The sequence below is a fragment of the Triticum aestivum genome, chromosome 2D (genome assembly GCF_018294505.1).
Source record: "Triticum aestivum cultivar Chinese Spring chromosome 2D, IWGSC CS RefSeq v2.1, whole genome shotgun sequence".
In the NCBI taxonomy this organism is placed as follows: Eukaryota; Viridiplantae; Streptophyta; class Magnoliopsida; order Poales; family Poaceae; genus Triticum; species Triticum aestivum.
In genome coordinates, this window is record NC_057799.1 from 531,121,491 (window position 1) to 531,183,883 (window position 62,393).

The 62,393-nt window shown below is 44.2% G+C and overlaps 3 protein-coding genes and 1 pseudogene across 3 annotated transcripts in view; 1 reads left to right on the forward strand and 3 right to left on the reverse strand.

Moving 5' to 3' along the window:
• Positions 1–5,326, forward strand: part of LOC123054262 (putative nuclear RNA export factor SDE5) — a 7,431-nt gene extending 2,105 nt beyond the window's left edge. Inside the window, exons 2-12 of the mRNA XM_044477992.1 lie at positions 381–1,018; positions 1,120–1,145; positions 1,301–1,375; positions 1,990–2,051; positions 2,163–2,362; positions 3,352–3,440; positions 3,549–3,605; positions 3,729–3,796; positions 3,920–4,023; positions 4,101–4,171; positions 4,943–5,326. Coding sequence (XP_044333927.1) covers positions 394–1,018; positions 1,120–1,145; positions 1,301–1,375; positions 1,990–2,051; positions 2,163–2,362; positions 3,352–3,440; positions 3,549–3,605; positions 3,729–3,796; positions 3,920–4,023; positions 4,101–4,171; positions 4,943–5,041 — 1,476 coding nt within the window. The 5' untranslated portion in view covers positions 381–393 and the 3' untranslated portion in view covers positions 5,042–5,326. The remainder of the gene's footprint in view (positions 1–380; positions 1,019–1,119; positions 1,146–1,300; positions 1,376–1,989; positions 2,052–2,162; positions 2,363–3,351; positions 3,441–3,548; positions 3,606–3,728; positions 3,797–3,919; positions 4,024–4,100; positions 4,172–4,942) is intronic.
• A 244-nt stretch (positions 5,327–5,570) lies between these two features.
• LOC123054263 (BTB/POZ and MATH domain-containing protein 2-like) lies at positions 5,571–8,150 on the reverse strand. Its single transcript, XM_044477994.1, has 2 exons — positions 7,518–8,150; positions 5,571–6,620 (listed from the first exon to the last, which is right to left on the reverse strand). Exons 1-2 carry the CDS (start codon positions 8,148–8,150, stop codon positions 5,571–5,573), a joined length of 1,683 nt encoding a protein of 560 aa, XP_044333929.1.
• Positions 8,151–31,445: 23,295 nt separating this feature from the next.
• LOC123049803 (BTB/POZ and MATH domain-containing protein 2) lies at positions 31,446–32,672 on the reverse strand. Its single transcript, XM_044472676.1, has one exon. The coding sequence runs from the start codon at positions 32,613–32,615 to the stop codon at positions 31,503–31,505; it is 1,113 nt and encodes a 370-aa protein (XP_044328611.1). The 5' UTR covers positions 32,616–32,672; the 3' UTR covers positions 31,446–31,502.
• A 4,501-nt stretch (positions 32,673–37,173) lies between these two features.
• LOC123049804 (BTB/POZ and MATH domain-containing protein 2-like) lies at positions 37,174–38,322 on the reverse strand (annotated as a pseudogene).
• Positions 38,323–62,393: the final 24,071 nt, after the last annotated feature.

A 62,393-nucleotide genomic window follows, 5' to 3' on the forward strand; every position in this document is an offset into this window, starting at 1 on the left:
GCACCAAACATGTTACAGTTAGTGGTTCATTCTATTTGATATAATTAACTTTGCTATTACCTGCCATAAGGACGATCATTACTTCATTGGTTACAGAGATAACCAAGTACGAAAATAACACAGCGTCTCAGACTCAACTGACCATTGTTATGTTCTGTTGCATGGTTTGTAAGTAGTATCTAAGATGAATCACGCAGTGCATTTGAATTGGCACTGTGTAATGTACTTTTGAAGTTTTACCATTTTTTTGAACTTCTACAGTTTTGTGTATCGATAGATATGTGCACTGGAGTTCGTGTTTCTCCTGTTCATTTGAAATACACTCTTCATATTCTTCTGTTGAGCAGGCTCAAATATATTTTACTTGGTTCTTCTTTCAGGAGGGTCCTCGCCATGGATCTTTCCAGTTCACTGGCTTCAACCAGTGATGAAGAGACAAGGGCACTTAATGCATTGCTTGATGCTTTCAGTTGTGCCTTTTCACTTGAAGATATAGCCAATGCATACTGCAGAGCAAATGGCGATGTCAACAAAGCTGGGGATTTCTTGACTGACCTTCAACTTTCGATGCCCCAGAGTGATGAAGTTGACTCGAGCGTTGAGACCAATCTTCCCCAGTTTGGTACGGCAGTTGAGGAAAATTCTCTGGACAACTCAAACCAAACAAGGAATCTTTCCTGTGTCGGGAAAGCAGCTGAAGAAAGCTCTGTGGAGAATTCAAGCCAAACAAGAACACGTGAGAAGTCACAGAAGTCTAGTGCTTCATTTGGCACTGTATCCAGCATGTTAGGAAAAGGATCTGCCCGAGCTACTACAGCTCCTGCCAATACAGCACCAGGAAAAGGAAAACCTATAAAGGTTGAACTGCCAGAGTACATGCGAGATGATTTGAAAACAGATGAATCTGATTCTGCACCAAAGAGAGAGACTTTGAATAACAGAGATGTTGAGGAATTCCTATTTTCTATGCTTGGAGAAGGATTTAAGCTCAACATGGAAGTGATCCGTGATGTTCTAGGTAAACTTTTCGTGCAATGCAAAGTCATTTTATCCAAAAAGTGTTAAAGTGTTATTTGAAGCCACATTTTTAATGTGCTAACTGCTGAATTGTTTTTGCAGGCAGCTGTGGGTACGACATGAAGAAGGTAATGTTAGATCGTTGCTGTCAAGATTATGCAATTTCTGTTTGGTCCTGATTGTCATTAATGCGGCAGAAGGGTTTAGATTTCTGGCTTTATGGTAGGCAGCTTCATATACCGTATGTTTTTTGGCATGGTATTGACTGTGCTATTTTATGCAGAGCATGGAGGAATTAATGTCATTTTCTACAAAAGATCTGGGCAAAAGGCCAGAGAATGAGCATATTGCAGTACAAGTAAGCTTGTTCGCCCCCTTCCCCTTCTTACTGATTTGGCATCTCCCATATGGTTTTGTTTGAACTTCATAGTTTTTGTATTGAGCTTTCTTTCTATAGTGCTTGTTAATTCTCTGTGCTGTTAAGCTGAAATCTTCTGACGGACTGCTTGTTTGTTATGAATTGCTGCGCCATTACCTACTGAAATTTTGAAAACTGGCTTTAGTTGTTCCCTTTTACAGTATCATTTGATCATTTTCTTGTGTTGATGCATTTTTGTTGAGTTGTAAGATTGAAGTTCGTAGTTGAGTTGAGTACCCTGGATACTATCACTTTGTGGTCCATTCCAATGCTAGTGCATGCGAAGGTTCCTTCTGTAGGCTGGATATTTTGACAAATAATTATGTTGCACTCCCTCCGTTCGTAAATATAAGCCTTTAGGAGATTTCAATACGGACTACACACGGATGTATATAGACGTACTTTAGAGTGTAGATTCACTCATTTTGCTACGTATGTAGTTTGTATTGGAATCTCTAAAAAGGCTTATATTTAGGAACAAGGATGCACTTTCATTTGTTAAACATGTTATAAGGATTTGATTGATATTTAGCCCAAATATATTTCTTTTGCAGGACACGGCGGTAGAATCCTCTTTTTCCACGGGGAGCTGCCTAGGATCACAATCCACATCTAGGTTTGTCCTTTCCTCTCTTTGTTACTGGTTTATTCCTTTTTGTTCCATCATGAATGTGACTTTTTGCTTCATCCGTCATTTCTCTTTGCGTGGATGGTGACTTAACCCAAGACCACAGATTACCCCTGGAGAGTTACTAGAATCAATATTCACTGCACCTGAAAGATCTGAGGAGGAACCAAAAGTAAGGCGGTATGAATTGGGCGCAAATCGAAGGAGAGTTCCAGATCAGAAACCAGTCGTAAAACCTCTTGAGGACATTTCACCACCCTCTATGGATCTTCCGGTGAAAATTATCCTAGGCAGCAAAGGTATATTGTTTATGCTTGGCCTTCCTTTTTTTTGTAATTTTTTGTTAAATTATGTACTTTTTGAGGAAAAGACTTGGCAGAAAGTTGCATCAACATTGTTAGTTAATCATGTAAGAATATTTACTGTTGACGCAAAGCTCTAGATCTCCCAAGCTGACAGATAAACCAACTATCATGCATTAAAAGTTCAGCTCACTATGGTAAAGAGCTCTGTTCAGCAATGTAAAAGTAATAAAATATTATTTTCTCTCTATCCTATGCATAAATTAAAGCCATCAGTAATGCTGAGCTCTTGGCCATAATGCCAGCCCAAATCATGATCTTCACCAACTTGGATTTGGTTCTCTCGCGAAAATCCCGAGTTGCAGAGATGAGAACCATGAAAAGCAAGATCCCGAATAAGAAAATGCTACTTTCATTCACATGTATTAGGATTTTGGTCACACGTACTCCTTCGGCAGTGCATGATGGAAAAGCTACAATTACTCCTTGCTACCTGTTCTTGAAATAGTTGATATATTCTTGGACTTCGGAATGACATGTGCATATGATTTTTTTTGCTTATTCTATACTTCAGTAACATATTACAATGATTCCAAGGAACCAGTTACTGTTATGTTACAAAACCTTTGCAGCTTGATACTGATGTTACCAGATGTATTCGATTTGACATAATTAAAGTACATAACCAGTTAACATACTTATTCTATACTGATGTCATATGGCTTTTTCGGGCTGAAATATGGTCAGACATACATAATCAGCAAATGGTTTTGTTTGTGCTGTATGCTTCATGAACACATTTTGAAAGTACTCCTTCAGTAAACAAATATAAGAGTGTTTAGATCACTAAAGTAGTGATCTAAACGCTCTTATATTTCTTTACAGAGGGAGTAATTGTTAAAAACTGTGAACATGAAGCCTCTCTAAGTCAGCTGGTCTCTGATTCTTGTTTCATGCTATGAACCATTATGATGTACACCATGTAGAACCAGTTGTGCGTGATGAGGATGATTACCAGAACTATCGTAAGGCTGCAAAGCAGCACTGGGATATGATGAAGCAGTACTATGGGAAGGTCAGGGGTGTCTCCATGATGATGATTTACTTATTTTTTATTTATTTTGTGCATATAGTTGTTGTTGGTTTTTCATCTATACTGAAGATATTATTCTGAAAATTACAGGCTGTTGATGCTTTTAGGGAGGGTAACAAGAAAGAAGCCGAGTATCTTATGACAGAAGTAAGTGTTACCTGTCTTTTTGGGCAAGGGATAATTATTGCTGAGCTACTGGAGGGATTAACAAAATTTGATGAAAGTGTTTCAAGCTTTTAGTACTAAATCACTTTTCTGTGGGCTTTCTAGGGAAAGAACTATTATAGGATGGCTCGATTATCTGATGAAAAATCGGCTGCTGAGATCACCAAGTCCAAGTAAGTGCACTTCTTTTCTCATATGGGCTGAAAGTTATTGGATTATATTTGTGTAATATGAATTTGTGATGATGAAATATGCGAGTCCGAATTGACAGAATCAACCTTTTGGTCTTGCTGCAGACAAGAGTCCAAAAATGAGTTATGTCTTGATCTGCGCTCACAGGATGCAGCAAACGTAGCAAATCTTCTGAGACTTCATCTTAGGCAGTTGGCTAACATCCCATGTAATGAAATCGGTACATGACCCTTCGAGTTTCTGACTTCTTTTGATAGGAATAATTTGATTTACCCAATTTTGCAGCTTTTGATAATTTGAGAGTTATTATTGGTGTTGACGATGGCACTTTCAAGATGGGACAAAGAAGAAGGAAGGTGTGATGTTCAAAATAACCGGCTAACTGAGTTTTAATTCTGAATTTGCACTAGCTGCATGTATGATCCAGAAATAAATCCCTGCAATGAACTACTTCTGTTTTATCCAAAGTACTGATAGTAAAAAATACTAACATCTAGGTGTTTTACTCTAATGTACAATGCTTCAGATGATTGCTTAATTTCATTTTGGGGCCATATTGTTTTTCCAAATTTCTCCAGTTGTGTTTCGTTGCAAGCTCATTAATCAAGCCAATGACCAGATTTTGCAAAATTATGTCATATTAAGTTATAAAGATAATCCGAGTTTAACACGGGGGAACTTGAAATATTATTTGTATTCAGTTAATGTGCAGATGTTGTACATTAGTTATTATTGAATAGTAGAAAATTCTCAGAACCATGCTGGTGTATGCTTGTGATTTAAGGAACCCTGCTTAATTCTTATCCTTGTTTCTTTTTCCCCCTGGGTTGCGATATTCTGTCTTATCCTTTGTGGTGCCTTCAACGAGATTGAATGGAAGTGTGCCTGAAGTTTGTGTGTGCACTCTCCATGATTCACTTTCCATGCCTGCTTTATTGGAACGTTTGTTTGGCCAATGCTTGTGAATACGTTATTTGTTTTTGTTATGAATGAGATTTGTAAAATCTGAAGATAATTCATTCTGGTGGGTCATGTCAAACAATTTGCAAATAGCAGGTTACATTTGAATAGCTGATTTTGCATGTGTATGTCTTATATAATTTATTAATAAACTTGAATGACTCCAGGTTGAGAAGTTTCTGGAGAAGAAATCAGTCGAGTGGACCGAAGATGAGGCCAATCCTGGGACCATTCTCATTCCGATTAATCAAGTGAAAGACCAGTGAGTATAGCTTGGTGTACAAAGGTCGTCCGACACAAGCTGACAGAAGATGCTCTTAGCTGCTAGTTTTATCATTTGGTGCCGTTTTGAATCCAGGCGCTTTCTGTTCATTTTGGGATATGGAGGATGGGGAGTGCGTTGCATATTCCTTTTTGTTCACACAGGAGATATTTCTGGCGGCCTAAACATTATGATTTGGCTGAGATGATTTAGCTGCAGTCTTAAACCTGGAAACGATCTTCTAACGCTTTCTGCGTTTGATTGTTCTAGTGCAGTAGTGAGATGTTAACAGATTCCTTTGGACAATGTATCCTCTGTTTGCCAGCAACCCCCGTCGGCTGACCAAAAGACGCACCTACCATACACTATTGGTACATGGCCTTATACGCTTGTGTCAAAAGGCTAATTATAAAGCATCTCGACAAAAGGAAATCGTTGGCGCAGTAGTTTGTTTACATCCTGATGATAGAATTTTGTGACGAACAAAAAACACAGTAGAGAAGTACTCCTCGTAACAAGCGCAGGTGTACTATTTATGTGACTAGACCACCAAAATGAGCTGAAGACTTTGATTCGACGAGCCTAGTTGTCTTCTGCAACAGTTCAACTAAAGCCAAAGGACATTTTGCTTTGAGCTCAGCATACCCTTGGCTTGCCATCATGTCAATGGTTTCCATTGTACTGAAAGAGGCAATAAACTGAATGCAGGCATCATTCAACCTGTCACAGTGATGCTGATAAGCCCAAGCGAATGTAGTCACCACGGTCTTGGCATCAATGTTTTCACAGAGGATGCTTTCACATATAATCTTGAGCCTCTCCATGGCATACCGATCCGCCGCGACAAGCAAATGCCTGATAGTCTCCTGGTAGTCATCTTGGCTAAGATCATCCATGGCGGGCAGTGAATCAGTGTATATAAAATGGAGCAGGCCCTCGAAGACAGCGGGCTGCATGTCAGCAATGGTAATATGGCTCGTATTCTTTTCTCTCCTCGCGCCATACAGCTCCGCTTTGAAGACCGGCGACCGCATCGCAAGCACCACCTTGTGGGCAGGAAAAGCTTCCCCTTGGACCTCGAAAACCACGTCGGCGCCCTCTTTCCCGCGCAACAGCTTCCCGAGATGCTCCGTGATGTCGGACGGCGGCACCTTAAACGGCTTGGCGTCCTCGGCAATGGTGATGACGCACTCAATGGTGAGGCGGTCGTCGCGGAGGTAAAGCGACGCCTCCAGCTCGCTCCTCTCCATGAACTCGAGGAAGCCGGAGAAGAACTTACTGCCGGAATCGTAACCGTGTGTCCCGGTCATGGTATGCGGCGGCGAGCATCCGGCCACGTCCACCAGGCTGAGCTGAAAGGACGCCCTCACCCTGGCGTCCTTGTCCTTGCTGCGTAGAAGTAGGAACACCTGCACATAGTCTTTCACACGATCCAGGATCCCTACGGGGCAGAACACAATCTGCCAGTCGTATCCTCCGACGGCGAACACGGCCGACGCTACGGCGTTAAGGTCTCCGACTCGGTCGCGGTGCTGGCTGTACCCTGAGATCTCGAACACGTGAGAGCCCCAGCCCCGCCGCAGCTGCACCGTGTTCGCGGCCACGGGCGAGCCCTGCGCCGTCTTGGTCGAGAGGTGGGAGGCCTGCCCCGCTTTCTTGGCGTGGCGCGTGGTGGACGCTGTGCATCCCATCGCCGCGCTTAGGGGGTTGGGCGGGCTTTAGGAGAGCACGGGGAAGACGTACAAGCGGGCGGAAGAGCGCGCGATCGATGCCCTTTTGTAGGAGAGAAAAAGGTAAACGGGGCCTCTGCCTCGGTTTGGACCAGGACGGGCTCTTCCCTTTGTTGTAGGAGAGAAGAAGGTAAGCGGGACGTCAATCCTCTTGTCGTGATTCCTTTTGCCCAGATTTTGACCTTGTTTGTTGAATCTAAAAGAGGTAAATACATCAGTAGTGTTTGAACTTGCCATGGATGTTCACTAGTTCTAAAACTTGGCATGAACGTGTAAACACGTTGCTAATCCCTTTCGTATACGTAAAGTGCTTCGACGTGGCACCGTATATTGCTGATGTGGCACTGACATGGCATGGGCCCACTTGTAGCAAGGAAAGAAGATTATTTGGATACTATATGTCCCTATGACTAGTGGGCCCCACCTGTCAGGGGAATTAAAATAAAAAATGGTGAAGACTTGATCTGAGCCAAGAACTAAAGCTAACTGGAAGTGTGCAGATCACCACACGGACATGATCCTTTTTGTAAAGTGTAGCTCCCAAGGCTTAATTTTTTTTAAGGGGGTAAAACAACTTTATTCATCAAATTCCACAAAAAGTGGGATACATCTAGAATCATGGGGTTGGCCTAGCCAAATGTGGCGCTCTGGCCCTCTACTAAGAGAAAACATAGCTAACTTATGTGCTTCCATATTGGACGCACATCCTTCAAAAGAAAAACTACAAAGAAAATGAGCCGATCGAGATACAATCTCCTTCACTACTGAGCCATTCTTTCCCAAACTGGTTTTGTTAATGTCTGATATTGCCTGTTTGGAATCAGAAGCAATTGCCACATTGTGTAAGTTGAGATTCTCTGCTAGAGCAAGTGTCTCTCTCCATGCAATAGTTTCCAAGATTAAAGGATCCTTTAGTCCGGCAATAACCAAGGCTAAACTTCCAAGGTAGTTACCATTTTGATCACGGCAAACCGCCGCCGCTGAGCCGCCTCTTCTTGCTCTGACCCTAGCATCCACATGGATCTTCGCGCAGCCTTCTGGCGGGGCCTTCTGGCAGAAGGGCTGCCGGGCGTCCTGGTCACCAGCAGCTCGTTCTGAAATTCTTCTAGCTCGGCTATCTGTCAACACGTTAAGCTCTTGTATGAAGTTTCTTACAAATAAATGAGTTGCTTGCGGGGTTTGGAAGATCTGCTCGTGAATAGCTTTGCGTCGAGCTGTCCAAATGGCCCAAAGTGTGACAGCTAGTAGCACGAATTGTTCATGAGATAAGGACTCGATGAGTGTGAAGAGCCATTGCTTGGCCTTGCGCCCGAGGCTTAATATAGTGTATTGAAAATGGTTGTGGTACTTAAATGGGCTGCCCGGGCACTCAGTGCGGCCCATTTAGCACACATTATTTATCTTTAAAAGGAAAAAAAATATGTCACTAATAATCATAATATTAAAAGCTAGATTCGAATATTCACATGTTATTAATAATTACCTCGTGGTCAACAAATATCCGTGTGCACATATTATTGAAAAGAAACATAAGCAAGGCTCCATTCCACGGTGTCGGTTATGAAAACTTGTGGTACATAAATAATGACCTCATGGTACGCGAATATTCGTCTGCACACAAAATAAATATATAGAAGTTTGCAATAAAATATCTTACTAAAAATGTTCCTGTATTTTTTTAATATTCACCTCCTATTTATAAAATACTATTTTACTAAATATTATGAATATTCATTGGTGTATAATTTCCCTCGTGGCTTATATCCATATAAACATTTTAAATTACAAATATTATTTAATTATACAAACATTTCCTATAAAAATAAAATTATGAATTATAAAAATATGCGTATAATTATTCAAATGTTTGAATAATTAAAATAATATTTATAACTTTAATTTTAAAATATGTTTATTATTTTATATTATGCAAACATGGTTATAATCAATATATATTATTCCAATTATATGATTGTTTAAAAAATAATACGTGAATATTTTTAAAAGTACATGAACATTTTTTAAGTTGGTTATTTTAGTTTTATGCAGAGCATGTGTAACACATGAATTGTTGAACTTTATTTGTATTACTGTCATTATGATTTACAGACTTTATTTATTTTTTGGAGGGAAAATAACAGGTGCTAAATGGGCCGCACTGATTGCAAGCCATAGTCATAGATATATATTATTCTAGTAATCCAGTTTTAGTGGGCCCCATGCCACGTGAGGTATATATGGTGCCACATTGGCGCAATTTACGTATATGAATGAGATTAGCACCGTATTTGCACATCCGTGCCAAGTTTTAGAACCAGTTCGGTGTATTTTTCAAGTTCAGGCACTACACTGAACATTTGTGGCAAGTTCTAGCACCAGTGGTGTATTTATCTCAATCTGAAACGAACAACTATTTCAAATGAGTTTAATAATCCAGAATCTGATTCAGGTCGTTTTCAGTGTATTTTCCTAAAGCACGTCCCACGAACCAGCTTTGCGTGTGAAGCAAATCCACAGCTGAATTTGCAGAAGTTGAAGCTGAAACAAACAAGGCAAGTCTACTTCCTCCATCCAAATATATAGAGGGATGGCCGTGATGACGACACGCAATGACAGTGCGTGGGGAAAGGCAGGAGGTTGGGGCGGGGTAGGTGGGCGGCGCGAGGAGAAACAAATCGCGTGCGGAAAAAAGAAGATAAACAGTGACCCTAAGGAGGAAGACGAAGCTCATCTAACTTATCCTTTTGAGGTAAGAGCACTAGAGACCCACAAACTTGCGTTCGATGTGATGGTTTAGTTCACAAACTTGCAAAAGGTGATCAACTCACCCACAAACTTGAAATGCATGGGATGATTTAGTCCACAGCCAATCAGAGGCGGACAATTAGCACCTTGCCGGCAGCTTCGTGGCAGACCAGCATTCTTGTGAAAACCCCCTCAACGTTTATGGAAATCACGCTCGCAGTCCTTGTCTGGGCCGGCCTTTGTTATTTTGCGAAAATCCATGATGCCGTCGCTTGCTGATAGCTTTTCTTGGATTAGAATTTACTCTGTGTGGTGTTCCATAATACAGGAAGCAGTTTCAATATGGAGGGGATTAACTTGTTGGCTGAGCTCAGGTTGTAGTCGTAACTTTCTTCAGATTTCTAACACACTTTAATCATATCTACATCTATAGCAAATACATATGATCGGAGTCATAAACTATTCCAAAAAGTATAACTAATCACGTACAAAACGTAGAGGATGACCTCGCTGGTCGCCGCTGCTGCAGATCGTCCGCACACGACAGTGAGGAGGGGAACCTTCAGAATGCGCAGCACCTCGCAGGTCGCCGCCGCTGCATGTCGGCCACAGACGACGGTGAGGAGGTAAAACTGTCGATGGGGAGGTGAGTCTACCATGTTTTGAGTTTCACGCATTGCACTTATGTAATGATGCCACCATCCTCGTCGCCAATTACCAATTTGCCATGCTAAGCAAAGAAAGAAGAGACAAGACAAGCATCATGCATCCATGCATGCTACCCGGCCAGGTTGATCCTAATCTGATATGCATAATATCTCTTTCTAGGTAACTACTAGGAAATTACGAGCATGGATGCATGGATCAACCGCCCGGGTGCAGTCGCTTGCTTTATTTACTGACATGGCATGCATACTAGATAAACTTTAGACTTTAGTTAGTTTTGAATTGAACTAGTTAAAAAATTACGTACTTCGGTTCAAATTACCAGAGATTTATTTTGTGCAGGCCACCTTCACTGTGGGGAGTCATGTGTGTGTTTAGCTTACTGCTTGGTAATTGTATGTTACAGAAAGAAATTGAACCAATTGTGATATCAAATAGTTATGTATTAAATAGTCGATGAAATTGCTTAAATGCGATTGTTATACAATATGCTTTTTGTGTGTAAAGTTCGTTTTTGAATCACTGATTGATCGACAAAATTATGATGTCAAATAGTTATTCACCACCTGGTCAATGGAATTGCTTAAACATGATTATCAAACAATAGATATATGTTTTGAAGGTTGTATTTCTATCATCTATTCAATTTATTTATCAGCATTGTTGACCGTTGCAACCCACTCACATATAACTAGAAACCTACAAATAAACTTCAAATATGTATTTATTATATGACTACAAATCAGAAGTTGTTATATGTATGCCGACGGAAGATTTCACCGCATCAAGGAAACAAACTTAAATGTTCCTGCCGCTTATTTTTAGACACATATTACTGAATTTCCTCTACTATAGTTGATCTTCCATGTTCTTGCATAGGATATTTTAGCAGTATATAGAATATGGTACCGGTGATCAAATGTGGGAAAAGATGACATGGGATGAGAATCTTGGGACAAATAACCAAGGCCGGCCCAGACAAGGACTGCGGGCGTGATTTCCATAAACGTTGAGGGGGTTTTCAAAAAAACACCAGCCCAAGCCGTTCTGCCACGAAGCTGCCAGCAAGGCGCCAATTGTCCGCCTCTAATTGGCTGTGGACTAACTCACACTATGCTTTGCAAGTTTGTGAATGAGTTGGTCACCTTTTGCAAGTTTGTGTACTAAACCATCACATCCAACGCAAGTTTGTGGGTCTCTAGTGCTCTTGCCTCTATCCCGTTGACATCCTATTTCTATCAAAGGACTGACAACAACATCGATGAGCAAAATGTATTTTCAGGTACCTGATGGATAGATGCCCCCTATTTATATACTACAACACATCTTCCTCTTCTCCGGGCACTAAAGCTGCATTTCGCTGCTGACCTCCAACTACACAAATGTGCTGGCCGCAGACATGGTGTACTTTCCCGCCATTGCTTCCGGGTGATTCCAGCCTCCATAGTCCAAACTCTGAATCAGCATGCCGTCATCATCTTTGATAGAAATAGGTTGCATGCTCTCGGGCGGGATGAACAAAAGCGCTATCAGGCATCAGCTGTCCAGGCTAGCTAGCCCAACAGAAAACAAATAGCCGGCATGTCGCATGTGGGCCGCGGATCTTTGGGTCTCAGTACCAATGCATCCGAATTGGATTTTTATTTTCTTTCACAAACTTAGTAAAGAAATCCTGAAACTTCCGAAAACGAAAATGATATAGTGTTAGCATGCCGTCATCATCTTTGATAGAAATAGGTTGCATGCTCTCGGGCGGGATGAACAAAAGCGCTATCAGGCATCAGCTGTCCAGGCTAGCTAGCCCAACAGAAAACAAATAGCCGGCATGTCGCATGTGGGCCGCGGATCTTTGGGTCTCAGTACCAATGCATCCGAATTGGATTTTTATTTTCTTTCACAAACTTAGTAAAGAAATCCTGAAACTTCCGAAAACGAAAATGATATAGTGTTAGCATGCCGTCATCATCTTTGATAGAAATAGGTTGCATGCTCTCGGGCGGGATGAACAAAAGCGCTATCAGGCATCAGCTGTCCAGGCTAGCTAGCCCAACAGAAAACAAATAGCCGGCATGTCGCATGTGGGCCGCGGATCTTTGGGTCTCAGTACCAATGCATCCGAATTGGATTTTTATTTTCTTTCACAAACTTAGTAAAGAAATCCTGAAACTTCCGAAAACGAAAATGATATAGTGTTAGCATGCCGTCATCATCTTTGATAGAAATAGGTTGCATGCTCTCGGGCGGGATGAACAAAAGCGCTATCAGGCATCAGCTGTCCAGGCTAGCTAGCCCAACAGAAAACAAATAGCCGGCATGTCGCATGTGGGCCGCGGATCTTTGGGTCTCAGTACCAATGCATCCGAATTGGATTTTTATTTTCTTTCACAAACTTAGTAAAGAAATCCTGAAACTTCCGAAAACGAAAATGATATAGTGTTAGCATGCCGTCATCATCTTTGATAGAAATAGGTTGCATGCTCTCGGGCGGGATGAACAAAAGCGCTATCAGGCATCAGCTGTCCAGGCTAGCTAGCCCAACAGAAAACAAATAGCCGGCATGTCGCATGTGGGCCGCGGATCTTTGGGTCTCAGTACCAATGCATCCGAATTGGATTTTTATTTTCTTTCACAAACTTAGTAAAGAAATCCTGAAACTTCCGAAAACGAAAATGATATAGTGTTAGCATGCCGTCATCATCTTTGATAGAAATAGGTTGCATGCTCTCGGGCGGGATGAACAAAAGCGCTATCAGGCATCAGCTGTCCAGGCTAGCTAGCCCAACAGAAAACAAATAGCCGGCATGTCGCATGTGGGCCGCGGATCTTTGGGTCTCAGTACCAATGCATCCGAATTGGATTTTTATTTTCTTTCACAAACTTAGTAAAGAAATCCTGAAACTTCCGAAAACGAAAATGATATAGTGTTATACTCATGTTAAAAGTTCCGCGAAGGAATGACTTCCTTGGTATTCTAGGCCAAAAAATATATGAAAAAATCGACACAATATAAATATTACTATTCACACTTTTTGTACTCGCATTTATCCTAGAGTCCACTCAAGTCACTCCTTTGCCGAACTTTTATATGAGCATAACAATATACAATTCCTGGCGTTTACTAGAAGCCTCTAAAAAAGTTTTTTTCCCCTAGCTCCCGCGGCTAGGGTTTCTCTCTTCTGAGGCAACTCGTCCTCTCAGATTCCTATACCCGATCGCGGCAAGCATCGCAGGGGTGCTCCCTGGGTTCCTGCGGCTCGCTCGCGATGGCGTCCTCCTCGGATGCAAACTCAGCGACCAACGGCGGCGGGGTGGAAGCGGTTTCGGCGGCGGCGGCGGAGCAACTGCAGATCCTGATCTGGAAAATTTCTTCGACCAACTGGATCTCAACGAGGAAGAATTTGATGACGTGGAGATCAATGAAGAGGACCCGGAGATCAAGGAAAGCGTCCGTTGGTTAGCCCTTGCTAGGGTTCATACCGACAAAACCTTCTCCCCGTCGGCCTTCTACAGGGAGATGAGGGCGACTTGGAACCCTGCGCAAGGTGTTAGATTCCGGCCGGTCGGGCCTAACAGATTCATTGTCCAGGCATCATGCTTGGGGGACCGGGAGCGGATCATGCAACATGGCGGTGCTACTATGCGTGTATGATGGATTCAGCCGGGCTGAAGACGTGGTGTTTGATCACATGCCAATATGGCTTCAGATTCACAAACTCCCGGACCCGTATTGCAAGGAACACATTGTTGAGAAGCTGTTGAAGGGTGCAGGGGAGATCTTGGAGATGCGGCTCAATGGGAACACGAGAGGTGATTATGTGAGGATTAGGGTGAATCACAACATTAAACACCCCCTTACTAAGTTCGTCAGTATTGTGCGAGCAAAAGAACGCCAAGTGTAACTGGTTAGATATGAAAAACTTGCTCGTTTTTGCAAGGTGTGTGGGCTGATTGGCCATGATCATAAGGAGTGTGGTATGGGCATACATGATAAGAAGGATATGAAGTTCGGGGATTGGCTGTACGCGGAGGGGCCGTCTAGGCCAGGACAAGGCGCTGCCGTGAACAGGCGGTCCGGCCCCCGTTCCCCTGGTAAGGCTGGGAGTCCGTCTGCTTCTGCCCCAAGGGAAGTGAGGACCGACCCGGAAACCCTAGACACGGCGACAAGCCCTCTGAAATAGGTTGTTACCAGAATGGAGGTGGACAAGGATGCAAGAAAACGGCTGAATATGGACGCTGTTGAGGCGGGGTTCAATAGTGCCCGGGGAGCTCCTAAAGCTCTGCTAGCTCTTACGGACGGAAGTGGAGGGGATGCTCATGAAAACAACTCGCCAGCGAGCAGTGATTCAAGCAACAAACGACTGAAAATTTTGAAAGAAAATGACAATAATGAGATATCGGCGGCCTCCCTGGAGGAGGACCGCTGGACGCAATGAATATCTTGTCTTGGAACTGCCGGGGGGGGGGGGGACCGCCGGACAGTTCGTGAGGTTTTGGCCCTCTCAAAAGCCAATAACCCCAAGCTAGTCTTTCTATGTGAGACTAGGCAGGAGTCAGCTAAAGTGGAGAAGTTATAGTGGCAGCTCGGTTTAAAAGGATACCATGGTGTTAACAGTGATGGACGGAATGGTGGTCTGGCTCTGTTTTGGGATGAGTCTCTTTCGGTTACGGTGCTCGAATCCTGTAACAGGTTCATCGATGTTCGTGTGCAGGATGGTGGCTCTGGTGTTCTTTGAAGAGGCACATTTGTATATGGGGAGCCGAGGGTAGAAAATCGACAAAGTATGTGGGAACATCTATGCCGGCTGCGTTCAGTTTCGCGAGAGCATGGGTTGTCTGTGGGGACTTCAATGAAGCACTCTGGCAGCCCGAGCACCTCTCAAGAACCACGCACGTAGAGGCACAAATGACTGCATTAAGAGATTGTTTACAGACTTGCGAGTTGGGGGACCTCGGGTTCTCTGGGTTACCTTTTACATACAATAACGGCCATGCTGGGTATCGCAACATTCAAGTTCGCCTTGATCGTGCTGTCGTGGACGAAGCCCTACGTGATATCTTTTCGGCTCGGGTGTGCCATCTTGTCACCTCCTGCTCGGATCATTCCCCCCTGCTGATTAACTTGGAAGGGGTGCAGGAACCGAGGAGCCGAGCGTCAATCCCTAGATATGAGTGTTGGGAATCGTAGCATAATTTAAAATTTTCCTACGCTCACCAAGATGCATCTATGGAGTCTACTAGCAATGAGGGGAAAGGAGTGGATCTACATACCCTTGTAGATCGCGAGCGGAAGCGTTCCAATGAACGTGGATGACGGAGTCGTACTCGCCGTGATCCAAATCACCGATGACCGAGTGCCGAACGGGCGGCACCTCCGCGTTCAACACACGTACGGTGCAGCAACGTCTCCTCCTTCTTGATCCAGCAAGGGGGAAGGAGAGGTTGATGGAGATCCAACAGCACGACGGCATGGTGGTGGATGTAGCGGGTCTCCGGCAGGGCTTCGCCGAGCTTCTGCGAGAGAGAGAGAGGTGTTGCAGGGGAGGAGGGAGGCGCCCAAGGCTTGGATCTTGCTGCCCTCCCTTCCCCCCACTATATATAGGGCCAAGGGAGAGGGGGGGGCGCAGCCTTGCCCCTTCCTTCAAGGAAGGGTGCGGCCAGGGGGGAGTCCTTCCCCCCAAGGCACCTCGGAGGTGCCTTCCCCCTTTAGGACTCTCCCTTCTTTCTTATCTCTTGCGCATGGGCCTCTTGGGGCTGGTGCCCTTGGCCCATATAGGCCAAGGCGCACCCCTTACAGCCCATGTGGCCCCCCGGGGCTGGTGGACCCCCTTGGTGGACCCCCGGACCCCTTTCGGCACTCCCGGTACAATACCGATAAAGCGCGAAACTTTTCCGGCGACCAAAATAAGACTTCCCATATATAAATCTTTACCTCCGGACCATTCCGGAACCTCTCGTGACGTCCGGGATCTCATCCGGGACTCCGAACAACTTTCGGGTTTCCGCATACATATATCTCTACAACCCTAGCGTCACCGGACCTTAAGTGTGTAGACCCTACGGGTTCGGGAGACATGCAGACATGACCGAGACGCCTCTCCGGTCAATAACCAACAGCGGGATCTGGATACCCATGTTGGCTCCCACATGTTCCACGATGATATCATCGGGTGAACCACGGTGTCGAGGATTCAATCAATCCGTATGCAATTCCCTTTGTCAATCGGTATGTTACTTGCCCGAGATTCGATCGTCGGTATCCCAATACCTAGTTCAATCTCGTTACCGGCAAGTCTCTTTACTCGTACCGCAATGCATGATCCCGTGACTAACGCCTTAGTCACATTGAGCTCATTATGATGATGCATTACCGAGTGGGCCCAGAGATACCTCTCCGTTTACACGGAGTGACAAATCCCAGTCTCGATCCGTGCCAACCCAACAGACACTTTCGGAGATACCCGTAATGCACCTTTATAGTCACCCAGTTACGTTGTGACGTTTGGCACACCCAAAGCACTCATACGGTATCCGGGAGTTGCACGATCTCATGGTCTAAGGAAAAGATACTTGACATTGGAAAAGCTCTAGCAAACGAAACTACACGATCTTTTATGCTATGCTTAAGTTGGGTCTTGTCCATCACATCATTCTCCTAATGATGTGATCCCGTTATCAATGACATCCAATGTCCATAGTCAGGAAACCATGACTATCTGTTGATCAACGAGCTAGTCAACTAGAGGCTTACTAGGGACAGGTTGTGGTCTATGTATTCACACATGTATTATGATTTCCGGACAATACAATTATAGCACGAATAATAGACTATTATCATGAACACAGAAATATAATAATAACCATTTATTATTGCCTCTAGGGCATATTTCCAACAGTCTCCCACTTGCACTAGAGTCAATAATCTAGTTACATTGTGATGAATCGAACACCCATTGCGTCCTGGTGTTGATCATGTTTTGCCCTAGGGAGAGGTTTAGTCAACGGATCTGCTACATTCAGGTCCGTGTGCACTTTACAAATATCTATGTCTCCATTTTGAACACTTTCACGAATGGAGTTGAAGCGACGCTTGATATGTCTGGTCTTCCTGTGAAACCTGGGCTCCTTCGCAAGGGCAATAGCTCCAGTGTTGTCACAAAAGAGAGTCATTGGGCCCGACGCATTGGGAATCACCCCTAGGTCGGTAATGAACTCCTTCATCCAGACTGCTTCCTGTGCTGCCTCCGAGGCTGCCATGTACTCCGCTTCACATGTAGATCCCGCCACGACGCTTTGCTTGCAACTGCACCAGCTTACTGCTCCTCTATTCAATATATACACGTATCCGGTCTGTGACTTCGAGTCATCCAGATCTGTGTCGAAGCTAGCGTCGACGTAACCCTTTACGACGAGCTCTTCGTCACCTCCATAAACGAGAAACATATCCTTAGTCCTTTTCAGGTACTTCAGGATATTCTTGACCGCTGTCCAGTGTTCCTTGCCGGGATTACTTTGGTACCTTCCTACCAAACTTACGGCAAGGTTTACATCAGGTCTGGTACACAGCATGGCATACATAATAGACCCTATGGCCGAGGCATAGGGGATGACACTCATCTCTTCTATATCTTCTGCCGTGGTCGGGCATTGAGCCGTGCTCAATTGCACACCTTGCAATACAGGCAAGAACCCCTTCTTGGACTGATCCATACTGAACTTCTTCAATATCTTGTCAAGGTATGTACTCTGTGAAAGACCAATGAGGCGTCTTGATCTATCTCTATAGATCTTGATGCCTAATATATAAGCAGCTTCTCCAAGGTCCTTCATTGAAAAACACTTATTCAAATAGGCCTTTATACTTTCCAAGAATTCTATATCATTTCCCATCAATAGTATGTCATCCACATATAATATGAGAAATGCTACAGAGCTCCCACTCACTTTCTTGTAAACACAGGCTTCTCCATAAGTCTGTGTAAACCCAAACGCTTTGATCATCTCATCAAAGCGAATGTTCCAACTCCGAGATGCTTGCACCAGCCCATAGATTGAGCGTTGGAGCTTGCATACTTTGTTAGCATTCTTAGGATCGACAAAACCTTCCGGCTGCATCATATACAACTCTTCCTTAAGGAAGCCGTTAAGGAATGCCGTTTTGACGTCCATCTGCCATATCTCATAATCATAGTATGCGGCAATTGCTAACATGATTCGGACGGACTTCAGCTTCGCTACGGGTGAGAAAGTCTCATCGTAGTCAACCCCTTGAACTTGTCGATAACCCTTAGCGACAAGTCGAGCTTTGTAGATGGTCACATTACCATCTGCGTCCGTCTTCTTCTTAAAGATCCATTTGTTTTCTATGGCTCGCCGCTCATCGGGCAAGTCAGTCAAAGTCCATACTTTGTTTTCATACATGGATTCTATCTCGGATTTCATGGCTTCTAGCCATTTGTCGGAATCCGGGCCCGCCATCGCTTCTTCATAGTTCGAAGGTTCACCGTTGTCTAACAACATGATTTCAAGGACAGGGTTGCCGTACCACTCTGGTGCGGAACGTGTCCTTGTGGACCTACGAAGTTCAGTGGCAACTTGATCCGAAGCTTCATGATCATCATCATTAACTTCCTCCCCCGTCGGTGTAGGCACCACAGGAACATTTTCCCGCGCTGCGCTATTTTCCGACTCGGAAGGGGTGACTATCACCTCATCAAGTTCCACTTTCCTCCCACTCAATTCTTTCGAGAGAAACTCCTTCTCTAGAAAGGACCCGTTCTTGGCAACGAAGATCTTGCCTTCGGATCTGAGGTAGAAGGTGTACCCAATAGTTTCCTTAGGGTATCCTATGAAGACGCATTTTTCCGATTTGGGTTCGAGCTTTTCAGGTTGAAGTTTCTTGACATAAGCATCGCATCCCCAAACTTTTAGAAACGACAGCTTAGGTTTCTTCCCAAACCATAATTCATACGGTGTCGTCTCAACGGATTTAGACGGTGCCCTATTTAAAGTGAATGCGGCAGTCTCTAAAGCATAACCCCAAAATGAGAGCGGTAAATCGGTAAGAGACATCATAGATCGCACCATATCCAATAGAGTGCGATTACGACGTTCGGACACACCATTTCTCTGAGGTGTTCCAGGCGGCGTGAGTTGTGAAACTATTCCACATTTCCTTAAGTGTGTACCAAATTCGTGACTTAAATATTCTCCACCACGATCTGATCGTAAGAATTTTATTTTCCTGTCATGTTGATTCTCAACCTCACTCTGAAATTCCTTGAACTTTTCAAAGGTTTCAGACTTGTGTTTCATTAGGTAGACATACCCATATCTACTTAAATCATCAGTGAGAGTGAGAACATAACGATATCCTCCGCGAGCCTCAACACTCATTGGACCGCACACATCGGTATGTATGATTTCCAATAAGTTGGTTGCTCGCTCCATTGTTCCGGAGAACGGAGTCTTGGTCATCTTACCCATGAGGCATGGTTCGCACGTGTCAAATGATTCGTAATCAAGAGACTCCAAAAGTCCATCTGCATGGAGCTTCTTCATGCGCTTGACACCAATGTGACCAAGGCGGCAGTGCCACAAGTATGTGGGACTATCGTTATCAACTTTACATCTTTTGGTATTCACACTATGAACATGTGTAGCATCACGTTCGAGATTCATCAAAAATAAACCATTGACCAGCGGGGCATGACCATAAAACATATCTCTCAAATAAATAGAACAACCATTATTCTCAGATTTAAATGAGTAGCCATCTCGAATTAAACGAGATCCAGATACAATGTTCATGCTCAAAGCTGGCACTAAATAACAATTATTGAGGTTTATAACTAATCCCGTGGGTAGATGTAGAGGTAGCGTGCCGACGGCGATCACATCGACCTTGGAACCATTCCCGACGCGCATCGTCACCTCGTCTTTTGCCAGTCTCCGTTTATTCCGTAGTTCCTGATTTGAGTTACAAATATGAGCAACCGCACCGGTATCAAATACCCAGGAGCTACTACGAGTACTGGTAAGGTACACATCAATTACTTGTATATCACATATACCTTGGGTGTTGCCGGCCTTCTTCTTGTCCGCTAAATATTTGGGGCAGTTCCGCTTCCAGTGACCACTTCCCTTGCAATAAAAGCACTCAGTCTCGGGCTTGGGTCCATTCTTTGACTTCTTCCCGGTAACTGGCTTACCGGGCGTGGCAACCGCCTTGCCGTCCTTCTTGAAGTTCTTCTTACCCTTGCCCTTCTTGAACTTAGTGGTTTTATTCACCATCAACACTTGATGTTCTTTTCTGATCTCTACCTCAGCTGATTTCAGCATTGAATACACCTCGGGAATGGTCTTTTCCATCCCCTGCATATTGTAGTTCATCACAAAGCTCTTGTAGCTTGGTGGAAGCGACTGGAGGATTCTGTCAATGACCGTGTCATCCGGGAGATTAACTCCCAGCTGAGACAAGCGGTTGTGCAACCCAGACATTCTGAGTATGTGCTCACTAACAGAACTGTTCTCCTCCATTTTACAGCTGAAGAACTTGTCGGAGACATCATATCTCTCGACCCGGGCATGAGCTTGAAAAACCAGTTTCAGCTCCTCGAACATCTCATATGCTCCATGTTTCTCAAAACGCTTTTGGAGACCCGGTTCTAAGCTGTAAAGCATGCCGCACTGAACGAGGGAGTAATCATCAGCACGCTGCTGCCAAGCGTTCATAACGTCTTGGTTCTCAGGGATTGGTGCTTCACCTAGCGGTGCTTCTAAGACATAATCTTTCTTGGCTGCTATGAGGATGATCCTCAGGTTCCGGACCCAGTCCGTATAGTTGCTGCCATCATCTTTCAGCTTGGTTTTCTCTAGGAACGCGTTGAAATTGAGGACAACGTGGGCCATTTGATCTACAATACATAGTGTAAAGATTTTTTAGACTAAGTTCATGATAATTAAGTTCATATAATCAAATTATTTAATGAACTCCCACTCAGATAGACATCCCTCTAGTTATCTAAGTGAAACATGATCCGAACTCAACTAGGCCGTGTCCGATCATCACGTGAGACGGACTAGTCAAGATCGGTGAACATCTCCATGTTGATCGTATCTTCTATACGACTCATGCTCGACCTTTCGGTCCTCCGTGTTCCGAGGCCATGTCTGTACATGCTAGGCTCGTCAAGTCAACCTAAGTGTATTGCGTGTGTTCCGAGGCCATGTCTGTACATGCTAGGCTCGTCAACACCCGTTGTATTCGAACGTAAGAATCTATCACACCCGATCATCACGTGGTGCTTCGAAACGACGAACCTTCGCAACGGTGCACAGTTAGGGTGAACACTTTCTTGAAATTATTATAAGGGATCATCCTATTTGCTACCGTCGTTCTAAGCAAATAAGATGCAAAAACATGATAAACATCACATGCAATCAAATAGTGACATGATATGGCCAATATCATCATGCTCCTTTGATCTCCATCTTCGGGGCACCATGATCATCTTCGTCACCGGCATGACACCATGATCTCCATCATCATGATCTCCATCATTGTGTCTTCATGAAGTTGTCACGCCAACGATTACTTCTACTTCTATGGCTAACCGTTTAGCAACAAAGTAAAGTAAATTACATGGCGTTATTCAATGACACGCAGGTCATGCAAAATAATAAAGACAACTCCTATGGCTCCTGCCGGTTGTCATACTCATCGACATGCAAGTCGTGATTCCTATTACAAGAATATGATCAATCTCATACATCACATATATCATTCATCACATCTTCTGGCCATATCATATCACATATATCACTTGCTGCAAAAACAAGTTAGACGTCCTCTAATTGTTGTTGCAAGTTTTACGTGGTTTGTAGGTTTCTAACAAGAACGTTTTCTTACCTACGTATGACCACAACGTGATTTGCCAATTTCTATTTACCCTTCATAAGGACCCTTTTCATCGAATCCGTTCCGACTAAAGTAGGAGAGACAGACACCCGCTAGCCACCTTATGCAACTAGTGCATGTCAATCGGTGGAACCTGTCTCACGTAAGCGTACGTGTAAGGTCGGTCCGGGCCGCTTCATCCTACAATGCCGCCGAAACAAGAAACGACTAGTAGCGGCAAGAAGAATTGGCAACATCAACGCCCACAACTTCTTTGTGTTCTACTCGTGCATAGTAACTACGCATAGGCCTGGCTCATGATGCCACTGTTGGGAATCGTAGCATAATTTAAAATTTTCCTACGCTCACCAAGATGCATCTATGGAGTCTACTAGCAACGAGGGGAAAGGAGTGGATCTACATACCCTTGTAGATCGCGAGCGGAAGCGTTCCAATGAACGTGGATGACGGAGTCGTACTCGCCGTGATCCAAATCACCGATGACCGAGTGCCGAACGGACGGCACCTCCGCGTTCAACACACGTACGGTGCAGCAACGTCTCCTCCTTCTTGATCCAGCAAGGGGGAAGGAGAGGTTGATGGAGATCCAACAGCACGACGGCGTGGTGGTGGATGTAGCGGGTCTCCGGCAGGGCTTCGCCGAGCTTCTGCGAGAGAGAGAGAGGTGTTGCAGGGGAGGAGGGAGGCGCCCAAGGCTTGGATCTTGCTGCCCTCCCTTCCCCCCACTATATATAGGGCCAAGGGAGAGGGGGGGGCGCAGCCTTGCCCCTTCCTTCAAGGAAGGGTGCGGCCAGGGGGGAGTCCTTCCCCCCCAAGGCACCTCGGAGGTGCCTTCCCCCTTTAGGACTCTCCCTTCTTTCTTATCTCTTGCGCATGGGCCTCTTGGGGCTGGTGCCCTTGGCCCATATAGGCCAAGGCGCACCCTTACAGCCCATGTGGCCCCCCGGGGCTGGTGGACCCCCTTGGTGGACCCCCGGACCCCTTTCGGCACTCCCGGTACAATACCGATAAAGCGCGAAACTTTTCCGGCGACCAAAATAAGACTTCCCATATATAAATCTTTACCTCCGGACCATTCCGGAACCTCTCGTGACGTCCGGGATCTCATCCGGGACTCCGAACAACTTTCGGGTTTCCGCATACATATATCTCTACAACCCTAGCGTCACCGGACCTTAAGTGTGTAGACCCTACGGGTTCGGGAGACATGCAGACATGACCGAGACGCCTCTCCGGTCAATAACCAACAGCGGGATCTGGATACCCATGTTGGCTCCCACATGTTCCACGATGATATCATCGGGTGAACCACGGTGTCGAGGATTCAATCAATCCGTATGCAATTCCCTTTGTCAATCGGTATGTTACTTGCCCGAGATTCGATCGTCGGTATCCCAATACCTAGTTCAATCTCGTTACCGGCAAGTCTCTTTACTCGTACCGCAATGCATGATCCCGTGACTAACGCCTTAGTCACATTGAGCTCATTATGATGATGCATTACCGAGTGGGCCCAGAGATACCTCTCCGTTTACACGGAGTGACAAATCCCAGTCTCGATCCGTGCCAACCCAACAGACACTTTCGGAGATACCCGTAATGCACCTTTATAGTCACCCAGTTACGTTGTGACGTTTGGCACACCCAAAGCACTCATACGGTATCCGGGAGTTGCACGATCTCATGGTCTAAGGAAAAGATACTTGACATTGGAAAAGCTCTAGCAAACGAAACTACACGATCTTTTATGCTATGCTTAAGTTGGGTCTTGTCCATCACATCATTCTCCTAATGATGTGATCCCGTTATCAATGACATCCAATGTCCATAGTCAGGAAACCATGACTATCTGTTGATCAACGAGCTAGTCAACTAGAGGCTTACTAGGGACAGGTTGTGGTCTATGTATTCACACATGTATTATGATTTCCGGACAATACAATTATAGCACGAATAATAGACTATTATCATGAACACAGAAATATAATAATAACCATTTATTATTGCCTCTAGGGCATATTTCCAACAATGAGATCATGTGGGAGCGGGACATCAAATTCCCCACTGTTATCAACGATGCCTGGGCTAAGCACCGGCCAGCAGGTAATCTGGGCTCTGTCACGCTCTCTTTGAAAGAGGTAATGAAGGAGCTACGGCAGTGGAGTTTGGCAAATTTTGGTAATGTTCTAAAGGAGATTGAAACATTGCGTAGTCAGCTAGAGGAGCTGCAACTCACGTGTGCGGATCATACACTGGTTCAGGCTAAGCTAAACCAACTTGATGAGCTTCTCTACAAAGAGGAGATGCTTTGGCTCCAACGGTCTCGGATTGAATGGCTGAAAGAAGGGGAGCGCAATACCAAATACCTTCACCGCCGTGCAATTTGGCGCGCTCGACGCAACCATATCCAGAGACTGTTGAAGGCCGACGGTTCATGGTGCAACGCGCCGTCCGATATGGAGAGGATGGCAAACTCCTATTTTAAGGAGATATTCACTAGGGATCCTACCCTGGACCCGAATGTGGTGTTGGATAGTATTGCACCAAAGGTTACCGAAGAGATGAATGAAGCACTATGTAAAACATATACGGAGGAGGAAATATCCTATGCATTATTCCAGATCGGGCCGTTGAAGGTGCCGGGTAGTGATGGATTCCCGGCCAGGTTTTATCAACAAAACTGGGCTGTTCTTAAGAAGGAAATCGTGGCTGCAGTTCAGGATTTCTTCATCTCCGAGATTATGCCTGAGGGGGTTAACGACACAACGATTGTGTTGATCCCTAAAGTTCCTCATCCTAAGGAACTAAAGGACTTTCGGCCCATCAGCTTGTGTAACGTGGTTTATAAGATCGTGTCGAAGTGCATGGTGAATAGGCTCCGCCCTCTTCTCACGGAGCTTATATCTGAAAATCAGAGTGCGTTCATCCCTGGTAGGCTCATATCTGACAATTCTATTATTGCATTCGAGTGTATCCATCACATTCAGTCTGTCAGGGATCCGTTAAATGCTCTATGTGCTTATAAACTCAATTTATCAAAGGCCTATGACCGTGTGGATTGGGTTTTCTTGGAGAAGGCACTGTCCAAGTGGGGATTTTCCGAACAATGGATCTCACGAGTCATGGCGTGCGTAACCTCAGTGAAGTACGCCGTCAAATTTAATGGCAAGCTGTTGGAGGCCTTCTCGCCCTCAAGAGGCCTCCGCCAAGGTGACTCGTTATCCCCCTTCCTCTTCCTTTTTGTAGTTGATGCTCTCTCTGCTCTCATCAATAAGGCTATGGGGGAAGATGGACTGCAAGGGGTCAAGATCTGTAGAGGTGCTCCTGTCATCTCACATCTTCTGTTCACGGACGATTCCCTCCTATTTTGCCATGCTTCGGAGCAGCAGGCTCTGTTGGTTAAAGGTGTGTTGAACACGTATTCGACGGCGACTAGACAATTGATCAACCCGTCGAAATGTTCCATCCTTTTCTCGGAGAACTGCGAACCAAGTGTGTCTCAGGAGGTAAAAAATGTGTTGGAGATTACACAAGAAGTCTTCGAGGCCAAGTATTTGGGGCTTCCGGTCCCAGAGGGACGAATTCATAAAGGAAATTTTGAAACTATCCAGGAGAGGCTGTGGAAGAAGCTCATAGATTGGAGTGAGTAGTATGTATCATCAGGTAATAAGGAGATTCTAATAAAAGCCGTAGCCCAAGCCATCCCAGCCTATGTTATGAGTGTCTTCAAACTACCAGCCTCGGTATGTGACGAGTTGACACATATGATACGCCAGTACTGGTGGGGCATGGAGAACGGGAACAAAAAGATGGCCTGGATGAGTTGGGACAAATTGAGACTGCCTAAATCTATGGGCGGCATGGGGTTTAGGGATATGCTATCCTTTAACCAAGCATTGCTTGCAAAACAAGCTTGGCGGCTGTTGGATACGCTAGAGAGTTTGTGTGCTTGGCTGTTAAAGGCCAAATGCTATCCCTCTGGCCACTTGTTGGATACGGTATTTTCTGGCAATGGATCTTCAGTGTGGAAAGGAATTTTGCATGGCCTTGTTCTGCTCAAGAAAGGAGTGATTTGAAGGGTGGGGAACGGGACTGACATCCGCACTTGGAGGGATCCTTGGATCCCCAGACCTTCGTCATTCCGTCCTATCACACCAAAAGGTAACTGCAGACTAAACCGTGTTGTTGATTTTATTGATGACAATGGTGCATGGTGAGCTGATCGTCTAAGAGAGTTTTTTTGGCCTATGGATGTGGACTACATTCTAAAAATCAGAACCTTGCCCCGACAACGTGGTGACTTTCTGTCTTGGTTCCCGGAGAAGAGCGGTGTTTTCTCGGTAAAGAGTGCTTATAAGCTGGCTACATGCGATCACAATGTGAATTTCGCCAGTGGTTCTTCTAGCGCCAACCCAGAAGGGACTCGATCATTGTGGAACCTGGTCTGGTCGGCTAAAGTGCCTCAGAAAATGAAGATTACCGCCTGGAGGGTGGTGACCGGAACACTAGCTACGCAACAATGCAAGAACTTTCGACACTTGGCCACGCGTTCCCAGTGTCCGCTCTGTGGGGTGGAGGTGGAGAGTACCTTTCATGCATTGATAGCTTGCACTCATGCGAGAACCCTGTGGGTGAACATGCGTAGACGCTGGCCGCTCCCAAGCGATGATCTTCTAGTCGACAACGGCATGGAGTGGCTAATGCTCCTGCTTAGCTCGTGCTCGGATGCAGTCTGAGATATGGTAATCATGCTGATTTGGCGCATTTGTCACATTCGTAATGAAGTTTACCATGGCAAGGAGGCACCACCCATGCTGGCCCCGGTGGAGTTTTTGGACAGTTACTACAAATCAATCAACCTCGCTGGCAAGTTTTCAACTGATGATATTATCAAGGGGAAAATGCCAACGATCTCCATTGAAGCATCATGTCTTAAGGATCCAGTTCCTATGCTGCCTTGGCCGGCTCCGGCGCATGGCACGGTGGCCTTGTCTATTGACGGCTCGTACCACCCGGAGGATGGGACAGCGACGGTTGGAATGGTCTTAAGGAACAGCGAAGGGGTGATCTTGTTTGCGGCTTATCGCTATATCTTTCAGTGTAACGATCCGCTGGAGGCTGAACTTCATGCAATGATGCAAGGTATGGGCCTTGCCATCCAACATTCGAACTGCCCTGTGGTGGTACAGTCTGACTCCTCTCAAGCGTTGTCGTGCTTGACCTCGGGTGCATTGCGGCGATCTGCATATGGCCATTTAGTCTTGGAGATTCTACACTTAGCTGGTACTAGGGAGTTTTTACCTCAGAAACTTTGTCGTTCTCAGAATAGAGTTGCCGATTGTTTGGCGAAGTATAGCCGTACAGAGCGTGCCACCGCTGTTTGGCTTCGCGCGGCTCCACCATGTATCGACGACTTGTGGCCTCTCAACTGTAACTCTATGAATTTGCAATAAAACTCCCTTTACCCCCGCAAAAAAATACAATTCCTATTTTCAAAAGGTTTCACTTTTTTTGTGCAATTTATAAATTATTATTTTCAAATCAGGTGCAATGGGACCCGAGACCTATTGGGTATTTCCGCATGTGGTCAGTGGCCTTCTCGTTTTCCGAGTAAGGTAAGGTGAATAAGAAGGCTTTTGATGTTCGGTTAGTTTCGTGTCTTTTTAAAGTACGACAAACCCTTACAAAAATCAGATAGACATATAAATCCTTGAGGGTGCCAAAGTTGTGTTCCTCCTGCCTCTGGGCCACCACCGTTTCAACAGAGAAAACTGGTTTAAACTGGGGAGCATGTATAAGCAACGACTGATAAACTTTCGATGTAGATTAGAAGATGCCGAGAACAAAACACCAGAGAGGGCTGCATAACGCCCTAGGCCAGTCCAAGACGGGAACACAACTCTCACACACTTCCAACGAGGTCGATGATGACCAACCTTCGTCGGTACAAACTGGAGCCGGAGGACTATGTTTTAGTGTCGATATGGTGGTGCTCTATGAGTAGTAGATCTCAAGCTCAGAGGATGACACCTCTAGTTTTGATCTTTATTGATTCTACCTGGCAATGGCAATTTTTATGTGTCGTTCCTTGTTTAAAAACCATCACTTGGATATTGCTTAGACTTGCTGTCTGGAGCTAAAACCATGATCTGACTTTAGTGGTTGGATCAAACAATGGTTGTGCTTGTGCTTCGTTCCCTTTGTAGATGCTTCGCTTGAGGAGAACTTTCTTCTGGGTGTTGCCAACCATATTGGTTGATGTTGATGTTTTCATGGTGCATCTCATTGATCAGTTGGGCATGACTTCTAGGGCTTCAGTTGGGTATGCTGTCATCATCTTCTCTTTTTGTTTTATTTTAATAATTTATTTGTGTGCATTCTTGATGTCTCCCCTAGCTTTTGACATTGAATTGTTGATTAATCCGGTTGTACTAAGTATCAATTTGCAATTAATACATTACCTTCTGCCGAAAAGATATAACAGTTGAGCACTCTCCTAACATTTTCTGTTTGGTTGCACCCTCTCTTCTCAAATACACAATGTCGAAAAATATATGTGATGCATTCTCCTGCTCCAAATTTACATTCCTGGTCGTGCTAAGTTTTCCTTACATTAGAAATATTAAATCTCTATTTGGAACATATAAAACCATCACAATGTGAATCACAAAAGGACATAATGAAACTACACAACAACTATAAGAAAATGTCATCTCAAACAAAAATTGTAAGAAAATGTGCCATTGCATTCACAACTACCATAATATTTGGTTGCATGCTAGGTCAAAAGCTTCACTTCGAATTATATAATCACACTGATGGTCTACCCTTGCTGTGTTACTGGTCTGTTGCTGATTCACTGAAACTATAAGGCATTTCGGCATTACATCAAATAACAAGCACAATTACTATTTATTTTGGAATGAAAATTACAAATATTATAGTTGTGGTCAGCCTTTGCCGAGCACTGTCTGTAAGTCGAGTGCCTTTCCGCCTGTATGCCAAGTATCGGTCATACGCCGGGAGCTTTTTGTGAAACTCACTTGGCTTGTATAGAAGCCAAGTACCTTTTTTTGTCATGTATTTTCCAGTCACTAGTCGGCTTAGGTGGACATAAGCTGAGAACCTGTGTTTTGACACTCGGCTTATAATAAGATACAAGGCAGCGTGTCATTCAAAATGCTGACCGGCAACTTGACAAAAGGAAATCGTTCACACAACAAAACTACTTCTCTTCCCGACGCAGTAGACATATTTTTTTGAGTAAGACACTCGTTACAAAGGTATAGCGCGTTACTTTTATTTAAACCTAATAATAAAGGGGCTATTGCTTCTCGCGGTACGTCATCGAAATTGCCCCCAAAGTTGAAAAATATTAGCCCCCATGCTACGACAAATCCTAAACGACGCCTTATGCGCCTGTTTCTTCAATTTTTTCAAACGGGCGCACAACCCCCCGTTGTGCTGGGCCGGCCCGTTTTCCCTTTATTTTCTGTTCAAACTGAAGCAAAAAAGGTGTGCTCGGGCCTCACGTGTGCGTAAATACATCTTATTTTCTTTCATTCTTTCTCCAGGTCGCGGTTCTTATTCGTTTTTTCTCTTGTTCCCTTTTCCTTTTTTTGTTTTTTAAATGCACGAACTTGGTTCAAATTCGTGGTTTTAATTCATGAACTTTTTTCAAATATCATGAACTTTCACCAAATTCAATGAAATTTTGTTCAAATTCGATGAACTTTTTTCAAAATAGATTTTCCAAATTCGATGATTTTTTCAAAATCGATGAACTTTTTCAAATTCGATGAATTGTTTTCAAAAACTATGAACTTTTTTTTTCAATTTGATGATCTTTTTTTAAATTCAATGAGCTTTTTTCAAATTCAATGAACATTTTATCAAATTCAATGAACTTTTTTCGAAATCGATGAACTTTTTTCATAATTTGTGATTTTTGTGTGTCATATTTTTTTCATATTTATGAGCCCGGAAACAGAAGCTTAGCCAAAAAAAAGCAAGCAACCCTAGTTGATCGAGCGAGCGAACGAACGAAGGGAAGCCGGGGCGAGGGAGCGAAGCCACGATGGGCCGACCGATTAAGGGGGCGCGCTTGGGCGCCAGTTGCTCTCAGTGGCGCTTAGGGCGCCACTTAGGAGCTCCCCCAGGCCACCTATAAGCGATAAAAAACGTTTCACATAGAGGATTCCCTGCCTAGGCCGACCCATACAGTAGGAACCTTTTATACTGCACTCTGTGCGCTGGGAGAAGACACAGCGCGCCTGTTTGGGCTGGCCCATGTCCTGGCGGTCTGTTTTTAAATTTTGTTTTCCTTTTCCGTCTTTGTTTTTATCTACTTTAAATAATTTGGGACTTAAAAAATTCGAAAACAGAAAATGAGAATTTTATATAAAATGTTTAATAATTCATAAATATTTGTGGATTTATAAAATGTTTGTGATTTTTAAAAATGTTTGCATATTCAAAAAATATTCACAATTTTGAAAAGAAATGTTCGGGAAATCAAAACATGTTCATGATTATTTAAAATTTCGTGTATTAAAAATGTTAATGAAATTGAACAAAATTTCAGCAACTCAATTTTTTATGAATAAAAGAATATCCAAAAAATTAAAAACTATTCATGACTTACAAAATGGTTTATTGATTCATAAAATCATTGTTGAGGAAATCGTTAACTGATAGCTGCTCGGTTGGCTGGCGAGTAGGGGATTAATAGGCTAATCGGCAAGTTAATCGGCCATTTAATCAATTACTCGGGTGATTAATCGGTTAATCGGCTACTCGGTGACCCTACGAGTAGGGATTAATCGGCAAGTTAACTGGTTAATCGGATGAATTCTTGAACAGGGCATAAAATGTTCACTGATTCAAAAAATGATCATGCATTTAGAAAATGTTAGTTAAATCAAAAAAATATTCATGAATTTCAAAAAATGTTCCACCAAACAATATCCAAAAAATATGTTCGTTGATTCTAGAAATGTTCACATATTCAAGAAAAATATTTAATTTTTTTTCACAATTAAAAAATGTTTGCAAATAGTATAAAATGTTCATGAATGCAAAAGTATTTATGATTTTAGAGAATGTTCGAAAATCCATAAAAATGTTCACGATTTCAGAGAGGTTCATGAGTTTTAAAATGTTCAGGATTTTTAAAAATATTTCACGATTTCATGAAAATGAGTGATAGTGTATATCGGTGATAGAACAAAATGTGATCATGGCAATTGAAGATTTTTTTTCCCGCGTTACAACACGCGGCCTGTTTTGCTAGTGAGACTAAACTATCAATATGAAATCAAATACTTTGATTTGCTGAGCCTAGCTACTAGTAAATCTAATTGACACCCTCGTATATTTTTGTGAGCTAGACACTCACTGGCAAGTTACTATGCATACACTAAACTACCAATATGAATAGATGACTTCGATTTGGCGAGCCTACTTGTCTTCTCCAACAGTTCAACTAAGGCCAAAGGACATGTTTCTTTGAGCTTAACATACCCTTGGCTTGTCATCATGTCATCCATTCCCCGTGTATCCAAAGTGGCAATAAACCGAATGCATGCATCGTTCAACCTGCTGCAATGATGCCAGTCAGCGAAAGCCAGCATACTCACCACCGTCTTCACATCGATGTTCTTATAGAGGATGCTTTCACATATAAGCTTCAACCTCTCCATGGCATACCGATCCGCCGCGACAAGCAAATGGCTGACAATATCTTTATAGTCATCACGTCCAATATCATCCATGGCAGGCAGTGAATCGGTGTATATAAAGTGAAGCAGGGCCTCGAACACAGCGGGCTGCATGTCGTTGATGGTAATACGACTCATGTCCTTCTCTCTCATCGCGCCATACAGCTCCGCTTTGAACACCGGCGATCGCATCGCGAGCACCAGCTTGTGGGCGGGAAAGGCTTCTCCTTGGACCTCGAAAATCACGTCGGTCCCCTCTTTCCCCTGCAGCAGCTTCCCAAGATGATCCGTGATGTCCGACGGCGGGACCTCCTCGACAAACGATTTCTCATCCTCGACAATTGTGACGACGCACTCAACGGTGAGGCGATCGTCGCGGAGGTAAGGCGACCCCTCCAGCTCGCTCCTTTTCTTGAACACCCAGTCGCCGGAGCAGCTGGTGCCGCCGGAACCAAATTCGCGAGTCTTTGTCATTGTGTGCGGCGGCGAAGATCCGGTGACGTCCACCAGACTGAACCTGAAGGACGCCCTCACCCTGGCGTCCTTGTGGTCGCTGCATAAATCGAGGAACACCCCCACGTAGTCTCTGTAATAATCGAGGTCGCACACACCCCAGGGGTAGACCCGAAATTGCCAGTCGTAGCCTCCGACGGAGAACGCGGCGGACATTGCGCAGCCGCCGTGTAGTAGCGACCGGTGCAGGCTGTACCCTGCGATCTCGAACACGTGAGAGCCTTGGCCTTGCTGCACCCCCACCGTGTTCGCGGCGTGGCGCGTGGCCGGGGTGTTTGTGCTTCCCATCGCCGCGCGCTGCCCGTGTCTCGCTGTCGCTCTCGCTCACGGGGATTGGGGTTGGGGTTGTTTCGGGTAAGACGTACGAAGCGGAAGTGGGCTTTTGTATATGGAGGCATCTGGGCCGCTGGCCGGGTTTGGACCTGGACTACTCGGACTCGGAAGGCCGAGACAGCCTTCCTTTTCGACCCTGGGGCGGATTTTGTCGATCCTCGTGTCGTGATACAATGCGAACATCAAGGGCACACTCACTGTACGGCGTACCTTTCACATGGTGGGTCGGCCAGGAACCTCACCTATTGATAAGTTTTTCTACCTATTGAGTATGCTCGCGTTGTCTCGTTCACCTAAGCAAACCATGACTTAAAATCCATATTCCAGGAAAAAGTAAGGAAGTGTGCTCAAAGTTTTTGTTTTCTTCCGAAAAGGAGGCTTGACCCCGGGCCTCTGCATCATTGTGATGCACACAGACATAACTTTGTCCAAAGTATTAGGTTCTTTTGTTGCAAGTATTGCTTGGACTTGCTCTTCGGTGTGAAAACCCATCATCTCGCCTTAGTGGTTGAATCCATCAAGGACTACTGAAAAGTGCACATAACCTTTGAGCGGTGATTTTTTTTGGTGAGGGCTCCTCGAATGTTATTTGTGGCTGAAGCTTTGCAAGAATATCAAATGTTTGATCATGTTTGATGTCCCAAAGTTTTAGTTTTTTTTTAATTTACTGTTCATGAGGGTGTAGGGGCACCCGGGGTGCAATCAGACCTTTCTCCCCATAGAAGTGTGGCAGTGCATACCTTTTCCTTTTTGGATGGACAATTAAGAGTTACATTGTGGTCAAATATGATACATATAGTTCAACAAGATAGCATTTATATGTTGGTGTAGAATGCTAAATACCCATCATCACGACATAACTATTTTTTTTCTTCTGAAGTATCGAATATATTATTACAAGCTAGACACTCATCATAGAAGGATGCAAAGCTATTTATGGGACTAACTGCGAATGTGAGATGAAGATATTGATTTGTCAATCATGCATGTTGTGGTCTTCTCCCACAATTGTACTAAAACCAAAGGACATGTTGGTCCCGGTTGGTGCCACGAACCGGTACGCATGCCCCCCTTTAGTCCCGGTTGGTGGCACCAACCGGGACCAAAGGCCTTGTGCTGCCCCGCGTCAAAAGTTTAGTCCCACCTTGCTAGTTGAGAGAGCTCGAGAGTGGTTTATAAGCGCTGCTGCGCCCACCCTCTCGAGCTCCTCTCAACTGCAGGCTTTCGGGACTAACCGTTCTCTTTGCCTGTGGGGCCTACTGGGCCTTCTGCGGGCCTGAATCCTGGCCCATGGATGGGTTTCAAGTCGTATTCAGGCCGTGGTGGCCCAATAGGTGGCATAATTTTTCCCTGTTTTTTGTTTTCTCTTTTTCTTTATTTATTTTATTTTGTTTCTACTTACAACAAAAAACTTATTTATTTTATTCCATTTTGTTTCTAATTACTTATGTATTTTACTTTATTTATTTTATTTTACTGCTGCTATTTTTATTTATTTTACTGCTGCTATTTTTATTTATTTTATTAAGGTTTATTTATTTTATTTACTATAGTTTAGTTTATTAAGGTTTATTTATTTATTTTATTTTATTAAGGTTTATTTATTTTTATTTATTTTATTTACTATAAAAAATGAACATAGATGCGCCTATAGAGAAAATTCAACCTAAATTCATAATAAATTTCTATGAAATTCACAGAAATTTACTCTGAATTTAGGTCAAATTCCCTGTATAAGGGCATCTATTTTCACTTTGAGAGGAGCTCAACAAGGCAGAGAGGGACGGGCTTATAAACCGGTGTGAGCGCCCTTCGGTTGGCGATGTGGGACTAAACTCTGACCGCAACTAGGACCAACCCTTTAGTCCCGGTTTGTGGTATGAACCGGGACTAAAGGGTGAGCCTCTGGTCCCGGTTCAAGCCACCAACCGGGACCAATGGTGGTGGGCCAGGAGCGAGGCCCATTGGTCCCGGTTTGTCCCACCAACCGGGACCAAAGGGGCCCGACGAACCGGGACCAATGCCCCCACGAGGCCCGGCAGGCCCCTGGCCGCACGAACCGGGACCAATGCTCACATTAGTCCCGGTTCGTGACTGAACCGGGACTAATGTGAATATTGTCCTGTGACCAAAGCCCAGTTTTCTACTAGTGTTTGAGCTCAACGTATCCTTGGCTTGCGATCACATGTCACTTTGGCATGACTTTGGAGGCCACTGCTTTACCTTTTCTTTTTAATGATTTGATTATGTGCATCCTCATTGTCTTGATTAGTTCTCAAGTCTCAACATAAGGTTGTTACACAATCCGAGTGCACTTGGTATCAACTCAGTATATTGGTATATTTATCTTTCACCAAAAAGATCAAACAGTCTAACATTCTCTCTGTGCAACAACTTTTGTTCTTTCTCACCCCTCATAAAATATGGAGTACTCAGAGATGGAGAAAGATGGCATCCTTTCTCCCACTTTGAATTTGCGTTCATTTGTGCTTTCCCCCCTTACATTTACATACATTAATTTATGTATGAAATACATAAAATAATCCCAAAATCGTAAAAATACATAATGGTAACACCAAACCAGAATTATAAGAAAATGTGCCAGGGCATTCAGAACTATCATAAGAGTTATGCCTCTAGAAATGTTCCAGCCTGGCGCCGTCTCTTACCGTGCCATATCAGATTTTTGTCTAAGGCCACATAATTAATGTGGAGAGATGATGAAAGCCATGTGTTAGAGACCATCTTTAAACATAATACTTTACATATACCATAAAATGTTATAGTATCATCCAATTAGGCTTCGCGATCTTAATAAAAGTGTGGTGGTGGTGGTGGTGGGGGGGGGGGGGGTTATAATTTAGCAATACTTTTTATAAAGTTATTTTAACAAATATTAAGCCGATATAAGAAAAATGCATTGGGGTAGTTGTCTCTAAAATTACACCATCTACTAGGAGAGCACCCAAACAGCCGATGCACTTGTCAATGATGCTAGATCAAAGGTTCGCTTCGAATTATGCAAGCACACTCGTGGTCTACTTTGTTGCTAATTTATTACAACAAATATCACCATTATAGCAAATAACAAATCGGACACGGATTTTTGGGACATGGTGCCACGCGACGCCGAAATCTTGGCCACCCACTTGTGCTTTGAGATTACTAATTAATACATGACATTTTCTACTACAATGGTAGCTACCCAATAATACATTGGAATACGCCACAGTGAGTGGGCCATGACACTTTAAATTTGTATATGCACTTTGTCTGATACTTGAGTTTTGGCACTCTGTTAGATGTGTTGGATTTAAATCCCTGCTGGGTACTTGATGGCCTGCATGTCATTTAGAACAGTCTTTATGCAACCAGTACGAGTTAATGGGGTGGCTTGTGCGGGGCATGTATTTTAGATATGCTTCATGCAGGTGGGTGTATGAAGAACAATGTTGAATCTTATCATCAGATAGGCTGGGTAGGGGGCAAATTTATTTACACATGATTACTTGAAGTGTGAGCTACGATTCGGTCATTCATAAAAAAATTCCCATGTGAGGAGCTGGAGAATCGGTGTAGGTGTAGGACATTGATGAATACATGAATGACACTAGGACATAAACATAAAATGCTGGTGTTGCTGGAGCTGATGGACATACAATATTGTTGGCACGGCGGAGAGGATCGAGAGAAAGAGAGAGGTGAAGAATATGGACTACTCTTAGACGGTCATTGGGTGACACATGCCCATCAAAGTGCTATGTGTGTGTGTGTGTGTGAGAGAGAGAGAGAGAGAGAGAGAGAGAGAGAGAGAGAGAGAGAGAGAGAGAGAGAGAGAGAGAGACGGACTGCAGCTACAATTTCACGTCTACATATTTTCCGAAAAGAAACTCTAAATTTTCATGTATGAGTTCTAGCTTAGCCGTGCCATGAACAAAGAGCAAGAACTAGAGAAACAAGATGAGTGAGAGAGGAGCTGCGGAATGAACAAGGGATGGGGAGAAAATGCATGCGATGGTGCAGGTTTCCTTTAATGTACGCTGCAAGCAAACGAGAGAATAACTCGTTTGATCAATAGTGTGGGATCAGTGTGGTCATCAATGGGGCTTTAGCTGCACTAGTGCAGATATGTGGACCATACTCATCTATTATCCGTGGAATACGACCTATATACATTTTGGCAATGTAAATACAACACGAATCATGAGAAAATGAGTGGTGTGGATACCATCCTCACGTGGCACGTCCACTCATGATTTATCGATAATAAACACCACCTATAATTTGTTTTTGGAACCGATGATTAACATTTATGATACGATAGTGGTCAATTGTGAATTTGTGATATATATAGTTCAACAAGATGACATTTGTATGCTGGTGTCAAAATGGTGATTACCCAACATATATTAATAACTAATATAAATTGTTTGGAGAAAAACTACTTTTCTTCCCAAGGAGCAGATATATATTTTTCTGAGCAAGACACTCCATAAAAGAAGTAGCAAGCTATTTATGCAATCGAACCGCCGACTTGAAATGAAGACTTTGATCTGCCGATCCTACGTGTCATCTCCCATAGTTCCACTACAGCCAAAGGACACGTTGCTTTGAGCTCAGCGTATCCCTGACTTGCGATCACATCATCCAGCTCTGTTGTACTCAAAGACCCAATAAACCGAACACACGCATCATTCAACCTACCACATTGATGCTGACCAGCCAAAGCCCATGTAATTACCGCGGTCTTCGCATCAGTGTTCTCACAAAGGATGCTCTCACATATAATCTTCAGCCTTTCCATGGCATACCGATCCGCAGCGACAAGCAAATGCCTGATAGTCTCTTTGTAGTCATCTTGGCCAAGATCATCCATGGCGGGCAGCTAATCATTGTATATAAAATGGAGCAGGACCTCAAACACAGCGGGCTGCATGTCACCGATGGTAATACAACTCATGTCCTTTGCTCTCATCTCACCATACAGCTCCGCTTTGAAGACGGGCGACCGCATTGCGAGCACGATCTTGTGGGCAGGAAAAGCCTCTCCTTCAACCTCGAGAACCACGTCGGTGCCATCTTTCTCCCGCAACAACTTTCCAAGATGCTCCGCGATGTCGGAAGGCGGCACCTTAGCAATCGACTTCACATCGTTGACGAGGGCGATCTCCGCGACGCACTCGATGGTGAGGCGATCATCGCGAAGGTAAGGCGACCCTTCCAGCTCACTTCTTTTCATGAACTTGTGAAGGCCGACGCATGTTTTATCGGTGGTATTCAGCTCTGTTGCCCCCGTTGTCAAGGTACGCGGCGGCGCAGACCCGGTGACGTCCACCAGGCTGAGCTGGAAGGATGCCCTCACGCTGATGTCCTTGTTCTTGCTCTCTAAGAAGACGTACGCCGCCACGTAGTCTTTGCAGCAATCGATGACTCCACCGGGGAAGAAGTGAATTTGCCAGTCGTAGCCTCCGACGGTGAACACGGCCGATCTGCTGGACACCGCGAGGCGCTCCCGTTGCAGGCTGTAGCCTGAGATCTCGAACACATGAGAGCCCTGCACCGTCTTCGCGGCACGGCGCGCGCATATGATGCTTCCCATGGCCGCTTCTCTTGTCCTGCTCGGACTGTTTGCTGGTGTGATGGCGTGCCGTGGCAGGGACCGGAGCAGATTCTTTGTTTCTCTTGCTGGGGTTTGTTCGGGGGAAGACCCTGATCCGAATACTCGGGCATTCCCAACAGAAAATAAATAGGCAATCTCGGCGCAGTCCGTTATCTATCAGCCGTTGTAATCCATCCGGTCCAACTACAATAGGCCTAGCCCAGTAGTGCCATGGTTCGTCCATAGCCCATAAGCGACGCTCCTATCTTCTTTTCGTAAATAGTAGCAACCCACTAACTATTTTTTTCCTAAGCATGCAATGCTTCCATAAACAAACCATACATGTCTGCCATGTCATTAATCTACCACCCCCTAACTATTTTTTCAGCAACTCTTTCACATCAACAAATCATGCATGGCTGCCAAATCATTTGTCATCACATTATAATTAATTCTCACAATTATTCACAATCAACCTAATTATCAATGTTTTCAGTCTATCAGCCGGCAACACGTGGGTTAGCTCCTATACCAATTCACTAAACTAACTGTCTGGGAAACTTAAATATTTAAAGCATTGGCCGATCTGCTTGTATACGTGACACATTAAAGCGATCTTTTTTCTTTTTATTTAAAATTCGAAATATTCTAATATATTTATTTTAAAAATTAATTTACATAAAATTTTCAAAGACGTTCACCGCACATTTAGGAAGTGTTCGTGCATTGTCAAAGATTTATTTGCACAATTTTTAAAAAATATGCGAGCATTTAAAATATATCCGTGAGATTTAAAAATGTTATAATTTTATAATCTGTTCATCACTTTAAAATGTTTATGAAAATGTAAAAACTTGATTGTATAATTCTTAAAAAATTGCGTACCATTAAAACCAATTCATGACATTTAAAATATTCACGCGTTTCACAAAATATTTCATTTTACAAATGTTCAACATTCAACATGTATTTAAAAATGTTTAACGTGTATCTAAAAAATGTTCAATCTGTATATAATTTTTTTGCAACGTGTAATAAAAAAATCAACATGTATCTCAAACAATGAAAAATAAAGTAAAAAACAAAAAACAGACATAAAAAATAAAAAATAAAAAGGAAAAACCCGCGTAGTATCTTCCCTAAACGCGTGGAAGATTCCACGAGGCGGTCCATAGCGAGTAGTCCACGGGTACCAGCTGAAGCGAGCCCATGTGGGCATGCGACCAACCATCACCATTTGTCGCGTGCTGGGCGCAGGAGCATTTTTTGTTGTTTCAGGATGCATTTTATGTTGGGTTTTGGATTGTGTTTGTTTCTTTCTAGATTTGTTGATTTTTTGTTTTGTTTTTTTATATTTCTGTCTGCTTTTCTCACCTGAAGTGCACCGTGTGAAATAGTACACATGTGCTCCGTGCTTCCTTAAAGTGAAGAAAGTGAAATGTACAGTTGCACTTCGCAGTGAATCACAACTATGATTCCTGCAACTGTGCTTCTCCGAAAAGTGAAAAGCACAAGTGTGCTTAAGCGCGAAGCGTGCTTCCTAGAAAATGAAAAGCACAACCGTGCTTCACAGTGAAGCAGACTATGCTTCTCAAAAAGTGAAAAAGTACGGTTGTGCTTTCCAAAAAAGTGAAAAGCACAATTGTGCTTCTGGTTTCCAGGATTTCGGATTTTATTTTTATGTTTTCGGTTTTTAGGTTAAGTTTTTTCAGGGTTCTTCACAAAAAAATGTTCATCCAAAATTGTTAATATGGATCTCATTTCAAAGATATCAACGTGAAAAACACAAGGTGAAAAATGGTTTTCGATTTGAACACACGGTGCAAGAGATAAAACATTTTGAAGAAACAAATCTATAAAAAGGATACAAAACTCTCTGGTTGTGACAATTATTGCACGTAGAATGCGCCACTTACAACTACAAGAGGCGATGGGGAGTGACCTTTGCAAAGGTACACTCTAGTTAGTGATCTGTTTAGAACCTTGTGAAAACCGCTTGCTATCATTTATTGGGCTACCCCACTTACGTTGATCCCTGTAAGCGAGCATGTTTTTTTACGTTGATTGATCCTAATAAGTGACCGCAGCATGGTGAGACTAGCCGTGTCATGTTCGCATGTCTGGCAATAAGTGATGTTTGGCCTTTGCGAGCAAAGACGACAAACTCAATGGGAAATGATTGAAATCACCTGGCTGATTTCTAGGCTCCTATCCGCCGCTTTGCTGGTGTAACACGTGTCCACGTGATGTGGTGCCTCTAGCTCCTCTCAGTTTCCCATATGGCTTATCCAACCTCAACGACTTGTTCTCCTGCCCACCTCCAAGCATCGTGGCCACACCGCAAGGCAACCGCCTGCTACCTCCGTTCAGGTCCTGCAGCTCCGCCACCATGGCTCGGCGTAGATCCGGTGGTGAGGTTGTAGCTGCGAGGGCACTCTCCCGCTTGTCGCAGGGGAAGTTGTGCTTCCAACTACAGATAGAGGTTGTGGGCTGCCTCTGAAGGAAATATGCCCTAGAGGCAATAATAAAGTTGTTATTTATATTTCCTTATATCATGATAAATGTTTATTATTCATGCTAGAATTGTATTAACTGGAAACTTAGTACATGTGTGAATACATAGACAAACAGAGTGTCCCTAGTATGCCTCTACTTGACTAGCTCGTTAATCAAAGATGGTTAAGTTTCCTAACCATAGACATGTGTTGTCATTTGATGAACGGTTAGAGAATGATGTGATGGACAAGACCCATCCGTTAGCTTAGCATAATGATCGTTTAGTTTTATTGCTATTGCTTTCTTCATGACTTATACATGTTTCTCTGACTATGAGATTATGCAACTCCCGAATACCAGAGGAACACTTTGTGTGCTATCAAACGTCACAACGTAAATGGGTGATTATAAAGATGCTCTACAGGTTTCTCCAATGGTGTTTGTTGAGTTGGCATAGATCGAGATTAGGATTTGTCACTCCGTGTATCGGAGAGGTATCTCTGGGCCCTCTCGGTAATGCACATCACTATAAGCCTTGCAAGCAATGTGACTAATGAGTTATTTACGAGATGATGCATTACGGAACGAGTAAAGAGACTTGCCGGTAACGAGATTGAACTAGGTATGATGATACCGACGATCAAATCTCGGGCAAGTAACATACCGATGACAAAGTGAATAACGTATGTTGTTATGCGGTTTGACCGATAAAGATCTTCGTAGAATATGTAGGAGCCAATATGAGCATCCAGGTTCCGCTATTGGTTATTGGCCGGAGATGTGTCTCTGTCATGTCTACATAGTTCTCGAACCCGTAGGGTCTGCACGCTTAACGTTCGATGACGATTTGTATTATGAGTTATGTGTTTTGGTGACCGAAGTTTGTTCGGAGTCCCGGATGAGATCACGGACATGATGAGGAGTCTCGAAATGGCCGAGAGGTAATATTGAAAGGTTATATATGGACACCGGAATGGTTCCGATAAGGTTCGGGGATTTTTTGGAGTACCGGGAGGCTATCGGAACCCCCGGGGAAGTTAATGGGCCTATTGGGCCTTAGTGGAGGAGAGGAGGCAGGCCATGGGAGGAGGCGCACCCCCTTGCCCAATCCGAATTGGACATGGGGAGGGGGCGCGGCCCCCCTCTTTCCTTCTCCCCCTCTCTCCCTTCCCCTTCCCCCCTCTCCGTTGGAAGGAAAGGGGGGCCGAATCCTACTAGGAATGGAGTCCTAGTAGGACTCCCCCCATGGCGCGCCCCCCTTGGGCCGGCCTCCTCCTCCCTCTCCTTTATATACGTGGCCAGGGGCACCCTAAAGACACAAAAGTTGTTTCTTAGCCGTGTGCGGTGCCCTCCTCTACAGTTTACCACCTCGGTCATATTGTCGTAGTGCTTAGGCGAAGCCCTGCGCGGATCACATCACCAACACCGTCGTGCTGATGGAACTCTCCCTCGACCCTCTACTGGATCAAGAGCTCGAGGGACGTCATCGTGCTGAACATGTACTGAACACAGAGGTGCCGTACGTTCGGTACCTGGATCGGTTGGTGTCGGTGTCAAAACTGGCGGATCTCGGGTAGGGGGTCCCGAACTGTGCGTCTAGGATCGATGGTAACAGGAGACGGGGGACACAATGTTTACCTAGATTCGGGCCCTCTCTATGGAGGTAATACCCTACTTCCTGCTTGATTAATCTTGATAAATATGAGTATTACAAGAGTTGATCTACCGCGAGATCGTAATGGCTAAAACCCTAGAAGTCTAGCTTGTATGACTATGGTTATGAGTCTCCGGTCCTATAGACCTAACCCTCCAGTTTATATAGACACCGGAGGGATCTAGGGTTACACAAAGTCGGTTACAGGGAAAGGAATCTTCATGTTTGATCGCCAAGCTTGCCTTCCACGCAAAGGAGAGTCCCATCCGGACACGTTGAGAGTCTTCGGTCTTCATATCCGCACAGCCCATCAGTCCGGCCCATGGCTAACAGGCCGGATGCCCGAGGACCCCCTAGTCCAGGACTCCCTCAGTAGCCCCTGAACTAGGCTTCAACGACGAGGTGTCCGGCGCGCAAATTGTCTTCGACATTGCAAGGCGGGTTCCCCTTTCCGAACTCCAAGATAGTCTCCGGACGCGAGATGTGTCCGGATCTGCAACATAAATACCACACACACAACCGTAGAGAGTATAATATTTCACGAGTCCAATCTGCTGACAACTTTTTGCAACATGACATCATGCTGGCCCGGTCTTTATTTCGAACCGTTTCTTGTCCCGTCGTTCCACGTTTCGAGGCGTGGCCTATATTGGCACGTCTTGTCGAAGCAGAGATCGTGTCCCCTTATTACGGGATTCTTATCAACACGGTCGTGGGTAATCCAACCGTCTCTTTGGTACGATTCCTGGGGAATAGGCATGTTTTAAGGCCCGAGATGAGGCGTTTCAATATCCACAGCCTTTATAGAGGGGTACAGACCCGCCCTTCTCCTCTGCGCTTGCTCCTTCTTCAGCTTTCCCCACCTCGAGCTCTAACACCCGGGTTTTAATCACCACGATCCTCGATCATGTCCGGCTCCAGGCTTCAAGGCCGGTGGGTGGCTTCTTCTGTTACAGAGGAAGACATCGCGAAACTCCGAGCGGCAAGATATCTGACCGCAGAAATCCTCCACCGGCTCCCTGCTGAAGGGCAGTTTATTCCTACCCCTAGATCCGGCGAGAGGGTCGTGTTTATCTCCCACTTCCTCCGAGGTTTAGGGTTTGCTCTCAATCCCTTTGTTCGTGGGCTCATGTTCTATTACGGGCTAGATTTTCACGATCTGGCCCCAAACTCCTTCCTTCTCATATCGACATTTATCGTCACGTGCGAAGCTTTCCTCCGAATCCCTCCACACTTTGGCTTATGGCTGAAGACCTTCAATGTGAAGCCGCAGGTGATCGAGGGGAGACAGGCGGAGTGTGGTGGTGCCACTGTGAGCAAGCTTACTAGCGCTCCTTGGCTAAAAGGATCCTTTACAGAATCTTCAAATTTAAGGCAGCAGGAGTGGTTCTATATCACCGAGCCTCGTGGTTCCAAGTGGGCCGCTGCTCCAGCGTTTCGATCTAGCCCTCCGACTTAGCTCGCGTCGTGGATCAATAAGGGGCTAGACTGGGGATCAATTGATGAAGTGCAAACTCTGTAGAGCCGCATCCGAAGACTCCTCGAGAAGGACATCGATCTTATCAACGTGGTTCAAGTAATGCTAGTTCGTCGGACTCTACCGTGCCAACGACGACCTCTCCGCCTGTGGGAGTTTAATCCGGAAGGAGCGCGAACCCTCCAACACTTCTTTGGCACTACGCACAAAGGGATGTGGAAATTGTTTTTCGGGAAATGAAAACAATGGCCGGATACCACCGAGGACATCGGCCTCGATTGCAACCATCCGGATACCCCGGTAAGCGCTTAACTCCCGAACACTTTGAGTACGCTGTAATATGTTACTAAGCACACTGCCTATTCCCAGGGCTGGATAAAGAAAGCGGAGCGAATCAGGTGTTCGGCCCCCCTCCCCGAAGACTCAGCGGATTCCGTACTAACAAGGATGCTAGCCCAGGCACCATTCCAGATGCCTGTGGAGGAGGACAAGGCGGAAAGCGGAAAGGAAAAAAGCGGCTTCCACCCCGAAGGTATATCAGGCACTGCGTGCGGGGGAATCAAAATTCCGTCATCCGAAGATAAAAGTGAAGGAGAAGTCAAGGTGCCTTCCCCCCAGAGTAAGAAAAGGGGCGCCTCCGAAGATTGGGAGGAAAAGGCCCCCAAGCGAGGCAAGATGCCATCGTCAGGCGACTCAGGCTTGGAAGGCGACGTTGTCGCACAGTTCCATAGTGAGGATAAGCCTCTGGCCAAATCGTAAGTTGAACAAGGGAGTTCTTAAACATATCTCGTTCCTTTCCCGCTACCAAGGTAACATTGGGAATATATATTTTGCAGTCCGGCACACCGTCCTCTTCAACAATCCTCTTCCTCGGGGGACCTTCTTCCGGAGATGATGGAGAGCGAAACACCTCCACCAATTTCCTCGCCCAATAAGGCGGACGACTGTGAAGTGTCGTCCCGGAGGGTCTCTCCTGATCAGCAAGCAGTGCGGGGGATGAAGAAGACATCACCTGGAGGTGATACCTGCTACCTCTTGAGCACTGCGTTGGTTTTCCCTTGAAGAGGAAAGGGTGATGCAGTAAAGTAGCATAAGTATTTCCCTCAGTTTTTGAGAACCAAGGTATCAATCCAGTAGGAGACCATGCTCAAGTCCCACGCACCTACACAAACAAATAAGAACCTTGCAACCAACGCGATAAAGGGGTTGTCAATCCCTTCACGGCCACTTGCAAAAGTGAGATCTGATAGAGATGATAAGATAATATTTTTGGTATTTTTATGATAAAGACTAAAAGTAAAGAAAGCAAAATAAACGGTAATAGAAATAACGGTAGATTAATATGATAGAGAATAGACCCGGGGGCCATAGGTTTCACTAGTGGCTTCTCTCAAGAGCATAAGTATTACGGTGGGTAAACAAATTACTGTCGAGCAATTGATAGAATTGAGCATAGTTATGAGAATATCTAGGTATGATCATGTATATAGGCATCACGTCCGTGACAAGTAGACCGACTCCTGCCTGCATCTACTACTATTACTCCACACATCGAACGCTATCCAGCATGCATCTAGAGTATTAAGTTCATAAGAACGGAGTAACGCTTTAAGCAAGATGACATGATGTAGAGGGATAAACTCATGCAATATTATATAAACCCCATCTTTTTATCCTCGATGGCAACAATACAATACGTGCCGTTTCCCCTACTGTCACTGGGATCGAGCACCGCAAGATTGAACCCAAAGCTAAGCACTTCTCCCATTGCAAGAAAGATCAATCTAGTAGGCCAAACCAAACTGATAATTCAAAGAGACTTGCAAAGATAACCAATCATACATAAAAGAATTCAGAGGAGATTCAAATATTGTTCATAGATAATCTTGATCATAAACCCACAATTCATCGGATCTCGACAAACACACCGCAAAAGAAGATTACATCGAATAGATCTCCAAGAGAATCGAGGAGAACTTTGTATTGAGATCCAAAGAGAGAGAAGAAGCCATCTAGCTAATAACTATGGACCCGAAGGTCTGAGGTAAACTACTCACACATCATCGGAGAGGCTATGGTGTTGATGTAGAAGCCCTCCATGATCAATGCCCCCTCCGGCGGAGCGCCGGAAAAGGCCCCAAGATGGGATCTCACGGGTACAGAAGGTTGAGGCAGTGGACATAGGGTTTTGGCTCCTCTTCTGATGTTTTTGGGGTACGTAGGTATATATAGGAGGAAGAAGTAGGTTTGTGGAGCCACGAGGGGCCCACGAGGGTGGAGGGCGCGCCCAGAGGGGTAGGCGCGCCCCCTGCCTCGTGGCCTCCTCGCTGATTGCTTGACGTCCACTCCAAGTCCTCTGGATCACGTTTGTTCAGAAAATCCCGTTCCCAAAGGTTTTATTCCGTTTGGACTCCGTTTGATATTCCTTTCCTTCAAAACACTGAAATAGGCAAAAAACAACAATTTGGGCTGGGCCTCCGGTTAATAGGTTAGTCCAAAAAATAATATAAAAGTGTATAATAAAGCCCATTGAACATCCAAAACAGATAATATAATAGCATGGAACAATAAAAAATTATAGATACGTTGGAGACGTATCAAGCATCCCCAAGCTTAATTCCTGCTCGTCCTCGAGTAGGTAAATGATAAAAACAGAATTTTTGAAGTGGAATGCTTCTTAGCATAATTTCCAATGTAATTCTTTTTATTGTGGCATGAATATTTAGATCCAAAAGATTCAAGATAAAAGTTTAATGTTGACATAAAAACAATAATACTTCAAACATGCTAACCAAGCAATTATGTCTTATCAAAATAACATAGCCGAAGAAAGCTCATCCCTACAAAATCATATAGTTAGGCCATGCTTCAATTTCGTCACACAAAACGTTCTCATCATGCATAACCCCGATGACAAGCCGAGCAATTGGTTCATACTTTTTAACGCGCTTCAGCCTTTTCAACCCTTACGCAATACATGAGCGCAAGCCATTGATATAGCACTATGGGTGGAATAATGTATAATGATGGGGGTTATGTGAGAAGACAAAAAGGTAGAAAGTCTCACACTGACGCGGCTAATCAATAGGCTATGGAGATGCCCATCAATTGATGTCAATGAGAGGAGTAGGGATTGCCATGCAACAGATGCACTAGAGCTATAAATATATGAAAGCTCAACTAAAGAAACTAAGTGGGTGTGCATCCAACTTGCTTTCTCACGAAGACCTAGGGCATTTTGAGGAAGCCCATTCATTGTATCAACTGCAAGACGACCGGTTTGGGGGCTATTCCGATGGTGACAGTATTCCGGACCCCTACGAGCCGCCGAACAGGGTTGCGATCTTCATGGCTGGCACACAACCGGCGCTTGGTTCAACAACCACCACAGCTATGACCTCCAGTTCAATGGCTGCGGCGGCAGCTGGTGCTAGCGGCTCTGCGTGCCCGCCGGCTCAAGTTCTCACATAATTGTTAGAAGCTTTGGCGACTCTGATGAGGGTGGAGGTAACCCCGGATAACCAGGAGCAACACAAGGTGGATGTGGCTAAGCTACGAGATGGGATAGCTCAAGCCAAGGAGGAGCTGGCGGCTGAGAACGCTAGGATGACTGCAGAGTGGGCTGTTTTGGACGCCCAGGCGCAACGGATTCAAGTAGATTCCTTCTGGCTCACGTTTGATCAGAACGCTTCAAATGAGGTCATGAGAAGGAGGCATCAGACTCGTTTACCTTCAATTTATGAGGCGAGAAACCTCTTCAACACGCTTGGAGCAGGGACCAGTAACCCGCCGGAGGTAAACCGCGCGGTCGAAGCGCCTGCTCAACCGCGCACAACAGATTCGCTCCATTTGAATACTGCTCCGCCTTAGCATGTACCGGCACCATCGGGTCATTATTCTAACCCTTTGGACAATATGATTGCTGCGACAATGCGATTGGCAGCTTTACCAGTTGAGGGTGAGTCTCCCACGGCAATAGACACGATGGGCCAGAGAACTTCTTCAGACAGCATTAGAGCAGCAAGCGACTTATTCTTATAGTCGCGAGCGGATTCACTCAACCCCTCGTCCAAGCCGGAGTTACAGCAGGCACATTGACTCACCGGCGGTTTCAAGCAGTGAACAGCGCCGTAACCAGCCTCGTGGACATGACCCGGCGCGCGGTGGTGCCAATGCTCAGACTCTGGTGGATCAGGGTAGAGCACGTCAGGAGGCCGAGCTGGCGGCTCAGCACGCGGCTCATCAACATTCTCCGGCTTATCCGACGACTTCAGTAGAGGCAGGCGTGGGCCTTTCAACTACCAGTAGGCCAGTCCACGACGCCCTAGTCTGATTCCATTGCTCTTTCTCTTATCCTTGGTCCCGTTAGATGGTTCAGCGAACCAAATGCAGCCAGTACCAAGTTCCAAGAAAACCGAGAGTCTTTAGCAACAACTCATCGCTATCTAGAAACATTGGGTGTGCCATGTTTAATGCTGGCTCTGCGTAACGAGTGTTTGCCCAAGGATTTCAAGGGTCCTCGCAAGGTGCCTATCTACAGGGCTGATCTACCCCCTGAAGCATGGGTCGAGAGTGATGAGATGGCCATGGAGCTGTTGGATATTAGTGATGCTGCGTGTGCTAAGTATTTCACTATGATGTTGAATGGGACGGCCTGCACTTGGTTGAAAGGGTTGCCTGCCAACTTTATTGGATCATGGGCCAAGTTAAAAGCCCAGTTTATCCAGAATTTTAAAGACATGTGCAAGCAGCCTATGTCGATTGTGGATTTGGACTCCTGTGTCCAAGAAGAGGGCGAGTCAACAACCCATTGGGTGCGCCGGGTCTCAGCTATCCTGCACTCACCGGATCGCATCAATGCCGGCTCAGCAGTCCTGATGTTGGAGAAGAACTGCCGTTTTATGCCCCTGAAGCAGAAGTTGGGGCGGCTTAAACGCCACTGCAGTGACATGGGGGAGCTAATGGCGGCTCTAGTCAAGTATGCCAACTCTGATAGTACAAAGGACCCCGAGTCTGATGATGAAAAGCCGGGTAAGGGAAAGAAGAGTAGCAACACCAAGGGACAACAACATAACCGGCGAGTCAGGGAGGCAATGGTAAGCGCAAAGCTGATAGTAATTTGGATTTTGTGGCTAACACCACTACGCAGAATAATGGTCAGCGTCGTAAGGGAAAGCCACCTCCTCGGTTTGGAGGGCCAAATTTCAATCTTGAGGAGCTGATGAATCAGCCCTGCCCAAAGCATGGTACACGGGAAAAGCCGGCCGCTCACTCTGGAAGGATTGCTTCATTATGAAGGAGTACAGAAATTCCAATCTTTTCCAAAACAATCATGGGCCGGGCGGCGGCTCAGGTTCCGGCTCTCACGGTCCGGGTTACAGTGGTGGCGGTTCTAATTCCGGTTTCCAGGGCCAAGGCAATCAAGGTGGTTTTAATCAACAGTCTGGTCAGGGGAATCAGCAGCAGCAGTCTGGTTATCAGAGTAACCCGAAACAGTTGAATAGTGGGCAGTACCACGTCTTCACCACGAGTTTATGCAAGCAGGATCAGAAGCTCCATAAAAGGGCAGTAAACGCCGTTGAGCCGGCGGTTCCCCGTTATTTGCGATGGTCTGAACACCCTATTCTCTGGAGCCGTGAGGATCACCCGCCCCGGGTTGATAATCCAGGTCACTTGGTGCTGGTGGTGGCGCCTCAGGTTGGAGGGTACAAGTTCACTAAGGTACTCATGGATGGAGGCAGCAGCATCAATATCCTTTACTATGATACTTTCCGTCGCATGGGATTGACTGACAAAAATCTTAAACCGTCCAATACTGTTTTCCATGGAGTGGTGCCTGGTAAGTGAGCATACCCGGTGGGCAAGATTGCTTTTGAAGTAGCCTGATGTCTACTACACAACCTTCTTCTTGTAGATGTTGTTGGGCCTCCAAGTGCAGAGGTTTGTAGCACAGTAGCAAATTTCGCTCAAGTAGATGACCTAAGGTTTATCAATCCGTGGGAGGCGTAGGATGAAGATGGTCTCTCTCAAACAACCCTGCAACCAAATAACAAAGAGTCTCTTGTGTCCCCAACAGACCCAATACAATGGTAAATTGTATAGGTGCACTAGTTCAGCGAAGAGATGGTGATACAAGTGCAATATGAATGGTAGATATGGGTATTTGTAATCTGAAATTATAAAAACAGCAAGGTAGCAAGTGGTAAAAGTGAGTGTAAACGGTATTGCAATGCTTCGAAACAAGGCCTAGGGTTCATACTTTCACTAGTGCAAGTTCTCTCAACAAGGATAACATAATTAGATCATATAACAATCCCTCAACATGCAACAAAGAGTCACTCCAAAGTCACTAATAGCGGAGAACAAACGAAGAGATTATTGTAGGGTACGAAACCACCTCAAAGTTATCCTTTCTGATCGATCTATTTAAGAGTCCATAGTAAAATAACATGAAGCTATTCTTTCCGTTCGATCTATCCTAGAGTTCGTACTAGAATAACACCTTAAGATACAAATCAACCGAAACCCTAATGTCACCTAGATACTCCAATGTTACCACAAGTATCCACGGGTATGATTATACGATATGCATCACACAATCTCAGATTCATCTATTCAAACCAACACAAAGTACTTAAAAGAGTGCCCCAAAGTTTCTAACGGAGAGTCAAGACAAAAACATGTGCCAACCCCTATGCATAAGTTCACAAGGTCACTAAACCTGCAAGTTGATCACCAAAACATACATCAAGTAGATCACGTGAATATTCCATTGTCACCACAGATAAGCACATGCAAGACATACATCAAGTGTTCTCAAATCCTTAAAGACTCAATCCGATAAGATAACTTCAAAGGGAAAACTCAACCAATTACAAGAGAGTAGAGGGGGAGAAACAACATAAGATCCAACTATAATAGCAAAGCTCGCGATACATCAAGATCGTGCCAAATCAAGAACACGAGAGAGAGAGAGAGAGATCAAACACATAGCTACTGGTACATACCCTCAGCCCCGAGGGTGAACTACTCGCTCCTCGTCATGGAGAGTGCCGGGATGATGAAGATGGCCACCGGTGACGGATCCCCCCTCCGGCAGGGTGCCGGAACAGGGTCCCGATTGGTTTTTGGTGGCTACAGAAGCTTGCGGCGGCGGAACTCCCGATCTTGGTTTCTTTTCGGGGGTTTATGTATTTATAGTTTATTTTGTATCTGTCGCCGTTTATTTTGCAATCTTTACTTTCCAATCTATACAACGAAAATACCAAAAATATTTATCTTATTATCTTTATCAGATCTCACTTTTGCAAGTGGCCGTGAAGGGATTGACAACCCCTTTATCGTGTTGGTTGCAAGGTTCTTTATTGTTTGTGCAGGTACTAGGCGACTTGCATGTAGTCTCCTACTGGATTGATACCTTGGTTTTCAAAAACTGAGGGAAATACTTACGCTACTTTGCTGCATCACCCTTTCCTCTTCAAGGGAAAACCAACGCATGCTCAAGAGGTAGCAAGAAGGATTTCTGGCGCCATTGCTTGGGAGATCTACGCACAAGTCAAGACATACCAAGTACCCATCACAAACTCTTATCCCTCGCATTACATTATTTGCCATTTGCCTCTCGTTTTCCTCTCCCCCACTTCTAAAACGATTTTCAAAAACCTTTGCCTCTTCTTCGCCTTCTTCCCGTATGTCTTTTTGTTTGTATTTCCATGTGCCTTCTATTTGCTTGCATCTTTGCTTGCTAAAAATCTATTGATATGGATCCACTTAAAGTGTTCTACTTGGATCATCTTCGATCTATATGTGCTCGTGCTGAAACCCCAACTAGTTTAGTTGAGGGAAAAATCTTTAGATGAGCATGCTCATTTTGTGCGTCATCATTTGTCTGAAAAGGGGAAGCTCTTATGGTATCAAATAAATAGTTTGTTATGCTATGCTTGGAATCTTTGTGAAATCTATGATTTTACTTGTTGCTCTAAGAACCCTAAAAAACACCTTCCCTACCTATGTGAGTTTAATGATAATGAAATCTCATCTTCTTATGGAAAGGGTGTTTATAGTTACTATGATATCGAACAAACTGAAGAATTTGTCGTTTTTAAGGGTGCTCATGAAGTTGCTTCTTTGATTGAAAAGTATGATATTACTCTCTACAAATCTGAAAATTCCGTCATACTTAAATATTGCTATGAAAACTATGCTCATAATGCCTATGTTAAGGAATTTATTGAGAGAATGACCGTTGCTTTGGAAGAAAATAATGATATGCACGAATCTATAGATAATTATGATTCCGATGATTTGATTGAAATATCCCTTCATGAACATGATGCTTGCTATTCTTATGGCCATGATGCCAATATTTATGGAGATGAATTTGCTATAGTTCCTTATGTTAAACATGGGATTATTGCTATTGCACCCATACTTGATAGTTCCTTGAATCAAAAGCATGATTGCAATGCTGCTATTATAAATTCTCTTGATGTCAATTGTGCTAATAATATGCAAAACCCTAAGCTTGGGGATGCCAGTTTTGCTATGTCTACTACTTGTTGCAATCATCGTGATTGGGGTGATTCTTCTTATGATCTTGAAAATTTATTTAAGCCCCATGATGAATATGAGATTGATATTAGTGTTTGCAGTAGTGTTGAAAGTGGATTTGGAAGAGTGTCAACTTTAGATCCCACATATTTGGAGAATGTTCAATCTTATGAATTTTTTGATAAAAGTGGGTTTGGAGAGGTCATGACCTTAGTTAATGATAATCCCACTATTTTGGAAGAGTGTCAACTTCGCATGCATGTGGATCGTGTTGAGAATATGTTATGTGATAGCTATTTTGTTGAATTTGACTATGATCCTACATGTAATTATTATGAGAGAGGAAAATATGGTTGTAGAAATTTTTATCTTACTAAATTACCTCTCGTCATGTTGAGATTGCTATCGTCTCTTTCTTCTTCCTTGCATATGCTAATTTTTGCTTGCTACAATAATTTGTTTGCCTATAAAATGCCTATGCATAGGAAGTATGTTAGACTTAGATGTGTTTATCATGTGTTCTATGATGCTCTCTTTGTGCTTTAATTCTTGTCTTTGATGTGAGCATCATTAAAATTATCAATGCCTAGCTAGGGGCGTTAAACGATAGCGCTTGTTGGGAGGCAACCCAATTTTATTTTTGTTCCTTGCCTTTTTTTTCATGTTTAGTAATAAAGAATTCAACTAGCCTCTGTTTAGATGTGGTTTTATGTTTTAATTAGTGTTTGTGCCAAGTAGAACCTTTGGGAAGACTTGGGTGAAGTCTTTGCAATCTTGCTGTAAAAAACAGAAACTTTAGCGCTCACGAGATTAGCTACCATTTTTTACTGGAGAGTGATTTTAGGTTGATTCTTTTTGAAGACGATTAATAGATAATTTCCTCACGTCCAACAATTTATTTCAGAATTGTTTGAGTTCCAGAAGTATACGTTTGATACAGATTACTACAGACTGTTCTGTTTTTGACAGATTCTGTTTTTCGTGTGTTGTTTGCTTATTTTGATGAATCTATGGCTAGTATCGGGGGGTATGAACCATAGAGAAGTTGGAATAAAGTAGGTTTAACACAAATATAAATAAAGAATGAGTTAATTACAGTACCTTAAAGTGGTGGTTTGTTTTCTTACACTAACGGAGCTCATCAGATTTTCTGTTTAAGTTTTGTGTTGTGAAGTTTTCAAGTTTTTGGGTAAAGATTTGATGGATTTCTGAATAAGGAGTGGCAAGAGCCAAAGCTTGGGGATGCCCAAGTCACTCCAAGGTAAAATTGACGAGCCTAGCATATGCAGATATGGCCTCGGAACACTGGAGACCGAAAGGTCGAACGTGAATCATATAGTAGATATGATCAACATAGTGATGTTCACCATTGTAAACTACTCCATCTCACGTGATGACCGGACATGGTTTAGTTGATATGGATCACGTGATCATTTAGATGACTCGAGGGATGTCTATCTAAGTGGGAGTTCTTAAATAATATGATTAATTGAACTTAAATTTATCATGAACTTAGTCCTGATAGTATTTGCATATCTATGTTGTAGATCAATAGCTCGCAAATAGATTCCCAGTTTTATTTATCATATGTTCCTAGAGAAAACTAAGTTGAAAGATGATAGTAGCAATGATGCGGACTTGGTCCGTGATCTGAGGATTATCCTCATTGCTGCATAGAAGAATTATGTCCTTGATGCACTGCTAGATGACAGACCTATTACAAGAGCAGATACAGACGTTGTGAATGTTTGACAAAGCTCGGTATGATGAGTACTTGATAGTTTAGTGCACCATGCTTTACGACTTAGAACTGGGACTTCAAAAATGTTTTGAATGCCATGGAGCATATAAGATGTTCCAAGAGTTGAAATTGGTATTTCATACTCATGCCCGTGTTGAGAGGTATGAGACCTCTGACAGTACTTTACCTACAAAATGGAGGAGAATGGCTCAACCAGTGAGCATGTGCTCAGATTGTCTGGGTACTACAATTGCTTGAATCAAGTGGGAGTTAATCTTCCAGATAATATAGTAATTGACAAAGTTCTCTAGTCACTATCACCAAGTTACTAGAACTTCATGATGAACTATAATATGCAAGGGATGACGAAAGTAATTCCCAAGCTCTTCGCGATGTTGAAATTGGCGAAGGTAGGAATCAAGAAAGAGCATCAAGTGTTGATGGTTTACAAGACCACTAGTTTCAAGAAAAAGGGCAAAAGAATAGAAAGGGAACTTCAAGAAGAATGACAAACAAGTTGTCACTCCCGTGAAGAAACCCAAAGCTAGATTCAAGCCTAAAACTGAGTGCTTCTACTGCAAAGGAAATGGTCACTGGAAGTGAAACTACCCCTAGATACTTGGCGGATAAGAAGGATGGTAAAATGAATAAAGGTATATTTGATATACATGTTATTGATGTGTACTTTACTAGTGTTTATAGCAACCCCTCGGTATTTGATACTAGTTCAGTTGCTAAGAGTAGTAACTCGAAACGGTAGTTGCAAAATAAACTGAGACTAGTTAAGGGCGAGGTGACGATGTGTGTTGGAAATGATTCCAAGGTTGATAAGATCACCATCGCACACTCTTTTTACCTTCGGGATTACTGTTGAACCTAAAATAAATGTTATTTGGTGTTTGCGTTAAGCATGAATATGTTTGGATCATGTTTATTGCAATACAGTTATTCATTTAAGTCAAAGAATAATTGTTGTTCTATTTACATGAATAAAAACCTTCTATGGTCATACACTCAATGCAAATGGTTTATTGAATCTCGATCGTAGTGATACACATATTCATAAATATTGAAGCCAAAAGATGCAAAGTTAATAATGATAGTGCAACTTATTTTTGGCACTGCCGTTTAGGTCATATTGGTGTAAAGCGCATGAAGAAACTCCATGCTGATGGGCTTTTGGAATCACTTGATTATGAATCACTTGATGCTTGCGAACCATGCCTCATGGGCAAGATGACAAAAACTCCGTTCTCCGGAACAATGGAGCGGGCAACTGACTTATTGGAAATAATACATACTGATGTATGAGGTCCGATGAGTGTTGAGGCTCGCGGCGGGTATCGTTATTTTCTAACCTTCACAGATGATTTCAGCAGATATGGGTATATCTACTTGATGAAATATAAGTCTGAAACATTTGAAAAGTTCAAAGAATTTCAGAGTGAAGTGGAAAATCATCGTAACAAGAAAATAAAGTTTCTACGATCTGATTGCGGAGACGAATATTTGAGTTACGAGTTTGGTCTTTAATTAAAACAATGTGGAATAGTTTCACAAACTCATGCCACCAGGAACACCACAGCATAATGGTGTGTCCGAACGTCATAACCGTACTTTATTGGATATAGTGCAATCTATGATGTCTATTACCGATTTACCACTATCATTTTGGGGTTATGCATTAGAGACAACTGCATTCACGTTAAATAGGGCACCATCTAAATCCGCTGAGACGACACCATATGAACTGTGGTTTGGTAAGAAACCTAAGCTGTCATTTCTTAAAGTTTGGGGCGACGATGCTTATGTGAAAAAGTTTCAACCTGATAAGCTCGAACCCAAATCAGAGAAATGTGTCTTCATAGGATACCCAAAGGAAACTATTGGGTACACCTTCTATCACAGATCCAAAGGCAAGATATTCGTTGCTAAAAATGGATACTTTCTAGAGAAGGAGTTTCTCTCGAAAGAAGTGAGTGGGAGGAAAGTAGAACTTGCACTACAAAAAATACACTTCCGTGATGATACGTGTTTATCATAGTAGGTCGCATTTTTTGTCATACATGTACATCCATGACAATTTTATGACAGAATCAAGATAGTCATACCTGTGCTGTCGTAGAAGTGTTCCATGACATTACCAAAATTATCATCACGGAAATGTCCACTTCCATGACGATAAATCACGCGTCATAGAAGTGCTTTCGTCAAGGGTGACCGACACGTGGCATCCACCGTAATGGAACGCCGTTAAGCAATCAGGTCCAGTTTTGGATCCGATAACCCGTTAACAGCCCCGACCAATGGGGATTTTCCACGTGTAAAATCATCTTTGGCTGGAGGAAACACGTGTCAGCTCACCGTTGGGACATATGTCATCCACTCATTGGACACAAAGCACCTATGATACGTCGACACGTGGCACGGCCCAATAGAGGCCCATCCCTATTAAAAGGCCGGCCCGTTTGACTTGGTCAAAAGGTGGCGGGCCGGCCCACGGCAAGCCTGTTAACGGTCTGTTCGCATATAGCCCATTTACAGCCCGCTAACCCAGGGCCCATTTACGGCCTAACCGAATTAGGCCCAGTAGCGTCATCTGGGCCGTCCAATATAATTCCAGCCCATTTTAACTTCTGGCCCATGTATGGCCCATGACGTCTTTCGGCCCATATGAGGCCCTTATTACTCTCGGCCCATTAACGGCCAGTGGTAAAACTGGCTCGTAATGAACAGTGTACCACTTTATACCCATTAACGGCCCGTGGTGACACTGGCCCGTAATGAACAGTGTATCACTTTATACCCATTAACGACCCATTATTCAGTTGGGCCGTTTCCAGCCCATGTTATCTTTCGGCCTTCTCGGGACCCATTTATTCTTGGGCTCATTTCCACATTCGTTTACTTATGGCCCATTACTGTCATTTTCTGCTTGTGGGCCAAATTCAGCCCGTGGTTATAGTCGGCCCGTTTGTGGCCCATTAATACGTTGGGCCGTTTTGATAGCGTCATCAAAATACGACCGATTAATGATGGCCCCTTATGGCCGGCCCATGAACGGACGATTTCAACTCTAGCCCATTTACGGCCATAATGTGGTCTGTTATTGGCCCATGTTTGGCCAACCGATCATAAGCCCTTAGAAGGCCCATTGATGATACGGCCCATAGAAGGCCCATTGTGTCTACGGCCCGTATAAGGCCCATTGTTTCTACGCCATGTAGAAGGCCCATTGTTTCTACGGCCCTTAGAAGGCCCATTGTTTCTATGGCCCGTAGGAGGCCCATGTAAACTACAGCCGGTGGGCATCAAAGTTCGCCACCAGTGCAAATATAGGGAACACCCTACACTCTACAAAAATGGCTTGCTGTTTTCTTCAGCCGGTGGCTGCACGTTAAGAACAAATTTTGTATCGCACCAAAACAAATTACAACTATAAAACAAAAGGAAGGTTGGCATAAAAGTTAACAATCTAGCAAATAAATGCACCACCAGAAGTTCAGAAGCTCAGTTCATTTGACCTGACTGTTACGTTTTCATGCTGTATTGTCCGATGGAGCACCATAACCTTGGCCTTCAGTTCTCCTAGGCTCCTGAACAACATAGCAAATGTCTGATAGTATGGTTTCAAAACCATGCATATCTTGACAACATCGAACAATGTCTCTCCTTGTTTCACAAAGGGTCTCTGTTAGGGATTGGACTTGTGTCTGGAGTGCAGATACAACATTGTTTTGAGCTTGCATATCTTGACCATGAGGCAGTTTGGACGAGATTGCCTTAACAACCAACCCAGTATTATGCAGGAACGTGCTTTTGGCACTGTTAGTGGATAGGTACTGACCCACTGCAGCAAGAGCTGACATTGCGGTTATAGTTGCCTCTGCATTTGGTTCAGGTACTTTTTGGTCCTTGCGGGCTTTCCTCTGCATTTGGAACAAGTCAATATAGATCTGATAATATGTTACAGCGAAAAGAGTGAAACAATAGCTAATTACAAGAGCCTCGCAGTGTGCAATATAGCTACGATATCCTGTCGTCTGTTGGAATTTCACTTTCGTACAGTTGGCCTTGTTCTTTGAACAGTTCACCTACAAGAAGATAGATTTGTGTGGCACATGCGTAAATAGGACTTCAACATGTGATCTGATCACATATATTTAATGTACCTGATACTTCGGATCGGACCAGTGTTTAACGAGGCCTCTCTAGTCTTCATCAGATATATTTTCCACTAGAGATGTTTGGGCAAGTTCACTGTTAGCCTTGCCTTCAAAGTGAGTTTTCCTCAAGTTATACCGATACTGTCGCAGAGCAGACTTGAAAACATGGGTGCAAGCTTGTCTGGTTGCATCATCTTGGCTATCCAACTTGAACCTCATTTGTTGAAAATTATGGGAGTCTCATTATCAGCAACCTAGAAAGTATTGGACAGAGCAAGACGATATTACTAGTTTCCATACATAACCATACTTACAGATAAATGGTCAAAGGTGTTGAACTGGGTTTCATCTTTGTCATTCCTGTACTGAATCCATGTGGGAGGATACGTACATGACACCTAACAGCAACCGCTACCTCTGATACTAACTTGGCTGACTCTGTAGCATCACGTGGCCTTTTTAAACCTGCCTCAAAACGGATCTCTATTTTTCCTCCTCTAGATTTAGTTAACCTATCGAGCATTATCCCCAATGTTTGTTTCCTCTTGCGCCTAGGTGCTAGTCCAACAACAAACATAGGAAGTGTTAGTGTACATCAAACTGTGAGACTACATATAAAGAAGCATGCAACTGTAACTTGACTCCAGCAACTACCTTCTTGCTGTTGAAGCTCACAAAGTTCATCTGATCTTGCCAACTCATCTTGTGTCAAGAGTGCTTCGGAAGTAGTGTCAGGTGGCAAGGGAGCTTGGGAACGTGCTGCTAGCTGAGTTGACGAACGAGTAAATCGTGCAACTGGTGGTACTGTGGAAGGTGTTCCAACAACTAGGGTTGTCTCCGCCTGTTTGGTGGCAGCTATTTGTTTCTGTTTGGCTTGTTCTGCAGCTCGTGTAGCATGGGATACCCTGTCGGTACAATTTTCCGCTGGACTTTGACCTTCTGTTGCACCATCAGTACCAGCAGAATCTGCAGGATTGTTCCGCTTCCCTTTCCCTGTCGTTCTGTCTTGCTTCCTCTTTCTCTGTGCCATGTTAAGTCAAGCCGACAAGAAAAACGAATAACAATTTAGTTCTTCAGAACAAATGTACCTTGATGTAAGAACATGGTGTGATAGACAGATATTGTATGTTCTAGAAACAGGAACACGTGTCTTAGTCACAAGTATAATGTGTAAACTAAGCAGATGCAATTCAACAAAATTAGAAGCAATACAAGCTAGACATCATACATAACATGCAAGCACATATAACAGTGCCAAGTTAGAGGGAGCACCTGTGATGGTGCACTAGGGGAGACGTGCTCATCACCAACACAGCTACGTTGAGTGTCTATGCATGTGTTGTCTTGGAAATCATCTTGGGGGGATGGAGGAGTAGAATATGTAGAGGCCCTCCATTTGGAAGGAGCACCTTCATCCACTGCCTTGCTAACTTCCTTCCGCTTTATTGATTTTGAATTGTCAAGTAAAACCGACAAGAAAAAGCAATAAAATTCACTCTTCAGAACTCATTCGTGCATGATACTGACAATCACTACTTTGATGTAAGGCAAACACACGATTCCAGGATGGAATAATACGAAAACAGGACGGCATGGCATATTCACAACTGTTTGTGTAAACTAAGAAGAAACCATTTCACCAAATAAGAAGCAATGCAAGCTAGACACCACGTGAAAGATGCAACCAATATGACTCTGCCAAGTTAAAAGTGTCCCATCATAAATGGCATTTCAACAAATTAGAAGCAGCGCATGCTATAAATCATATCAAAGATGCAACTAATATCACACTGCATATACTGAAGGTATCTCGTCATATTGATTTATGCCGGATACAAAAAAAATAGTTTTATGTGAGGACATGCTTAATAGACAGATGTACTATGTACTAAATACAGGAAGGCATGTCACATTAACAGGTATAATGTATAAGCTAAGCAGAATAGCACATGCAGTCTAACCAGATTGGAAGAATTACAATCTAGACACCATATGCAACATGCAACCACATATCACGCTGCCAAGTTAGAGCAAGCACCTGTGATGCTAGTGTAGGGGAAATGAGGTAATCAACTACAGAGCTACGTTCACTATCTTCATCTAGCCTTGCTGTTTCTTGAGAATCATGTCGGGAGGCTGACGCTGCATTCTTTAAATGAGGAGTATTCCGCTTGCCTGACTGCCTCATCATAAGTGATTGATGAGGGATACACAAGAACATTAGTTTGATGTAAGAATATGGTTAATACACAGATGTACTAGTATGTACCAAAAACAGAAAGGCATGTCATATTCAAAGGTATAATGTGTAAGCTAAGCAGATGAAATTTAACCAAATTGGAAGCAATACAAGCTAGACATCCAGCTGGAGTGGTAAGCATGATCATCTAGGACCTGAGAGCCTATTGGGAGGCGGGCTGCTTCACCACTATCGCGGCTTTTTAGTTGGCTTCCAGGTGATGCCTCTCTTTGCTGGGCTTGTCACTGGCTCGGCCAGTGCCCTGACTAGCTATTTGTCTTCTGGTGCTCACGGGATGGTGGTTCATGTAAAAAATATCTTTCCTTATCTTAATAAAGACCGACTTCGGCCTTTCGAATACAAGCTAGACACCATATGGAACATGCAACCACATATGACACCGTGAAGTTAAAGCAAGCACCTGGGATGGTGGTTCATGGCGAGCGAGATCATTAACTCCAGAGCTACGTTCCCCGTCTCCATCTGCTGACACTACACCCTTTATAGTCTTCAAACGTGTCTGGCTTAGCCGCGTACCACGCAGGAGCGACTTCTCTCTTATCTTTTCTGCTTCTGTCAAGGCAGGGTCTGAAATACCCTTGCATAAAAACACAATAGTGAGAGTAAGGGTGAAGTGTGTGCAGAACTAGTGCACTGTAAAAGTAGCAGATAGCAGGTGACTGAAAAATAAATGACAGGAGACATATGATATCTCTACAACATTGCATGGCAAAAACAATTAGATTCTACTCCGTATGATTTTCTAATATATGAGCACAGGAAATGCAGGTACTCCTCCAAATAACCACCACATGTTGTCCTATCAAGATAACAGTCGACTGAAAATAAATAGGTCAGTCGATTTTTCTACGAATCGTCCGATCTATAAGGAAGGGGCAAATGACCTTCGTCTACCTCTCGCCAATCACTATTGACGATCTTTCTCGAACTGCCAGCGACCACCGGCCCAGACCCCTGCCTCCGCCGCCCCGCCCTCCCCTCGACCTCACACCACTGCCGTGCTTAGCAGCGCCCCCAGGCCATCCCCTTAATCCCAGCCAACCTCCAGATCGGGCGCCAGCAGCTCTAGGCCCCACACGCCCCTAAGATAAACACCGAGGTGCTGCTTCCCTGGCGTAATAGGCGGACTAGCGCCTGTTACACCGGGGAATGATTCCGTTAATTGGGAATCAACTGACCAGGAATTGAAATATAGGGGGGCGACGAACCTCTAGCTAAGGTGAAATAGTGAGGAGAAACCTTGTGCATCGCGAGTTACTAGGAACATCTAGTATCAAGAAGAAGCGGTCAACTAGTGTCTTATGTGGGATGAATACCGTGCAAGCAGACACGTAAGATTTGCACGAATAAGGGAAGAGGAGTACCATTTTCGGTTGCCACCATGGTCCGCTCCACATGTCGCGGTGATCTTCTTCCTTTTGCCAGGGGAACCGATGTTTTGGAGGAGGGTGCAGGCTTGGACGAATCCATGGCCAAATTGTTGACTGTGTTGCCGTGGCCGTATGTCGGCGGAGGGGAAGCAGATCCGAGGCGGCGAAGGACGGTGTAGCAAGAACAGCTCCGGTGCGGTGGAGGGTGGCGAAGTTGGAGCGGCAGCGATGAGGCGCAGGACGGCATGGTTGAACTGGCTCGGGTACGGACGGCTCGGCCTCGGCTTCAACTACTAGCCGTGGAGGGTGTTGCGGTTGAGGTTGCGGTGGATGATGACGTCGGGATTTCAGCTCCGGCGTGATGGAGGAGGGCGGCGGTTGATGGGTGGAATGGGGTGGCGGACGAAGGACGCCGGGGTT

What these genes read in the sequence shown, in the direction of transcription:
- LOC123054263 (XM_044477994.1), bottom strand. Translation starts at nt 8,150, where the DNA reads ATGGGCCGCACTGAGTGCCCGGGCAGCCCATTTAAGTACCACAACCAT. An exon ending in GCTCAGTAGTGAAGGAGATT is followed by an intron (nt 6,621 to 7,517) that starts GTATCTCGATCG and finishes AACACGGTGCAG; the next exon opens with CTGCGGCGGGGCTGGGGCTC.
- LOC123049803 (XM_044472676.1), bottom strand. Translation starts at nt 32,615, where the DNA reads ATGGGAAGCACAAACACCCCGGCCACGCGCCACGCCGCGAACACGGTG.